The sequence below is a fragment of the Adiantum capillus-veneris genome, chromosome 10 (genome assembly GCF_014529385.1).
Source record: "Adiantum capillus-veneris isolate H3 chromosome 10, ASM1452938v2, whole genome shotgun sequence".
NCBI classification, from domain to species: Eukaryota; Viridiplantae; Streptophyta; class Polypodiopsida; order Polypodiales; family Pteridaceae; genus Adiantum; species Adiantum capillus-veneris.
Window position 1 is genome coordinate 77,419,555 of NC_140940.1, and position 72,089 is coordinate 77,491,643.

Below are 72,089 nucleotides of genomic sequence, written 5' to 3' on the forward strand. Positions count from 1 at the left end.
AATACACACACACACACACACACATTATGGGGCACCACTCGGCTTACACAACCCGCCTGTCCGAGACAGGAAACACACAGATGGAGTGAGAAGAGAGAGATTTCCCACTTTCCCACTCAACACTCACACATACACACTCACACACACACACACACACACACACACACACACACTATCAATTCAGCTCAAAGGAGTCAGATTTCTGTTGTTTAGACTCAATGAGGCTCAGCCTAACACCAATGGGCAGATAGTTTACACAGTATTGAGGAAATACACCAGATACAACCACAAAGTTAAGCAGAGGATTCACTCACCGGAGAAGATTACATAGAAAAACAACAGAAAATGTGTGAGGAATTTGGAAAAATGGATAGCATCATTCTGTCCGGAACAGCCAGAAACCCCACCCTTTAATGTCACAGTGCTCAAATCTGACATCGGATGAGGTGTTTAGGGCCAAAAAATGCTCCAAAATGAGCAAAAATTGAGCTGCCGGTATTGCTCCTCTTCTCCATGTTCTTTTTGGTATTTCTCTCAGGTTTTTCAGTTCCCACACTTAGCTTTATTACTTGGGCACCTTTGGCCTTTTAGTTGACCTCAAACGGACCCCGAACAGTCCAAAAAGTGGCCTCGTAGTGCATAGTTGTCACCCTGTCGCATCCATCCGCACACCTGGTCCTCAACTTTTCTCAATAAGGCCAAGCTTTGATCCCTCAACCACGTGAAGTAGCCCCAAAAGATGGTCCTCATGATGACCTTTTGCATAATTCATCACAAAAAATAGCCCCGCCGTGTCTTCACTTACCCACGTGCAAGACTTGATCCCATTTGACCTCCTGACGCCACTCAATGCCATCTAACGCATCTGCTTACCTCATGGTGTGGGCCCGCCGATAGCTTCCTCAAGAAGTTTTACGCACCGCAAACTCCTCTTATTATAGAAAAACACATTGATACTCGTGATAATGAAAATCGATGTACTATGTACACGCTGTCCTACTTGTACAACTGTGGGCCCCACGTAACCACCTGGCTCTAGAAAATGGGCAATCCTTTATTCGATGCACCATGCATGTGTATGTACATATGCACAGTCACTGTTGGGGTATAAAGCCCAATGTGGTCGCCTAGGTAAGTGGGCGGGCCGCCAGGTATGTACACATATTCTTTTGTAAAAACCTAATAAGAACTCACTATGCTCTACACATTACAGTAGAGCGAGTTCACCATATCATCGTGCTCTTCTTCTCGCACTCTCTCTCGAGTCGCACTTCCGCTCGTACTCCTTCAACTGGTATCAAAGCTCAGATCGAGGGTCGGGGCAGCACTGCAGGAGGCTAGAGTCACCAGCTCAGATTGGAGTGAAATTCGACAGGCAAAGACACGGCCCCAAATCTTGTGGGAGAGCCCAAAGGACTTGGTGTGCTCAGAATTTCATTTTGAGGTCATCTCGGCCACCGTTCGGCTTTGACAAAGTTCTGCGCAGGCCATTTTCGACTACGTGGTCTCAGCGGGTGCAGATCCGACTTTGCAAATTTGGGGTTTTCGGCCTACGACTGCATGTGATGAGGATATGGGCACTCCCAGAGTGTTGATTGGTGGCTGTCTACAAATCAAAGGACGGCTCACAGTTCTTGGAGGCGTGTCACATACAACACGGGCGCATCTACACACAGACTGTAGGCGACATCCACTAGTTCATCAGGTAGCTTGTGTTTGCTGCTTGATATTCCAGGTTTCATCCTGACATTGCAGGTACTTCCACATGGGATGTATTGTCAAAGATGATGTATGTCTGTTGAGAGTTTGCTGGCTGTGAGTCACGCAGCAAACAACCGTCGCAGCGGTTACAACATATAGTGGGAAATTTGTGGATGTATGATTTTGTGGGAAGTCTATGTATTGTCAGATTTACTGCAGCCTTTGTTGAGGGTCGAGTGAGGTATTATTGAGCTGGGGGATTCTCGAATGTCGAGATCCTTTCGGTGATACAGGTCTTGGAGCGATCCCTCGAGCACCCTTAGATAGGCAGCTAGGATGTATTGACTGTGAGTTAGACAGTTGGGATTGCATCTTTGCTTTACTGCCGTTGAGGCATTGTCGCAGTCTATGCTTACAGGACAGTGACAGGACAGTGCAGGACAGTGAGAGACAGTATAGGTGCAGGATAGGTTTACCCACAGCTTACAGTGTTAGAGAGATAGTGGTGTTTTGAGCTGTTTTTGGTCTGTTTTTGAGTACACCAGATCCATTTTACAAAGGAGACTCTGCCAAAATTTCTGTAGAATTTGAAGCTTTCTTGGTTCATTTGATAGGTTGATATTGGTTCAGAGGTCAGTTTACAGGGGAAACTCTGCCGAATTTTTCCCAGGAAAGTAAAATACTGTGAAGCATAGCTATGGCTGGATCACAGGACACTGCTCTTTACAGTATCAAGAAGCTAGATGGAACCAATTTCCCATTGTGGAAGAAGCAGATTTGGCACGTGTTGGTACAAAAGAAGCAGATAAAACCTATAAAGCTCAAGGGGATAAAACCAGAAGATATGGACGAATATGAATGGAGCGAAATGGATGAATTGGCACTTTCTACCATTATGCTGACTTTGGCAGAAAGCGTTTACTTCAAGCAGACGAGATGTTGGCTTATCAAGCATGGTTCAAGCTGAGTGATCTTTATGAGAAGCAGAGTGCAGCTTCACAGGTATACTGGCTTAAGAAGCTTGTTGACTTGAAGATGAAAGAAGGGACACCTATGTCCAATCATCTGAATGAATTCAACACAATCTATAGTCAGTTGTCAGCTCAAGGTGTCAAGTTTGATGAACCTGTTAGAGCTATGTTCCTGTTGATCACATTGCCGGAAAGTTGGGACACTTTTCGCACAGCTTTGAGTAATTCTGCACCTCCAGATGGTTTGAACATAGCAGGTGTAGAAAGAAGTCTGCTTACTGAAGAAACCAATAGAAAGACAATGGACAAAGGCAAAGGAACAGTCTTAGTTGTCAGGGGAAGGACCAAAGAAAAGTACAAAGGTGGAAAGAGGAATCAGTCTCGTAGCAAGTCCCGCAGTGCTAAAGGCAAGAGTGACATAGAATGCTACCATTGTGGCAAGAAGGGTCACATGAAAAGAGACTGTAGAGAATGGAAAGCAGAAAAAGGCAAAGAGAAAGCTGAAGACCATGGTGAGAAGAACAAGTCCTCATTGAAGATTCAAGAAATAAATGTGACAAACACTGTTGCAGAGGATGACAGTCTAGTGTCAGGAGACATCTACTTCTTGAAGAATACAATGGACTCATCTCTTCTTACATCATCTGATGGAAATGCACTGAGTGACTGGATTATAGACTCAGGGGCATCACTTCATGTGTCTCCAAACAAGGAGTGGTTTGCCTCTTATGTGACCACTAAAGATCATGTTCGACTAGGAAATGGGCAGACATGTGAGATCTTAGGTGTTGGAGATGTTCAATTGAAGTTTCAGAATGTCTCTTCTTTCACGCTAAAGAATGTGAGACATGTTCCCGCAATTACAAAGAGCTTGGTCAGCACAGGTTTACTTGATGATGATGGCTACATCACCACTTTTGGACAGAACATGTGGAAGATATCCAAGGGTTCTATGACACTAGCACATGGAGTAAAGTCTGGAGGACTTTACATGATTTATGTATCAAATGTCTCTAAAAATGTAATCAATGTAACCGAGCAACCGAACGTTTCTTTGTGGCATAGCCGATTAAGACATATGTCCAAGAAGGGAATGGAAATCTTGTCTCGTTCTGGTTATTTGCCCGGCTTTTCATTTAATGATTTTGAATTCTGTGAACATTGTCTGTATGGTAAGCAAACACAGCAGTCACATAAGCATAGAAGCAGTAGAAGAGATACACAGTGAGTGGCATAAAATGGTAACCATCTTTTTGCAACATTTCTCAGCCTACTCAATGTCCTCTTCCTCATATGTGTATATATTTTTCTACGCTATTAAGTTATCTATAGTAAATTCCCCCTCTTCGTTTAACCTTTGTGGCGACACATACATTGTACTCTTCCCAAAAATGTCACCTTAGTCATATATTTATATTACCACCCTTTTCTTTTTGCTTTGTAAATAAAAGTAAGCATACAATAACCAACTATCTACCCCCAAACTTTCTTACCTCTTGTGAATTAGTAGTAGAAAAATAAATATATCTATCTTCCATCCCATGGAAATCAGCTCTCCACTTGTCTTTACCAAAGATTATGGTCCATCTCTACAAGTCTTCTATGCCCCTACATAGGTGGCCCAATATCTCTTAAGAATATACATATAGTTTTTCTCCTTTCAAAAAGACTCCAATTGTATATTCTTTTCACAAGCAAATAATATTGGGCCCTCCTCTATTTGTTTAAGCATCATAGCCTTTTGAAAAACCAGGATTCCCCTTGGATGCATACAAGCAAAGGGCCCATACAAGAAGACTTGGAAGCAAAAGGTTCCCTAGCCTAGTGTGGACCTTCCAAACCGAATTCCTTGGTGCATGGGCGTGAAGAATAGTCCAAATTCATATCAAACATGTTGAGAAGGTCAATTTTGCCTTTTGAAGCATGTCATTCCGAGCCACAGGTAAAAAGTTATGGTCAAAATAGTGTAAATCTGTCAGATTCGCAGCAAAAGGGAACTGTAAATCAAGTAAATCAAGAGGGTGAGATCTTATTTTTTTCCCTACTCATCTTCTAAAAGAGAAATGAGTGTTCAAGGTCACTTGCATGTGATGGGACCAACCTAAAGATGCTTTCTAAATGCCAAGACAGACAAGTTGAGATACCCCGCAGGAGCCACCCGTAGGGCCTCATGGTGGGGCCCACCTACATTATGCACCCCTATGGAGCCTTCACGGTCTAAAATGATATTTTTGGTGAATAAATAGTCACTTTTATGTCCAATATTCAATGAGTGGTCAAAGGACACTTAATTAGTTCTAATCACTTACTCTAATTAAGTGTAGCATAATCCCACTCCTACACAACTATAAATAGCCCCCCTTGGAGAGACTCAAGGACACACACCTATATTTTCAACTTCATGTTGTTTCTTGATCAATAGTAGAGAAAACCCCAACTCTCCCTTTTTCACATCCTCCCTCCTAACCCTCCTCTTTGGAGGAAGTGCAACTCTATTCTCCACTCTTTCCATTCTACAATCTCTTACTCCATCAACCCAATAAATCATTTGTAGCACCTCAATAACTTGTAAATACATCATGATCTCTCTCATGGTTATGTTAATGATCATGAAATCATCTTCAAAACTTTCAAGTGTCGCAATTCGTGATGGTTAGCAAGCGTCTGTCCTCCCCTTAAAAGGTGTGCGAGAAATCAAGTAAGTGTTCTATTCTCAATTTACCATTGGTTTGTTTCTCCACACTTATTCAATTGGTCTAAAGAAATTTCTCACTCCAACTCTCTTTTGCTTCATTACATATGCATGTGGCTACCTCTCATGGTGATTTTATTTGTGTCACGGCATTGCATAGATGGAGATGAGCTCTCTATGCAAAGTGTGTTAGTTTGATGTAAGTGATTCTCTTGTGTGTTTGAGAGGCAAGTCTTGTGCGCATGATTTTTTGATGAGTGCCTAAGAGAGGAAGAGTTTGGATGTATTATGGGTATTTTTATGGGGAGAAGGTGAATGCTATTCCACAAATTGCATATTTCATTTTGATGCACGGCATTGGGTCGCATAATCGTTGATGGTGTTCAAGTGTCCAAAGTGTATATAGAGTAAGGGGGTTTTCAAAGTGTGTTGCTTGAGTGGGTGAGTGCAAGTGTTATTTTGATTGGTTTCCTTCTCCACTCCCAAAAGAAGGTGGTGCCCCAAGTAGTGTGCATACCTCTTTACGAACATTTTGTGAGGGTAGGCCCATTGGTTTGGGTTTAGAGGCCCCATTTCAAAAAGCTCGCCATCAACAGTTGGCACTTGTTCATAGTGATTTGTGTGGATCTATGCCTAACCTATCTCTAGGGGGAGCTTCTTACTTTATGACATTTATAGATGATTACTCGAGGAAAGTATGGGTTTAATTTCTCAAGCACAAGGATGAAGCGTTTAGTGTTTTCAAAACATTTGTGACACTTGTGGAGAATCAGAGTGGCAAGAAGCTTAAATGCTTACGCACTGACAATGGTGGAGAGTATGTTTCAAAGGCATTTCGGGACTTTTGTGAGTCAAAAGGTATAAAACGTGAACTTACTGCTCCTTACAATCCTCCTCAAAATGGTGTTGCTGAGAGGATGAATAGGACCATACAAGAGAAGGTAAGAAGTATGTTGTCTAATGCACAGCTGCCAAATGGGTTTTGGGCTGAAGCTGTATCAACAGCTATTCATCTTGTAAATAGATCTCCTAGCAAGGTTTTGCAGAAGGATTCAGTGCCAGAGATGGTATGGTCAGGCAAAATGCCCTCATACAAGCATCTCAGAGTCTTTGGCTGTGATGCATATACTCACGTTCCAAAGAAATTTAGGAACAAACTTGAGCCAAAGAGTAGAAAGTGCATCTTTCTAGGCTATGGTAATTTTGGTGAGATGGGGTAAAGACTTTGGGATCCTGAATCCACAAAGGTTGTCCGCAGAAATGATGTTCACTTTAATGAATCCAAATATCATTCTAAACCCGAGAGGGTTGAGGAGATTAAAAGAGTTGTCTTCTAAGAAGACGGACCTGCACGTGAAAGACAAAATGTCAGGGCTCAAGAGGAGCAAGGACAGGATAGATTGGAACCACAGGTTGTGGCTGAGCCTGAGCCACCTATCGTGCGTAGATCTGGACGCATCACGCGACCTCTTGATAGGTTTGTTCCATGTATGAACTGTAATGGAATTGGCCTATTTAACTTGAGAGTAGCGGAAATTAATGAGAGTACTTTTGAGAAATAACTTTGCGAGCATAATGGGTGAACATAGTTGAAGATAGCAACATAATCATAGCAATTAGTTAACTTGGCATGAACAATACTTTTGCAATAGAGATAATTTAGAGAACATGACAACAGTTGAGGACCGGATTTATGCGGAGCCGGTCTCCCCTCCAATAGGCATTTGTATTATGATTTCTCCCATTAAGAGAGACTTGTTACAATACAGTCTTTGTGTTCCTTGTGACCTAGGTGATGCAATGAAGATGGAAAGCTTCATGCATCACAATCATAACATAACATAAACGTGAAGAAAGCTTTAACTATACCAAGCCTCAGTCCCAAGACCTCAAACACCTTCGAAGGTGGAGAGAGCTACCAGGGAATGAGGGTAGGGAAGAGGACGAAGAAACATTTCGTAGGAGAAAGAATTAGTTCCTCACTTATCATACTCTTGTTGCTAACATACATAATAGCATATTAATGAAGAAGAAGGATATGGAAAGCTTAAGCATTGAAGCATGGCTCTTGGTTGGATTTGCACTCCATAGCCAAGAGTGTTGGTGTAGGCTCTCAACCTCTACTTGCTTGGAGAAGGAGAGGGAGCTCTTGCACTTTGCATAGTACACAATGAGAGTGCTTCTGAGTGTGTGTGGGTGAGTATACCCCTCAAGCAGGCCCCCTCCTTGCTAGGTCGACCCCCTCTTCTAGCTCATAATTGAAGCTCATTGGCTCTTGCCAAGCCTAGCCAATCATAAGCTTGGGCCATTTCTAGCATTAGGTGTAGGCTTGGGACAAGCGTCCCCCTTTCCCATTTGAGAGAGAGAGGACTTGATAAATGCAAAAACAATTAGATAATTCAAGTAATTTATCATTGAACCCCTTTGAAGCCTTGCCAATAGGCTTCAAGCAACACATGAAGGTAACATGGGTAGGGACCTGACATGTGTCCTTGCTGCCTCTTCAAGCTGGGGCTTCCCTTGTGAGTGTGAGTGTGTGTTCCCTCTCTAATCCCTAGGAAAAGGGCTCACCCCCCCCTCTTGTAGGGATGCTTTTGACTTTAGGAGCTCAAGCACCTTAGTCATCAAGCATGACAAAGCACTTGGACTAGGGGGTATTCCCATAAGCATCTCAGGCAAGCATGTCAAGGCACCTCAAGCGCCTTAATCAAGCGGCAAGTCAAGCACCTCAAGCATGGAGCAAGTCAAGCACCTCAGGCAGGACAAGCACCTCGAGCTTGGGCCGGGTTCCCACCTCAAGCTCAGACCTAGCTTACCTAAGGTCAAAGGACTTTTACACACATTATTGGAGGTCTTCAATGAAGCTAACCCTAAGGTCTTATGCTCCATTGGTTAGCGATTCTCTTTGATAGACCATCTCTCATTTGGGCCCCTTTATCATTGGCTCCGTGTTGAGATAGATCTATAAGCACATATGTATATCTTAACACTTGTTCCCGTTTATTCTCCCACATTAAGTGATCAATTTAATATGAGAAAATAATTTGGGTTGGTTAGATATTAGATTTTATGACATTACCTCTCTCTTGAAATCATAGTCGTCCTCGACTATGAGGTAGAAGAGATAAAGCCTTAGTCATTAGTCAGTCTTACTTAGCGGGTAGAGGATCTCTTTTTACCCTACGACATCTTTCCAAGATGGATGACTAATCCATTTGGTGCTTGGGAGACATAGCTACCGCAAGCATGTCTGCTCTTTAGTCCATTTTATTCTCCCAAAGTAGAGTGACAAATTCTACTTGGTGTTTGAGAGACGTCGTCATCACAAACATGATTCTAAGCATGCATACTTGTTAAATTTGTGCACAATTAAAAAGAGGACTAGTCTTATAAGACAAAAACATGAGTCATTTAAAAGAAATTTGTACATTTGCTTACTCTAATGTAGCATTGTAAGCATTGACAAGGTTCATACTATCCTTAAGCTGTACTCCTTGCATCCATCTAGCATCTTCAAAAGGATAATTTTTGCACTTAATAAGATACCGTCGGATAATCTTACCATGTCGTAGTACCTTGTCTTCATGCCGAAGGACAGCTTCGGGTTGTAGCACCTCTTCTTGGTCTTCAATTTCGGGAGGGTCTTCAATGTTGGTGGCTCTCCTTTGTAGGGCTTAAGTAGGCTTACATGAAAGGCATTGTGTATGAGCCTATGGTTGGGAAACTTGAGTTGATAAGCCGTCTCATTGATGGGCTTCAAGATTTGGAAAGGACCATAGTATCTTTTTGCTAGTTTAGCATAATACTTTTGATGGCCCGTAGGATTTTTGCACGCCGTTTTCCTTAATAGAGCCTTAGGAAACTTGAGTAAGACCCAATCATTTTCTTTGAACATTAAGGCTCTTCTGTGCTTATCAACAACAGCTTTTTGCCTTTGTTGAGAGATAGATATAGCCTCCCTAATCTTTTGAAAAGATTCTTGTAAGTCACGGCTATACTCATCGGCGGCGAAGATCTTCCCATGTACTTTGAGTAGCAAGGGACTTTTAGGTCTTCCCTCAATGATCTCGAAAGGTGCTTTTCCCGTAGAAGTATGTACAGTATTATTGTAGGCATACTCTACAAGAGGTAAATACTTTTCCCATTGTGAGCGTTGATCTACTTCGATAACATAAGTCTTGAGTAGATCGAGTATCGTAAGATTGGCTATCTCACTTTGGCCATCTGTTTGTGGGTGATAGGCTGAAGAGAAATTCAATCTTGTTCCTAGATTTTCAAAGAGACCTTTTCAGAAATCACTGGTCATTCTAGGATCTCTATCTGACACGATGGATGTGGGTAATCCATGGTGCTTGAAAATCTGAGATATGAAGAGAGTTGCCATTTGATGTGCCTTAATAGTCTTTTTGACAAGAATAAAATGTGCTTGCTTGCTAAACCTGTCGACTATTGTCCATATTGCTATATTCCCATGGATAGACTTGGGTAATCCAAAGATGAAATCCATGGATATACTCTCCCATGGTGAATTTGGAATAGGTAATGGCTGGAGTAATCCAGGTTGCTTCCCTCTATCATACTGGGTCTTTTGGCATACTACACATTTTGAAACATACTCTTGTATGTCCGCTTTCATGGTAGACCAATAGAAGTACGTCTCTACTCCTCGGAGAGTAGGTTGAATACCTCTATGCCCCGCATATGGAGGAGCATGGGATTCATACATAACTTTCTCACGAAGGGAATGGGTAACACATAGCCTATTGACGTGGAGAAGATAACCATCTTGCAAGGTGAATGGTTCCTCTTTCTTCCCCAAAGCAAGGGCTGACATTATGTCTCTAAAGTCAGGGTCAGTAGCATACTCATATATCATAGAGGATAGATCATTGCGAGTAGCTATAGACATCGTGAAAGTGCATCGGCAACTTGATTGTGCTTACCAGCTATGTGAGCAATATGGAAATTAAATTGTGAAAGAAAATTTGCCCACCTCATTTGTTTGCCGGAAAGCTTGGTTTGCGTCATGAAATACTTGAGACTTTGGTGGTCGGTTCGTAGGATAAATGGAGTCCCCAATAGGTAGTGCTTCCATGTGTCTAGGGCATGTAGAACAGCTAAAAGATCTTTCTCATAAATTCCCGAGACTCGTTCATCAATATTGAGCCTTCGGCTCTCATATGCTATGGCATGCCCTTCTTGAAGCAAAACTGCTCCAAGGCAATCACCACAAGCATCACATTGGACCTCAAATGGCTTTGAGAGATCCGAAAGCACGAGAACTGGTTGGGAAGTAAGTTTCTCTTTGAGCTTTTCAAAAGCATTTTGCTCCTTAGCAGTCCATACAAACTTAACGTTCTTCTTAGTTAAGTCGTGTAGTGGTCCTGCTACTTGAGAGAATTTTGCTATGAAGCGTCTGTAGTATGCGCACATACCAACAAAGCTTCTTAGCTCATGTAGATTTCTTGGGTTAGGCCATGCTTTTATTACCTCTAACTTTGATGGATCCATTTGGATACCATCTTTAGAGATAATATGACCTAGGTATTGAATCTCTTGAAGGAAGAATTCGCTTTTCTTTTGGTTGAGATAAAGCTTGTTCTCCCTCAATGCTTGAAAAATCACTTGGAGATGTTGCTTATGTTCCTCCAAAGACTTGGAGTAGATGATGATATCATCAAAGAACACTCCAATGAATTTACGATATGGTCCCAAAATTCTCTCGATCAAACGATTGAACGTAGCTGGTGCATTAGTCAAGCCAAAGGGCATGACTAGATATTCATAAAGACCAAACATTGTGCGAAACGCGATCTTTAAGATATCTTCATCCACTATCCTTATTTGATGATAGCCACTCTTAAGGTCAATCCTACTGAAGTAGGTAGAGCCTTGTAGCTTATCAAACAGATCTTCTACCCGAGGTACGGGAAATCTGTTTTTGATAGTGATATGGTTTAGTGCTCGATAGTCCACACACATACGGTATGTACCATCTTTATTTTGCACTAAAAGGACTGGAGAACAAAAGGGAGAGGAACTAGGCCTCACCATCCCTTTGTCTACCAGCTCTTGTACTTGCCTCATGATCTCCTCTTGTTGAGCTTGTGAGACTCGATAAGGAGGCTTGTTAGGTGGTGAGCTTCCAGGAAGGAGCTCAATACGATGGTCATCATCCCCTCGTTTTGGAGGTAAGTCCATAGGGATATCATCGATGAAAACATCTTGGAATCCTTTTAGAAAATTAGACAAGTCTAACTCTTCTTGATTCCCATTATTTACATTTGATGAAACATTAGTATCTTTTAGAGACTCTTTGACAAAAATCATGTACGCAGAAACTGAGCTCTTCATTGACTTATCAAAAGCAAGAGGATTTACAAGTGGAATAGTGCGACCATGCTCACTAGCATCTATATACATTTTCTTTCCCCTGTAGGTGAAGTAGATTCTCCTTTCAGGGAACTTCATGTTGGCAGCCATGCGATCAAACCATGGTGCCCCTAGGATAACATCCACATGTTAGAGAGGAGAGATGAAGAAGTCTTCTTTGTTGACATAGCTTTGGACATGAAGCCTCAACTTCCCAATCAAGGGAGTAACGGAGGCTTGTTGTCCCTTAAAAGCTGCATCAGCCACTACTATATCTCCCATCTCAAAAGCTTGAATGCCCAACTTGGTGGCCAACTCTATTGATATGAAGTTGAGAGTAGAGCCAGGGTCAAACAAGATGAAGGCATCATGCTCTCTTAATTTTCCCCAAGCATAGGAGAGTGATGATCCTTTGCAATGAGCATCCTCTTTTGGAGCTTCGATGGTGGAAGCCCTAGGAGTCTCATTGCGAGTATTCTTCTTGGGGCAAGAAAGATAGCCATGTCCTTGCTCCCCACACTTGAAACACTTATGGTCCTTGCAAAAAGCTTCAAGCTCTTCAGGAGAGAGTTTGTTTTTCCCTTTGTAAACTCCCTTCTCCTTGGACCGATTGTTGTTGTTGTTGTTGTTGTTGGAAGTGACTTGGGAATTATTTTGAGCATTGGTTTTCCCCTTTGTATCATTTTTGTCTTTGTTTTCCATGGGCTTGACATTACGCTAGCCCCTTGATGGAAATTGATGCGTGAAGCAACCATGGTGTGATGGATTACTTCGGTAATAGTAGCAGGCCGTTGAGAATTGATGTATTCGGCCATCTCTTCAGGTAATCCTGCATAGAATTGTTGCCTTTTCTCGGCAAAGTCTATCTTTTGAAAGACAGTAGCCTTGGATGTAAATCCCAAAACTTGTCTACATATTTGTGGATAGACTCATGGGAGAGGAGCTTTAAGCTATGCCATTCGGTAAGCACTTTGTCCTTTGCATCGCTTGCAAGGAATTTCTTCATGATGGAAACTCGTAGAGTTTTCCATGTCTTTGGGGCTTCACCATTTCCACGAAGGCTAGCCCACCATTGACGAGATGATTTTTGGAAGTGCATAGCTACATGGCGTAGCTTGGAGGACTCTGTGAAGCCCTCATCTCCAAAGGCCGCATCAAATTGCTGGATGAAGGCCAACACTTCGTCGGTAGCACCGAAGGTGCCATCATAGGTGAGAAAAGAGATACTCTTTCCTCCCTCCTTGAACTTCGTTAGCTTTTGTGACCTTTGCCATGCAGGAAATGATTTGCGATGTCCTCCCCTCTTGTATTCTCTAGGAGAATAGCCATAACTTTCGTCCGAAGAGGAGGAAGGTGAAGAAGAAGGAGAAGAGGGTGACCTCTTCGTAGCCCTTTTCTTCCTTTGTTTCCTCTCTTGCCTTTCAGAGTGATGAGGAGAAGGACTATGTGTTGATCTTTTCCTCGTGGGAGGAGTAGGCGATCGTCTAGACCTCCGTCTTCGTGGAGCCACATCTTCAGAGGAACTTAAACTTTCATGGCTTTCTTGCTCTTTGGATTCCTCCTCTCGAATGGGAGAGAGTCTTTTTTTGGGGGTCTGTTCAAGAGGCCTCCTAAGCTCTCTCTCCTCTTGGAGAGGAAGGGAAATTCCATAAGCACGAAGTTTTTGAGTAACTTCGGCTTGCAAAGCTGGGCTGATCATAGCTTGCTGCAACCTAGTGACGAGATAATTCACAAACATGGGAGCATCATCATTAGCACCTTCATGTGAAAAATCAAAGCTATCAATGTTCATTCTACTCTCTTGATTATTGTCAGCCATGTTAACAAAATTTATGTATGTACTTAGTGTATGCTTTGGCAATTCAAAACCTTAGTTGCCACTTCTCTTAGCCTTTGAAAATTGGCTCTTAAGTATCTACACCCACGGATCAAAGTGGTTATTTATAGAGAGTAGAGGAGTAGGTCTAACATAGCAGAGTTGCCAAGGGCTAGCTCCTTTCGGACTTCTTAAGGCTCAATAATGGTAAAGCCGTAGGCAAGTCTAAAAAGACTCCATTATTAAGTGCAAAGCTCCCGAGGTGTGCACCATCCCCCACATAGTGGGCTCAACAAAACCGAGAATAGATCCTAGTTCCACTTACCCTATTATAATTAACAACATCAACCATTTATAGGCTACTTAAGGACCTCTCTTCTTAAGCAAGAAAAGAGAAACCAAATGCTCTGATACCAATGTAATGGAATTGGCCTATTTAACTTGAGAGTAGCGGAAATTAATGAGAGTACTTTTGAGAAATAACTTTGCGAGCATAATGGGTGAACATAGTTGAAGATAGGAACATAATCATAGCAATTAGTTAACTTGGCATGAACAATACTTTTGCAAGAGAGATAATTTAGAGAACATGACAACAGTTGAGGACCGGATTTATGTGGAGCCGGTCCCCCTCCAATAGGCATTTGTATTATGATTTCTCCCATTAAGAGAGACTTGTTACAATACAGTCTTTGTGTTCCTTGTGACCTAGGTGATGCAATGAAGATGGAAAGCTTCATGCATCACAATCATAACATAGCATAAACGTGAAGAAAGCTTTAACTATACCAAGCCTCAGTCCCAAGACCTCAAACACCTTCGAAGGTGGAGAGAGCTAGCAGGGAATGAGGGTAGGGAAGAGGAAGAAGAAACATTTCGTAGGAGAAAGAATTAGTTCCTCACTTATCATACTCTTGTTGCTAGCATACATAATAGCATAGTAATGAAGAATAAGTTAGATGGCAAGCTTAAGCATTGAAGCATGGCTCTTGGTTGGATTTGCACTCCATAGCCAAGAGTGTTGGTGTAGGCTCTCAACCTCTACTTGCTTGGAGAAGCAGAGGGAGCTCTTGCACTTTGCATAGTACACACTGGGAGTGCTTGTGAGTGTGTGTGGGTCAGTATACCCCTCAAGCAATCCCCCTCCTTGCTAGGTCGACCCCCCCTTCTAGCTCATAATTGAAGCTCATTGGCTCTTGCCAAGCCTAGCCAATCATAAGCTTGGGCCATTTCTAGCATTAGGTGTAGGTTTGGGACAAGTGTCCCCCTTTCCCCTTTGAGAGAGAGAGAACTTGATAAGTGAAAAAACAATTAGATAATTCAAGTAATTTATCATTGGACCCCTTTGAAGCCTTGCCAATAGGCTTCAAGCAACACATGAAGGTAACATGGGTAGGGACCTGACATGTGTCCTTGCTGCCTCTTCAAGCTGAGGCTTCCCTTGTGAGTGTGAGTGTGTGTTCTCTCTCTAATCCCTAGGAAAAGGGCTCACCCCCCCCTCTTGTAGGGATGCTTTTGACTTTACGAGCTTAAGCACCTTAGTCATCAAGCATGACAAAGCACTTGGACTAGGGGGTATTCCCATAAGCATCTCAGGCAAGCATGTCAAGGCACCTTAAGCGCCTTAATCAAGCAGCAAGTCAAGCACCTCAAGCATGGAGCAAGTCAAGCACCTCAAGCATGACAAGCACCTCAAGCACGACAAGCACCTCAAGCAAGACAAGCACCTCGATCTTGGGCCGGGTTCCCACCTCAAGCTCAGACCTAGCTTACCTAAGGTCAAAGGACTTTTACACACATTATTGGAGGTCTTCAATGAAGCTAACCCTAAGGTCTTATGCTCCATTGGTTAGCAATGCTCTTTGATAGACCATCTCTCATTTGGGCCCCTTTATCATTGGCCCCGTGTTGAGATAGATCTATAAGCACATATCTATATCTTAACACTTGTTCCCGTTTATTCTCCCACATTAAGTGATCAATTTAATATGGGAAAATCATTTGGGTTGGTTAGATATTAGATTTTATGACATGAACTATGTCATGTTGACTGATTGCAATGAGCCTTCATGTTACAAGGAAGCAATGCAAATGAAGGACTCCGGGAATTGGCAATAGGCCATGCAGTCAGAGATGACAGCTCTGCATAAAAACCAGACATGGAAGCTAGTTAAATTACCACAGGGCAAAAGGGCTCTACCTTGTAAATGGGTTTACAGATATAAGATCACCACTCATGATAGTCAACCAAAGTAAAAAGCAAGGCTTGTTGCCAAGGGCTTTAAGCAAGGACAAGGCATTGACTTTGATGAAGTCTTCTCTCCGGTGGTCAAGATGACTACATTGAGATGCTTTCTTGCAAGAAACATTGGGAGGTAGTGAAAGGAAGATTGAGATACCTGAAAGCTACAAAGAGTATGCGTATATGCTATGAAAGTCAGGAGCTAAGTGTAAAGGGTTTTACAGACTCAGATTATGCAGGTAACTTAGACAACCGAAGGTCTACGTCAGGGTATGTCTTTACATTGGCTGGTGGAGCAGTATCATGGCGTTCTAGATTACAAGATTGTGTTACTCAGTCTACTACAGAGGCTGAATATATTGCAGCATCAGAGGCATGCAAAGAATCAATTTGTCTTAATCGACTAGTAACAGATTTGGGAATCAAAGAAGAGATGCCTGTGTTATATTGTGATAGTCAAAGTGCTATACAATTGGCTCGCAATCCAGTTTATCACTCAAAGACAAAGCATGTGGATGTGAAGTATCATTTCATCAGGGAAATGCTCGAGGATAAGCAGCTTTAGCTTGTCAAAGTTCACACCACAGAAAATCCTGCCGATCTACTTACAAAAGGACTTCCCTCAGAGAGCTTTGCGCGTTTTCTTAAGCAGTTAGGTGTAGGGTAGTAGATCACTTCTCTACATCTCTTGTATATTAGCATGTATAATAGATTCTCTCACACTTAAAGTACCACATTGGACTTTAAGTGGGAGGTTGTTGGGGTATAAAGCCCAATGTGGTCGCCTAGGTAAGTGGGCGGGCCGCCAGGTATGTACACATATTCTTTTGTAAAAACCTAATAAGAACTCACTATGCTCTACAAATTATAGTAGAGCGAGTTCACCATATCATCATGCTCTTCTTCTCGCACTCTCTCTCGCGTCACACTTCCGCTCGTACTCCTTCAGTCACTTCTTCCAAAAGACTCCTAACATAATTTGCCCATCCCCTAGCGTGCTAGATCATTCATGATCAGCAGCAGCAAAAAGAGATATGAGACTCGCCGCGTCACAAGTCTCCTCATCCCTCACCAACATTACTTGCTCCATAGACAGCTCATCTTGCTCCACCATCATTAACCTGGCATGATAAGATTTAAGATGCAATACATTTACCCTTGACTTATGTAGAATCCCATCTAGGTTAGCCAACTGATATGTACCATTTGGAAAACACTCCACTCCCTTGAAAGGGCCTTCCCACTTAACTTGAAACTTCTTTTGGAAGGTGTTGTCCAGCTTACTGTTGTAGCGCAAAACCAAGTCATGCTTCTTGATACCCTTACTTTTGACCTTTTCATTTATCTTTGCCAAAGCTTTATCTTGCATCTGTCCATAATTTTCCAATGCACTCATCCTATCGAGCTGAACCTCTTGTAACTGTAAGATCCTCTCTTTGAATGCGTCACTAGAATGCCCAAGAAAATTTTCTAACATCTTTACTGCAGGCAACTCTACCTCCACATGCAATAGTGCTTCCTTTCCATATACCAAATGAGATGGAGTAAACCCTGTGCCTGTCCTCACGGAAGTACGGCAAGCCCATAATGCACTAGGCAATTCCAAATCCCAATTCTTTCCTTGGTGCTCTGTCACTTTTGAAAGAATTTGTACCAACTCACCATTGAATCTTTCATTTAAGACATTACACTGTGGGTAATAAGGAGTGGTATACTGGTGCCTAATCTTCATCTTCTCGTAAAGAAGTCTAATAGTTTAGCTCTAAATCATGGTGCCTTATCCGAAAGTAGCTCCAATGGCACCCCAAACTTGCAACATATTTCATCATACAAAAATTTTGCCACATCCTTTGTAGTGATTTGTTTTACTGCTGTAGCCTCTGCCCAACTAGAGAGATAGTCCACTGCAGTCAAAATATAGCTTTTGCCCCTGCTTGTGACAGGTAATGGGCCTATTGCATCAATCCCCCACTTTTCAAACATATCAAATGCCATAATGGTTTTTCGTAGCTTTGGCTTCAACACCCTATTCCCAAATGCTTGACATCTATTGCAAGACCTACACCAATGGTGAACATCCTTGTGCAAACTAGGCCATACATACCCCTCTTGAAAGATCTTATGCAAGGTGATCTTTAGAGAAAAATGTCGGCCACATGTGCCTTCATGATTCTCTTCCAAAACTCTGTAAAGCTCCTCCCGCCAAGTTACATGTCTCAACACGAGATCAACCCCTTTCATGTATAAGACATCACCAATCAATTTGTACCTGTATGCTCTACGCACAAAACCATACTTCTTAGACTTCTGAATGTCTTTCGGAATGATTCCTATTAGCAAAAACTCCTCTTCTTGAGCCAAACTTTCCCGGCCATGATAAAGAGGTAAATTGGTCCTCAACACAAAAAGCTCCCCAATCATGCTTTGAGCTGCTTCATGTTCCTCTCCATTTAAAACACGTTCAATGTGCCTGATGCTCCATGCTTTGAACTTTTTTAATAGGCCTTTAATTCTGAGACACATTTCCTTCAATGAGGTGTTCTTGCTTTTCCACACACCCACACTTGCTTCACAACTAACAAGGCATCACCTTTTATGCGCAACCTTCTAGTCCCATGCTTCAAACAAATGTGTAATCCATATTCCAAAGTAGCATATTCAGCCTCATTGTTACTATGTGCATCCAATTTGAACCCTCTCTTGCATACTAGCTTCCCCTCTAGATTGTAAAGTGTTATACCCCCTGAAGCTGCATCATGGCTCTTTCTGTATAAGCCATCAAAGAACAACACATGTGCATTGTTGATCTATGGAACTTCTTCAAATACCCTTTTCGCCACCTCTTCCTTAACAAGAAGGGGATTCTCCTTGTAAGTCAACAAATCAGCTAGGGTAGCTCTTGTACTATCTTCCACAAAAAAAGAGAACTCAAACTCTTGCAGCTCAATTACCCATTTCAAGACCACATTTGACATGTTAGTACCATTAATTAAATGTGGCAAAAAGGTGTAACTCGTCAAGAAAACAAAAGGTCGTGGTAGAAAGTAATGACGAAACGACAAGCAAATATTACACTGGCCATTACTAGCTCTACTTTCGAGAATTTTCTCTCTACTTCCAACTTCACTTGGCTTGCACAATACACTTGCCTCATATAGTGACTGCCCTTCCCCTTTTGCAATAGCATGGCTCCAATGGCATCATCCCCTACTGATGGATTTACATAGAAAACTTTATCCCAATCACGAGCCTGCATGGCTGACAACCCCCCTAACACCTCTTTCACCTCTTGAAGCACTTCTTCACATTGTTATCCCATTGCAATGGGTCATGCTTTGCCACTTGTTGTAATGGAAAAAGGAGCTGTGAAGACAATGGAATAAACCGCGCCATGTACTTTACTTTGTGTATAAAGATTTCCAATTGCTTTGTACTCGTAGGCGATGGAAGAAGAATAATAGACTTAACCTTATCTGGATCAGCCTCAATGCCATTTTCTGACAACATGTGGCCCAATAACTTCACCCTTGGCTATGCTAGATGACATTTTTTTGGATTTAGTTGTCCTCCACATTCATCATATCGAGCCAATACCATCTACAGCTTCTCATGGTGTTAAACCCTACTGTTGTAGACACAGAAGTCATCCATAAAAGCTTTAACACAACTACCAATGAATAGTGCCAATACCCAATTTGGTCTCTCTTGATAGAAAGATGGTCCATTTGACAACCCAAATGGCAATACCGTGTAGCAATAACAACCCCATGGCGTAATGAAAGCTATGTTTGTTCGGTCTTTAAGAGCAATCTTCAATTGAAAATAGCCTGAAAAACCATCACACACACTGTACCTCTCATAACCTGTCCACTGAATCCAAGATCTGATCGATGAATGGAAGAGGATATGGGTTCTTCTTAGTGGCTGCATTTAAGGGTTTAAAATCTACACAAATCCTCCACTTTCCATCCTTCTTTGATTGACTACTACTGGACTCACCCATTCTGTGGTCTCCATAGGGACTATGAACCCTGCTTTCAATAACTTGTCCACCTCTTCCCGCAAGGCTTCCATTTGCTCTTGACAAATCCTTCTTAGCCTTTGTCGCACTGGCTTAGCACCTTTTTTCAGCTCTATATGCATCTCTTCTCCTTTGGACCCTCTAATCTCTTCATATGAAGTAATGAACAAATCAGGAAAACTAGCCAGCATGTGCAAATATATCTCCTTTTCCATAGCTGGGAGGTCTCCACTGATCATTTGTGTCATCAATTCTTGCTTCTTTGACAATTCAACCTTGGTTTGCATCAGCCCTTCAACCACTTCATAAGGCCCTTCACTTTCATCTTCAATCTCATTTGCAAATGCAACTAAACCAAACTCTTGGATTTCTTTGTCCATCAAAAGAAATGTAACATCAACATCCTCATCACTGCTCGTAGTACTATCACTGTCCTCATCAGTCACTGTGGAATAGTCTTCATCACCAGACTCATCCTCATCTTCATAAATCTTTTCCAATACTTTCCTTGTGTCCATATTATATAGCTTCTTGGCACCTGTCTTTCCATAGAGGCTAATTGTACCACGTCACCAATCTTGAACAGCTCCCACTGCACGTAACCAGGGTCTAGCCAGTCTAATAGGATTGCTCCCAACCCCGTTGGCATCACATGAAAATAAACCACCGCCTTTTCATCATACATCTCCACTTCTAAGCTCTTTACAACACCCAAACATTTTACTTTTTGATGGTTTTCCAATCTAATCCAAAAGCCTAACACCCCAGTCACTGTAAGACCCATCTTCTCAATGCATGAGTGTGTTATGATACATATTTGGGCTCCACCATCCACATAACCTTGTCCCATATTTTTTCTTTTGTGCCACACATCTACTACTGGGCAAAGTCTGGTAGCTCTTCCATTGCCAACACCTTTACTGAATCTCTCTCTGGCTCTTTCTCCATTGGGTTAACCATCCTCTTCCATTGTCTCTTTAGCTTAGGCACCATCTCTATAAGCTGCCCAAATCTGCCTTCCTACTTGTCAGATCCTCCTTCAAGTCATAACTTAATTGCCCATCCCCTAGTAGAAAATCTGAAACATGAAACTTGTGAGACGAGCCCTCCTTTTCCTCTTGGCCTTGACATCCTCGCCTTCATGGCTCTTTCCCTTATTCTTACTAGGATGTGGGGCACTTCTTCCTTCCTTGTCCTCTATGGTCCTCTTCCCAATAGGCATCACTAATGTATCCTCCAGCTTTGCTGCCTTCTCCAAGGTGACCACACTTATCACTTTTGTCTTTGCCTTTTCTTCTTAGGTTAATCCACTGGTTCCTTCTTCTCCCCTAATTTCAATGCCATAATCATTTGACCTGGTTAGCACCTGTCTTGGCAATGGATACATGTCTCTCCCCCCATCTTTGGTGGCTTATCACATTGCGGGCTGATTTGTCCCAACTCTCCACAATTATAACATGTGGGCGTCTGCCTCCAGACTCTACCATTGCTTTGTCCAACACCATTCCTGGGTCTTTCTTCACCTCCTAACTGATTTGCAAACCTCCCCCGACCTCGATTATTTCCCACATTACCTAGCATGTTTAGACTGAGATTCTTCATTAAATCTACCACTTGCCTCATGTCTTGCCTTAGCCCATCATCTTGCATTGCTGTAGTGACCACTGCTGGCATAACTTGAGAAGTAATAGAAACCACTGGTTCATGATGAACCCCTGACATGCGACGTTGTAAAGAGTCCATAGGCTGAAACGCAGGCCTCCTGGGCGAGGACTCCACCCCTAACTGGCTCATTTTCCTCAGCTTCTACTCTTTGTTCTTTGCCACCTCCAATGGATCTTCATATGTTCCAGGATTCTTTAGCTCCACTCTTTAACGTATAATCTCCCAAAGACCAGCCATGAACATGTCCTTCTTCATCATGTCAGGTGGAGGTACCTGTGGTGCTAAGGCCTTGCACATCCGCTTCCATGCCAATGAAAACTTACGTATGTACGCATCTACTGACTCACCTTTCTTTTGCACCAAACCTTGTACTTTTTGCCACACTTTGTCAAGATCTTTTGTCTTCATAAACTCCACTTTCAATCCATGCCTTAGATTGTCCCAACTCAATCTTACAGGTGGATCAACCACACACAACTTCTCTTCAAATGCTTTGGACCAAACTCGTGCATCACTCTTCAAACAAATTTGGAGAAGACGTAACATCTGTGCCGGATCATGAATTTGATTGCTAATGTAGGCAACCTCCATCTTTTCCAAAAAGTCTTCCACATCTTCATCATTTCTTCCATGAAATTCCGAATAAGAGAAAGCCATGGCTACCCAAGTTACGATGCTTTGAGAACCCCTTCGAACACACGTGCAAGAACCCAAAACTTTTGACTAACTCAATCCCTAGAAACTTCAATGGAACTTGTCTTTAGATAAGGACAAACATGTGCACATCAAATGAGTTTTCATAGTTAATCATTGGAATTACAACAGGCAAAGGGCATTCCAGTATTTCTCTTAATCTTCTTAGTCCTAACATAAAGACTATGTGCTGCTGGAAAAAAAACTTCCTGGACACATGAACATTTATCTGGATTCTTTGTGTTAAATGAAAAGGACTGAATTGAAGTCCGTTTTGATCATCCATTAAAGCCAACCATGCAGCTCCCAAGAAGGCACATCTGACTTATCCTCTGATTTTGCCAGAATTTCAATAGCATAACAGCATAAATGGTTCAAAAGGCCAAAAAACTAGCCATCACAACTTGGAAAAATTTTGGCAGAGTTTCCCCAGAAGTAGAGCAGTAAGAACCCAAAATATAGACTGTATATGTATGCATAACCTGCCAACAATAGAATCCGAGCATCAAGTAGGAATCACTAGTACATAGCCTATGGAGAGTTCACAAAAAGGGTGCTTCAGCTACCTGTATCACCGAAAGGATCTCACATTTGAGAATTTCCCAGCTCAATAAAACCTCCCGATATCGACCCTCTCACGAAAACTTATGCAAACCTCGTATAGTCAAGTCTCAAAAATGACTATCTTCCGGACCAAGTCTCAAGGACTACCAAATAAAACCAAGTATGGATCCACAAAGGCATACAATGGCAGAATCCACAAGTAACGTACAATACAAGACAATGCGCTCAAACAGGCGCCAAATGATGCATACCCACGGCAACTGCAAGTGACTCCCACTTGCCAGTGTATCACTCTACTGCAGCTACCTTTACCTGTGTGAATCACCTGTACCTGTACCTGTAACCTGTAACCTGTAATCTGCAACCCGTAATCCGCAATCTGTACTCCCGAAGCTGAAGGTACTCGAAGAAGATCCTCCGTGGGGACGCCAAAAGAATGTGAGCGGGTTGGAAACACACACAAAGCCTCTATGATAAGCCAACACACACTCTTGGAATAACACACACACACACACACACACACACACACACACACACACACACACACACACACACACACACACACACACACACACACACACACACACACACACACATTATGGGGCACCACTCGGCTTACACAACCCGCCTGGCCGAGATAGGAAACACACTGATGGAGTGAGAAGAGAGAGATTTCCCACTTGCCCACTCAACACTCACACATACACACTCACACACATACTATCAATTCAGCTCAAAGGAGGCAAATTGCTATTGTTTAGATTCAATGAAGCTCAGCCTAACACCAATGGGGCACATAGTTTACACAATATTGAGGAAATACACCAAATACAACCACAAAGTTAAGCAGAGGCTTCACTCACCGGAGAAGATTACACATAAAAACAACAAAAAATATATGAGGAATTTGGAAAAATGGATAGCACCATTGTGTCCGGAACGGCCAAAAACCCCACCCTACAACGTCACAGTGCTCAAATCTGACCTCGGATGAGGTGTTTAGGGCCAAAAAATGCTCCAAAATGAGCAAAAATTGAGCTGCGGGTATTGCTCCTCTTCTCCATGTTTTTTCTGGACTTTCTCTCAGTTTTTTCAGTTCCCACACTTAGCTTTATTACTGGGGTACCTTTGGCCTTTTAGCTGACCTCAAACGGACCCCAAACAGTCCAAAAAGTGGCCTCGCAATGCATAGTTGTCACCCTGCCGCATCCATCCGCACACCTGGCCCTCAACTTTTCTCAATAAGGCCATAGATTTGGTACCGCAACCACGTGAAGTAGCCCCAAAATATGGTCCTCATGATGACCTTTTGCATAATTCATCACAAAACATAGCCCCGTTGTGTCTTCACTTACCCACGTGCAAGACTTGATCCCATTTGACCTCCTGACGCCACTCGATGCCATCTAACGCACCTGCTTACCTCATGGTGTGGGCCCGCCGATAGCTTCCTCAAGAATGTTTACGCACCACAAACTCCTTTTATTATAGAAAAACACATTGATACTCGTGATAATGAAAATCGTTGTACTATGTACACGCTTTCCTACCTGTACACATGTGGGCCCCACGTAACCACCTGGCTCTAGAAAATGGGCAATCCTTTATTCGATGCACCATGCATGTGTATGTACATATGCACAATCACTTCTTCCAAAAAACTCCTAACATAATTTGCCCATCCCCTAGCCTGCTAGATCATTCATGATCAGCAGGCAGCAAAAAGAGATATGAGACTCGCCGCGTCACACCAATGACAAAGAAAGTGATCAGTCAAGTGACGATGAAGGATCAAATTTGTGTATGTATGGTGGACATCATAATGCCATTAGTAATTCTCTGTGTGTAGGTGATAACTTTGCCACAAATACGAACGAAGACGGAGCAACCTTCTACCTGTTGAGGTGCTCAAAGGCGAAATACAAAAGAACACAAGCTCTAAGAGATTCTTGGAACAATTGCATTTTTTGGAATTCCTATTTGGTTGAGGGCTAGTACTATGAGCTAATAGATGGTACGAAGGATGTTTATTACATACCTCTTGACCAACCAAAAGTGTAATTGGCATCACACTTGGTTCGATCCATCAAGATACCTTTGGAAGCCTTGCATGGAGAGCCACATAAGTTCATATTATCTCTAGAGGTTTACAAAAATGTGTACAATAGCATGCCAACGGTTTTGTAGGTCTTTGTATCTTTGAGCCTAATAAAAAATTGTTTTGCTGCAATTTTTGTTTGTTGCACCTAAGTCCTCCCAAAACACCTAATCACAAATGTAACCTCCTGGTCCTTTTTTCTCTTTCTACAGTCCATGTGTGGTGTGTTTCTCTCTCCCACCGCCACTTGTCACATGATATCGGAGTGCTGACAACAAATTGTCTATCTCCCATTTACTGTACCAACATGTTCACTTCAAAGTAATTTAGAACTTACTACAGTTCAGGTTGCAAGCATTTGACTGCTTGTTCAGGTACTTGAAGGGGGTATCTAGGTAGTCTCAAAGCACCAATGACAGGTTTTTAGTGCATGCTCTACAATAATGTACAAGTGTGCAGATTAGGTACTTAAAGTAACATGCACGGAACTTATCTCTAAATTAGCTACTTTAAGTACCATTGTTGTCAGTCTCCCAGCATTCTTCACATGTATCTATATAAAGATAGGGTACCCTACACTACCATTGTCGGTGTTTTAAAAGTTCCCTTTTAAAATACCTGCCTGCACATCAGGTACACCAAGTACCTTGGTTGGTACCTATATCGTTACTTTTTAGTGTTAGAATGCTAGAACACATGATTGTAATGACAAGAGGCCTCTAATGACTACACAACATGGCCTCAAAAACACTTAACTTACGTGTCTGGCACCATCCACAGCCACATCCAAACACACATACTACCCACAACATAAATTGAGTCCAAAGCACAAAAACTAGAGTCCAAAGCATGTTAAACTAACATAATGGAATAACTATACATTCAACTTTCGTGCTGCCGATAAGTTACATGGTAATCACTCAGTATAGAGGCATTCAAAATGTTATCCAAAAAACCATCCCTCATGGGAAGTGGGCATATACATGGGTAGAAGAGAGTGTTAAGCTGTAATGACAAAACATGGTAGTACAAGGGTTTTCTACAAAGCTTGGCTTCCTAAAATTACATGAGCATTTTAAGGATGAGATACTAGGGCTAAAATTTCATTGGCATCAAATGTGGCCCCGTCAAGTATTCTCCATAACTAATTGTCTTTCCACCTCACTTGAGTGTAGCTTTAATATAGTCGGAATATAGTTGTCCTCCGATGTAGGCTTCACATTAAAGGTGAAATCTTTAGCTGACTGATTTGTAGCATCACGCCACTTGGCAAGAACCTCATGCAAATCCCTAGACAAGAATTCAATACTCCGATCCTTTAGGCCAGGTACAATGATGTAGGAACCATGCAAATTATAATGGCATTTATAAAGAGTGTTGTCAATCAATAGCACATTTCTCATACTGTATCGCGGAACCAGCTTTAGAAAATTTTGCAGATTCCTGAAAAAGACTGGTTTTCCACCTACCATTTTGAATGTGGCTACATCACATAACTATTGTCCAGCCCATCCGCTGAAGTAGTCACAAAGCCCCCCAAAAGCTTCCTTGATTATTCTGTCCACTCTATTCAGCATTGCTGAACTCCATATGTAAATATTTTCCCAACCCACAACCCAAGCTAAGAACTATTTTGCATCCTTGGGAACAAAGAGGTACTTGAAGAACAACAATTACTGCTCTATGGACATGCACAAATATACGTACAACAAAAAAACTTCAAAGCCTTAGTCAACAAACCTTTCATCCTTTTGTTGATGAGGTCAAACCTAGCAGTTTCCACATCAGGTGGCTGAGCATCCTGGTTATCAGGATCTTCAATACATGAAGTACAGAGGACACCGTTAAGATCAAACATTAATGAAAGTCGTGAGGGGATATCAAATGGCAGCAATGTGATGGTTTTTGGAATATAGAGGGATGGATCTCTGATGATTATTATTTCTTCCATAGGCAATTTGAGTGTCCCATTTTCTTTTGGTATCTCTGTAAAATACATGGGTTTTACATACATCAAGGAGTAGACTAAGCACTTTTTAACCAAAACAAGAGTGACGATTGCGATAAATTGAGAGATAGAGAAATGGAGGCCAACATAAAATTCTCGTTTCTATTCAAAAAGCAAGAATCAAAGATTTTGTCATTACAAGAGAGTACAGACATGAAGTGTCTTCAATGTCACAGTTTTTTGCAAACACGAGGCTTTGGGGGGTGGGAAATAATACTGGGATACTGGAGGGGAGTACTTTTTTTGGGGGACTTCTTCGCAGGAGGCGGTGACTTCAAAAATTCCTCGCTCATCGATTTTTCATCTCCACCTAAAACCAAAACCCAAGCGACTTACACGCTGATGAGCATGAACATGAGCTATATAGATAAAACTATCAATGAGGTTGACCCTACAAACTTCCTCTACGTGCTGAGATGATTTTCCTGAACAAGCCATGAGTAAAAGAGGTCTCACCATCATTCTCTTCCTCAGCCTTGTTACTTTGCTGCTTTGAGCGGTTCATCTCTGATGCTAGCGTATTTTTGGAATGTCCAGCTGCACCATAAAGAGACGCAAGAATTAGACTCATTCAATGCTTGTAGGGATCCAAGTCCTAGATAGTCAAAACAAATTACCATCAGCATGTTTCTTTTGCTTCCTTGACTTCTTCACCATATCACTAAGGAAGACAGTAGAATCTAGATCTGCATCACCATGAACCATGCGTTGCACCGCTTCCACCCCCTCTTGTGCTACAAAATATATCATCATGACATCGACATCTTCCATTGGTTCAATTTCCTTTGGTTCTGGTTCACCTATTGTCTGTTGAGAGGGCTCCACCTCAGCAGCTAGGGTTTTGTCAATTGCCACATGCGAGCCTTCCTCGCAAGCCAGAGTTTTGTCACTTGCCAATGATGAGCCTTCCCTTCCACCTGGAGTTGACTGATCATCAAATTGCATGTACGTGTCTATGGTGCGGGCATCTGGAGTTGGATCAACATTTAGGTTTGGCACCTCAACTGGTAATGTTGCCACATATGGCATATGATTGGAACCTGCAACTACACCACATAAGTTGTATCTTGTGTAATCAAAAAAGTTTCTTACATTCTTAACAAACTCTATTAATCTCGATAGACATGGAGAATAGAAAACCAACCATTATGCACACGCATTGACTTTGCCAATTCTGGAATACTCTGCTTACAGGAAGGGTTGGCACATTCTTTCTCTGACCCAACCCATCCAGCAAAACACAAAGCATGGTATGCATCACCACACAGTAGTGTATACACACACACACTACTTCAGAAGCCACAAAACCTAAACCACATGCAACACATGCTCTTGGAACAATCATTTTCGCCTCTTGGTGACTCCCATGCCTCGACAATTGTCAGTCGTAGCAACATTGAGTCACCTCTCTTCACTTCATCCATCAAGCTCTCACAAAATGTGACTTGAGCAACACATGTAGCTTCTAATGCTGCCAGCTCAATTAGTTCTTTCTGCACCACACTTGACAAGTAAATATTAGTCCATGTCAAAAAAGTACCAAGGATACACTCTAAGTACCTATGAGAGTACCTAGGACAAGCTCAAAGTACCAATCATAAGAACTTACCAGGCACATATGAAAGGCACTTGGAAACAAAGGCATATGTACGTTCCCATGGTACGAACACATGCATGGTACTTAGGAAAAAAAAGACATGTACTTTCACAATGTACAAACACATGCATGGTACTTTGTAAACAGGGCATATGTACTTTCAAAGTATCGACCTATGAAAGGTACCTTGAAAGATAAAGGCAAATATTTTTTCAATGTACCTATGATAGGTACAATAAACTCTACCAAGTAATACAACAATATGTACAAAGTGCCTATGTGGGTACTCTTGGTTGTACCTTGAATTTGAACTACCATATAAAAGCTACCATATTACTTAGCCTCACAAAGTACCTTTAATTCTAGTCTAATGGAGTACTTTGTGATTTCCACCACCATCACTAAGATTTGTGAACCACTGGTCAATAACCTTGCATTGGTACTTACAAAAAGTACCATGATCTACTCAATCACAGTCAAATGTTGGATTTTGAGAGTTCTACCTATTTGCTACCATTTATAAGCTCTATGAAGCACCAACAATGCCTCATTGGTAACTACAAAAAGTACCATGGTGTATAAAATCAAAATCACATGGTGGAATCTAAGAGTTTTGCCTCGTTTTTACCATCCCTAGGCTCTATGAAGAACCCATACGGATTCATTTGTACTTATATAAAGTACCATGACATATTTCATCCTTGTTAAATGGTGGATTTTGTGTAGTTCTATCTACTTGTGCCTTGTTAAGTACCAAAAAAACTCCATTGGGACTTGTGGAAAGTACCATGCAAAACATAATCAGAGTCAGGTGTTGAATCTTGAGAGTAATACTAGGTAATATCCCAAAACTCTATGAACCAATAAGAAAGTTCACATGGTACTTACATTGCACTTAAAAACCTAAATGAAAGGTTTAGTTTTACATTGCATACCTCTATACGGTCAACATCGTCTCTAATCTTTGAGTTTCTTGCATCAGCCCCTAGAGCTATCAATGCACTTGAGAGAGCAATGATCTTTGCATCAATTACCATCAACTCAAAATCAGATGCACCACATGCTCCTCCCTCCAGCTATCTTTCAGTGTTTGAAGCTCTGTCAATTGCCCTTGAAGCACTTCTGCAAGATGAAGATGTTCCCTCTATCTTCCACATGCTCTGACTTTTCTCTTGTAGCTGCACTTGGGCTGCATTTAGTGTGCTTTTCACACTCTCCGATGTACTCTTTCTCATATCCAACATCGGCTCTACTTCCGCCACGATTTGGAGATTAATAGAGCTTGAATTTAAAAATGAGTGAGGGCCCAAACTGCAGGACATAGAAGTTATCCCACCATGGTCAATGAGAGCCTTTGGAGTGGATTGTGTGGTCCGAGCCGCATGCTGACTATTCTCATTGCACTCAGTCCAGTTCTTGACATCTTGCCCGGGAGCTTCTTGTAGTGATCTAGGACCTATTCACCAAAAATAGCCCATGCAACCTTCCGCTGACGCGTTGGAATTTGCATGGCAGGTGGGCATCTCTCATATACAAACAAGGTTGAAAACTTGTGTGTGATTTCTTTGTTGGTTGGTATGGCTGATATACTCTATGAAACAATAACCTACATTCTTCTGCATATTCAGGCTGCACCATATGCAAGAAGATCCTGGCACCCTTCTCCCTTTTCTTTGTGAAGACTACCAGCCATTCCTCATTTGTCACATCCTCATCAGACAAATGGTGGTACAACTTGCCTTCCAAACTTAGACCCTACTCCTTGTGTAGGTCATGTCGGGTAAAGAAAAATATGGTCTGCTTGGGATATTAAGCTTTTTGAGATGCTACTGACGGGCGCAAAGTGCAACACGGACTGCGATGGCCTCTACGCCAAGACCATGCATGCCAAGCTCATCATGGGAAATGAAAAAGGGGGCACCACCTAGCTTTGAGCGGCTAGGACGCAAAAAATAGTAATTTAAAAATAGCACAAATATTGCACACACACACACACACACACACACACACACACACACACACACACACACACACACACACACACACACACACACACACACACACACACACACACACACACACACACACACACACACACACACACAGAGAGAGAGAGAGAGAGAGAGAGAGAGAGAGAGAGAGAGAGAGAGAGAGAGAGAGAGAGAGAGAGAGTGACGTAGGTGATGAAAACCCCTCGGGATGTAAGGGATACTTGATTCAAAGCGATATTTATAGAAACCTTAGCTATGGCGAGATGGCGACTGTGGTGATAGAAAGAGATAGTGAGAGATAGAGAACATATACTGTGTTCTCTAGAGGAAATTCCATATACACAGAGGTTCTACTCTTGTGTGTGGCGACCCTTGGAGTCAAGGTGTGTGCATAGCTTCCTTCTCATAGTGCTAACTTCCCAAGCCCCAGTGATCAAGTGCGCCCCCCCCAAAATGCTACACTACTCTCTCAAAATCCCCCCCCCCCCCCCCCTTAATAGTGACCTCGTAGTGCCTTTTTATAGCTGCAGGCTACATTAGTTTAGGATAACCTAATTAGGTTAGGTCCCTAATCAAGATAGACAAAGTAAGGAGTTGGGTCCCAGATGGTTGACCCTTGTTTTTAAAAATGATATCTCCTAGGTGGGCCTTTGTGACCGTCACCTAGAGAGAGGTGGCAATATACAATGGATTTTTGGCTTGAAACTGGAAAATAATAATACCCTACAGATGTTACCGTGGAGATGCAGCGTGGACAAGATGCTCGTGAATGGTGGACCTTGCTGGTGTGTCAGTGTAGCTCCTTCGCCAGTTTCGGGGTCGGCTGGGGCATGCCTTCGCGTCACTTCTTGATTTGGTGTTGCCACTGCGTGCTTTGGCCATCCTTCTTTGTCAATGTCAAGCTTCTTCTTGCTTTTCCCCTTCTTGTGTGTGCGTATGGCGTGTGTGCGTGCTCATGAGTGTGTATGTTATCGTTTGTGTGTGCTTGTAAGTGTGCGAGTGTGTATGTGCTATGGTTTTGTGTGTGTGTGTGTGTGTGTGTGTGTGTGTGTCGGCAAGAGTAGGTAGTGTGTGTGTAAGGGAACGAGAGAGGAAAAACATATGTTTACTTTATATTTTTATAATGTTCTTATGTGCTGCTTGCGAGATGGCGACACAAAGAGCAAGGGTGTGAGTGAGGAGAGGGTGGGTGATGGGGAGAGGGGTTGGGGTGAGTGTGTGTGTGTGTGTGTGTAGGTGTGTGTGTATATATATATATAGAGAGATAGGAAAACTGCTACACCTGCGGGCTGTTTCACAGGGAGCGAGCGAGAGATGATGGCGAGTGAGAGACAAATAGGGAGGGAAGGGGTGAGAGGAGTCGGGGAGGGAGTGTGTGGGTGTATGGGTGGGTGTGACAAGAGAGAGAGAGAGAGAGAGAGAGAGAGAGAGAGAGAGAGAAGAGAGAGAAGAGAGAGAGAGAGAGAGAGAGAGAGAGAGAGAGAGAGAGAGAGAGAGAGAGAGAGAGAGAGTCGGCCGAGCCAAGCAAGAGAAGGAGTGTGGTGTGAGAGACTAAGTATGCATGGCAGCCCTCCTTGGTTGACAAACAAGTTGGAGAAAGGGAGAGTAGGATGAGATGGGAGAGATGAGGGAGGAAGGTGTGTGTGTGTGTGTGTGTGTGTGTGTGAATAATGAAAGAGAGAGAGAGACTCTTGTCCCAAGCATGGCGGCCTGCCTTGGTTGAGAGATGTTATCTTGCGCCCAATGGGCTTGGTGACACAGGAACGAGGGGAAGAGAGAGAGAATGATGGAGCCAATAAGGAGAGAGAGAGCTTGTCCTTTGGTGACAACGGAGGAGAAATGGAGAGAATGTGGCCAAGCTAAGAGGTAGCCCGCTGCCGGCGCATGCATGGGAGGGAAAAGGGTGGCATGGTGGCAGACTAAAAAACATTTTTTTCTTCGTTGCTTATTATTAGGCTCCCCCTGAGTGTGGTTGGTTCTCACCACCATGGTTTTGAAAATCGGCTATCATTAGCCCTCCCTTCCGGCTAGAGGCATGCCTGCTTCTAGCTCTGCTTCTGATTCTCTAGCAACGGAGTTGGAGGGTTCTCCCTCCTCTAGAATATCTAGCAGGAACTCTAGATCAAATCTTAAGAAGTACCTTTTGAGCCTCCAACCATTGACTTTGGTCTTGTGAATTTGACCATCTGCTTCCATCAATTTGTAGCTGCCATTGGCGTATCGCTTTTTGACAATGAATGGCCCTTCCCATCTGGGCTGAAACTTCTTATCTTTCCTAGTGTCAAATTTTTTTTCGTATCTCAAAACTAACATGCCTTTCTCCAGACCCTTTTCCTTAATCCCTTGATTGAATGTGAGTCGGCGTTGCTCTGCTTGTGTTGCATAGTGGTTCATTGCATCTTCCCTAACTAGCTTAAGCCTTTCTAGATCCAAGATGTGGTTGTAGAGATGGGCAATTGGGTGCTGTAAAACTGACTAGCCATGACTCGCAAGCTGGCTATCTGTACCTCGAGGGGTAGAATGGCCTCCTTTCCATATACTAGATGGAAAGGGTGAAAACCTAGTGATTTTTAGAATGTCGTGCGATAGGCCCAAAGAGTGGCCATAAGATGCTTATCCCAATCAGTTGTGTGGTTATTCAGCTGCTTTGTGATGATCTTACATATCATGCCGTTTACCTTTTCCACTAGACCATTGCAATGTGGATAATATGGGGTGGAGTGTCGACGTGTAATGCCTAACTTTTTCATCAGTTCTCCCACCAAATTGCCTCTAAAACCTAGCCCTCTATCAAATATTATCTCCCTAGGTGTGCCAAAATGGCAACAAATGTGCTCAAATATGAACTTTGCCACTTCTTGGGCTGTATTGCGTGTGGTGGTTGTTGCTTATGCCCATTGGGTCATGTAGTCTACACCAAATAGAATGTATAGTTTACTTGATTGGGCCCTTGGTAAAGGACCAATTGCATCTATTCCCCACTTCTCAAACGGACCATATGAGATGATAGGAGTCTGTGGCTCATAGGTTAGTGTACGATCACTGGACAGTGGACAAGCTTTGCATGTTTTACACCAATGATGCACATCTCTGTTCAAACTAAGCCACGAGAATCCTACCTATAGAATCTTCTTACTGGTAATACCTAGAGCAAAATGGCCACCGTAGACACCATCATGGCAACTTGAGATTACCTCCGTGATTTCACTGATATTGGCACTCGCCTGAGAATCTCGTCTTTGTCCTTGCAATATAAGTTGTTGTTTAGAAGGTGGTATCTTGCTACCTTTCGAAAAAGCCATTTTTTCTGGCCCTTGGTGTACCCTTTAGGACATTCTCTTGTATCTAAGAGGTTGATGATATCAGGAATAGCATTGCTACCTTGAAAGAGGGGTAGTTTCAGTTTGATTGCTCCTATGGGAACATCTTGTATTCTTTCCTTGGCTAGAGCATCTGCCTCTTGATTTTCTACCCTAGGGACATGAAATAACTGCACTACTTCAAAATTTCTTAAAAGATCCTTAACTTGGTGTAATTGGCCAAGAAAAACATAATTTTTACAAATCCAAGTGCCATTTATCTGCTTTATCAAAAGCACGGCATCGCCAGACACATTTAGGCGTTGAATCCCTTGCAAAACACATTGTTCTAATCCAAGAATTAAAGCTGTGTACTCTGCCTCATTGTTGGAGTGGGAGTGTAGCAACTGCCCAATAGAGAATACCTTTTCCTTTTGCTCATTGAAAATGATGACACCAACTGCAGACTGGTTCACTGTTCTTTTGTATGCTCCATCCAAGAAAAGAGAATGAGCTCTTTCTGGCTTAGGAATTTCTACCATTGGTGTCACTTATTTACCTTGTGTGTTGACCTTTAGCTTCTTCTCATAGTGACAATGAGTAAGAATACCTGCTAGACTAGCCCTGGTGGAGTTTTCTACCTGCATGGTGTAATCAAACTCTTGTAATCTAACATGCCACTTAGAGATTCTAGATGAGACATCCATTTGTTGCATCACATACGAGAAGACCTCTTCCATTGTTTGAATTACAAAGGGTCTAGGCAATAGATAAGAGAAAAACTTTGTAGTGGTAAACATCAATGCAAGCACCATATGCTCTACCGCGGTGAATCCTTTTTCTGATGGGGTCATGACACAAATAGAGAAGTAGATAGGACGCATGAAAGAGGTTTGGGGGTCCTTTTGCATTAGTACGGCTCCAAGTGTATCACTTCGTACACTAGGATTAACATAAAATGGCTTGTCCCATCTAGGGGGTGCAATGGTGGGAAGTGTAGCCAGGATCTTTTTCTCTTCGGAAAACTGTTGCTCATTTTCTTCACTCCATAGGAAGACATCTTTATGGGTGATTTTTTGTAGAGGGAGAACCACTTGAGAGAGCAAGTGAATGACCTGCTGAAATACCTTACCTTCTGAAGGAAAGAGACCAATTGCTTAGCTGTGGTCGATGATGACAGAGATACTAAAGCTTGGATCTTGCTAGGATCAGACTCAATCCCTTTTGCTAAAATTACATGGCCAAGAAGAGTGACCTTGCTTTCACCAATGTGACACTTATCTACGTTAAACTAGCCATCCAAGGTTTGCAGCCTAGCCAGGCCATCATAGACCTTGCTCAGATGGAGAGAGTGAGAACTATAGATGCAAAAATCATCTACGAAAACTCCTATTTGAGTATCCATCACATATTGTGTGTAGCGCTCATGACCTACTACCTCATTGAGAATTTCATCTTGGAATGGGAGGGGAAAATGATCCCTATTTGTTGCTGCATTGAGAGGTTTGTAGTCGACACAAACTTTGGTGTGACTACCACTGGAGAGACCCACTTTGAGTCCTCAATGGGGTCAATGAAACCTTCCTGTAGCAAATTCCTTACCTCTTTGAGAAATGCCTCTTCTTGAATTACCCCAAGCCTTCTGAGCTTTTGCACTACATGCTTACGTCCTTCCTCGAGTCTTATGTGGTCTTGTACCACTATGATGCCTATGATCTTGTCATAACCATTAGTAAACAATGTGGTGAAGCTACCTAGCATAGAGGGGTGGATGCATGAATAGGTGGACTTACTACCTGTGTCCTGGACACACTAGCACGCTGGTAGCTACCTCCCAAATCTAAAGGTGGAGGGAAACTTTTGAGTGAATTTAATAATGACATTTTAAAACACGTGTAGAGACCACGATCAAAGGTTGTTACGCCTTTTTGTTACTCTCTCTCTCTCTCTCTCTCTCTCTCCCCCCCCCCCCCCCTGGTGTTGAAGCTGAAAGCCTCCATAGCTGCCTCCTCCATAGATGCTCTCTCTCTCTCTCTCTCTCTCTCTCTCTCTCTCTATTGCTACAATTCCCATATCCATAGCTGAGCATGCACTCTCTCTTTGAGTAGCTTGCCTTCCTCGATTACTGCTCTCTCTCTCTCTCTCTCTCACACACACACACACACACACACCACACACACACACACACACACACACACACACACACACACACACACACACACACACACACACACACACACACACACACACACACACACACACACACACACACACACACACACACACACACACACACACACATTGCATGTGAATCCCTAGCTGGTGTTTAGGGCTCAGCTTTGGACAGGGTACCTACTTTGGCATCCTCTTTCCACCTCTCAAAGACTCACAAGATGGTGGAAATCATTCCAGTTGAGGATGTTGTGAGTTTAACAAGTAGCACATGCCTTTGTTGTGACTCAGTCAAGTGCAACTCATGCAAACAGAGTATAATCAAGGATTATGAAGCAAACCAAAAGCGCGCATATCGTGAGAGAATCAAAGAAAGGGAAGCTAGAATTAAACAGGTCGATATTAATGAATTTCAGCATCACAAAATTACTGCACAGGTGATCAAGTTTTTCAAGTAGTGCACAGAGGGTCTTGACAACACGGCAAAGGAGGAAATCATCAGGAGCATTCTCAAGCATCAAGCATTGAGAGACCTAAAAATTCAATCTACAAGAGGTGAGGTTTCCAATGATGAGCATAGGGTATTGATTAATGGAATGCACAACACTCTGAAGGTAATCAAGAGATCAAAAAGCTCAACAAATTTGTTTATTAAACGAGTGAGTATCATGATGGTTATGAATTCCACAAGCATAAAACCAAATATAGCAGCTGCATTGAGGCTTCTTGGTATCCATCAAAGGAAATTCTATGCAGCTAGATCTCGATTGAAACATAATCATACAGAACTGCCATTGCATTTGTGTGGGCCACAACCATACACAAATAGTGTAATTACAGAGGAAGTGAAGGCCGTAGTGGTGAGCTTCTGGACTCACAATACTCGCGTATCGCCCAACAAAAAGGATGTGTGTCGAAAGCGTATTGCATGCAAAGTATTTGATAAACACCCAGTGCATCTTCTGGAGCAACCCCAGGTTTGTTTTGTAACTACAAGCTTATTTTCATTGACAATTATGGCACTGGTTTGGCTGTACTTCAGTTGACTGTTGTACAATTTTCTTATTGTTGCACATTGCTTTAGACCTAGTAACTACCACTGCCAAATAGGTAGCTTCCTATACATGCTTGGTAGCTACCACTGTGATCCTTATAATTGCCATTGTCAGACTTTGGTAGCATCCATGTTGTCCTCGGTAAAGGTAGCTACTAGTCTGATAGGGGTTGCTACCATCTGCCATGGTGTTCTTGGTAAATTTGCTGGCTACCACGTTCAACCTGCTAGTTTACAGTCTCATAGTCATGATAAGGTAGCCACTAGTCTGATAGTGCCATGGTAGTATTGGTGTATTGGTAGCTTTTTATTGTCAACTTGGTAGCTATCAGTATCCTAGTGCTAGCTGGAGCTATCACTCTAAGAGTAATAGATTCCAGTCTGCCATGCAATCCTGGTGGAAGCTACTAGTCTGCCATGACAATCTTGGTGGAAGTTACCAGTTTGCCATGGCAATCTTGGTCGATTGGTAGCTATCAATGTCAACCTGGTATCTACCCTTAGGTAGTCTGATAACAACCAGCCTTATAGTGCTACTCAAGGTAAAGGTAGCCACAAGTCTTAGAGTGCTTCCTACTATTAGAGTCAGGCTCTTGTAACTTTTCTCCTTCCACTCATCACAAAATATTAGTTACCATTCTAAGAGTAATAACTTCCACTCTGCCATGCAATCCTGGTGGAAGCTACCAGTCTGCCATGGCAACCTTGGTGGAAGCTACCAGTTTTCCATTGCAATCCTGGTGGATTGGCTATTTTTTCAACCTGGTAGCTATCACTGTCAACCTGGAAGCTACCACTGTTAACCTGGCAGCTACCCTTAGGTAGTCTGATAACAACCAGGTCTTAGAGTGCTTTCTACTATTAGACTCAAGCTCTTGTAACTTTTCTCCTTCCATTGATCACAAAAATATTAGTTACCATTCTTATACTAGCTCCCACCAGATTGATCTCACTTTTGCATGTCAACAATAAGTTATGATTTTGCCAATAAGTGTACTGAATATCATTATTTAATGCAGGTAGAATTATTTCTTGCCTTCAAACAGAGTCACCCAGAGGTACAAATTCACCAAAGGACATTTGAAAATCTGAAACCTTATTTTGTACGCAAGCTTCGAGATCGCTACAGCTGCTGTTGCATCACTCATATTCAAATGTCATTCTTGAGGGATGCTGTAAACCATATAAGGCAGATTTCTTATGGTGTGCATGGGAAAGAGTGTAGTTGTCAATGTGATATTTGTGGTGCAAATTTGAAATGTAGTGCTCAGACAAATTAGTGCCCTAGACTTACAAAGCTTTGGGAGTCAGTTTTATGCTCGAAGGCTAGCGGGTCAAATTTTTTTGCACTGAAGTGTTTGATTGGCGAATGCTCTTCATGTGGGCCTTCAAAGAAGCTACCAATTTGCCCGATTGAAGGGTTAAATGGTGCACGCATGGTAAGAGTTAAGATTTTTGAAGACCTTGAAGTTGGAGAAACAGATTCAGGGAAAAGAAGAAAAGAATCACAAGGAGATGCAGTGCGGGCAGCTTTTCATACTGTTCAAGGATCATCGGAGTAAGTTTATAAAGCACAATTTTGTTTACAGATGGCAGGCCGAGCAGTTTAAAGATTGTCTACGTATCTTCCCTGAAGATGTGGTAGTGTCAGTGGTGGATTTCGCCGAAAATTACACTTTCAAAGAGCAGAACGAGATCCAATTGATGCATTGGTTTTCTAGCCAGGTGACAATCTTCGTTCACATTACAAATGTGAGGATTGCAGGTAGTGTCCAAAAATACTATCATTTCTATATATTTGATGATAAAAGCCATGATACTCTTTTTGTCCAGCATTGCTTTATGCTCCATTATGGTTGGTTGAAAGGGCTAGGCATATCGCTCAAAGAACATTGGGTCTGGTCAGATGGAGCAGCTTTGCAGTTCAAAGCAAAGAGGCCTTTTTATTTTGTTGCTTGATATGGAACTCTGACAAGTTTGAAAATGACACATCACTTTTCAGGTTCAGGTCATGGGAAGGGAGAACATGATGGTGCAGGTGCTGTTATTAAGAGGCATCTCACTCAGGAGAAGCTAAAGCCAGACTATGTGAAATTACAATGTGCAGCAGATGTGGTGCCATTTTTGAGAGAAACCATGTCCAATGGTGCTACAGCCACGTATTCTTCGCAGGTACGACCAATTACTCGACTGTTTTGGGAGGTCAAAGTAGGTGATGTGGATAGAAGCCAACGTCGGGATTGTAAATCTGTGCCTAATGCACGTGGGTTACATTGTGTCATGGCTACTCCTTAATAAATGGAAAACTTCTTAGGTATCGGCAATTCTCATGCTTTTGTAGTGCTTGTTTGCAAGGTAGTTGGAGGAGGTGTTCGAACAAATCACACGTTTCTGCATGGAATTATGTTACCCTTGAACCTACAGATGATGTCGAAGATGATGATGAGATTGAAGAGTTTGCATATGAAGGACACCATGATGCGTTGAGTGATGCACTTCATGTTGGTGACAATTTTGGTGTTATAGCTCCTCATGACAATAAGGATCTTGTGGATTTCTATGTCTTGAAATGTACAGCAGAAAAGACTCAAACTAAAGCTTTGCTAAGAGATGCATGGGGGAATGTTTGCAATGCCGGCTCATTTGTTGTCAAAGGCATTTGGTACGAACTAGAAAAAGAAAATCCCTATGAGTTCAAACTATTAAATTCTGAGCCTGAAGCCACCTTGCAATCCCACCTTGTATGAGCTATTAAGTTCCCAATGCAGAAAGTGGGACGTACAAGAAAATTCTTACTTTCCTCAGAAACATATGAGGCTATTTACAATAGCACTCCTTTTGATGTATAACATTCCTAGTTCTAATCTAAGCTGCTTTTGATGGCCCTTCAACATCTTTTCTTTTTTTTTTCTTTGGGGGGATCTCCGTAATCTCTATGCTGAGCATCACCCTGTTTTGCAATTGCTTGAATCGTGTCTAAAATGCCTATGTGATATCCTAAGGCAGATAGCATGAACACTTTGTCGAAAGCCTTTCCCTAAAAAAGGAGATGAGGGCAACTCCAGATGAGACTCGCACATGCAGCTGGCCATTCAAGGGTTCGATGCCCCTGATCGGACAGCCAATCGATGACAGATCTTGCACATGCATAGTAGGCGGTTGCTCAACGGTTGTGTTGATAAAGGATAAGGTCAGGTTTTGCAGGTCCACAGCAGTAGGTGTTAGCAGTCTTTTGTAGGCTCCTGCTTCTCTCCCGCCTTTGCCATCGGCACCCTTATAGCTGAACGTCGTGAGGGGGGGGGGGGGTAATCACGTTGGGGGCGATAAGGAGCCGTACAGAATAAGTGCAGGGGTGCAAACATGGCAGCACTTTTCGAACATTCGAGGCTGCATGTGCGAGTCCTAAGAGACAATGGACATGTGACTCTGGTAAATGCTGAATACATCTGATGCATGAATGATCATGACCACTAGAACCAAGCCAAGTGCCCACCAGTACTCCCACGTGTACATTAAGCCATAAGAAATAAATCTTCCCCACAACCAACATAGAAAAATTAAACAAGTGTAGCTAAGTAGCTGCAAGGGTAGCTACTATGCAGACTCGTAGCTGCCCTTAACATTTCTTGGTATCGGAAGCTCTGTTAAGTACTTGTGATTGTGCAACTGTGGAGGTGCAGTGATGAACAATGTGAAAACGTAAACAAGTGTACAAGTTAACAAAAGCTGCTTTACTACATTGTGTCATCATTACAAGTTAACAAAAGCTGCTTTACTACATTGTATCATCATTACAAGTTAACAAAAGCTGCTTTACTACATTGAGCATTGGAAGCTGCTTTACTACATTGTGTCATCATTACAAGTGAGAAAAATACTCCATAAGTCAGTAAATGGTTGACTGTTTACATCGCTTATCATGGTTACATGTCAGGATAATATATCTAGCCGTAATACTCTAGACGCCACTGCTTTGAGATCCTAATGCTCAGGTTATCGATCGGTCTCGGCAATGCACATTCCTCGGCATACTTGAGGCGATCTTCCGTACAAAGCCAAGCCGTGAGCCAAGATCTTATAGTTGTTGTAAGATATCCTTGAATCTCAGTGGGATTCTGATTTTCCATATTCTTCACAATGCAGAAACTGCCTGGAGGATTCCACAGCTGCTTGTACTGTGTGTCATCCACTAAAATTGTGGACGTAGCAGTGTATTGACCTCTTTTCTCCCAGAAGTCACTTAGCTTCTTGTAAAATACAGGCTTTCCACCAGTTATCTTGATTCTAGCATCTCTTACACAATCCTGCTGTGCAAGAATTTCCTTGAATCGGGGAAACTGATCAGGAAAGCAGACACTCAACAGGTTTTCTGCTTTAGTCTTCATGTAGTAGGTCCACACAAATACATCAAAGTGCACAAGGCACCTGTCCAAGAATGCAGGTGCATCCATTTTATACCCAGCAGACACCCCTGCTATGTCTACAATTTCTAGATCATTCCAGTAGGCAGGCTTCTGTGAACAGTACCTCTTGTCTAATGAAGTCAGCAGGACACCATTAATATCAAGGATTAGAGCTGGCTTACTCTCAAACAATATGTTTCCAGGATCCTCCCATGGATGAGACACTGTCCCATCATCGTTCCTAACATAATCTGCAACACCACCTGCACCTCCTCCATCCTCCCTTTGTCGAGACACCGTCCCATCATCGTGCCTTACATATTCTGTACCACCTGCACCAACTACACGAGCTGCACAACCTGCATCCACAGATGCATCACCATCTTCCTGAGGTGGTTTAGACTTTTCATTGATAATCTCTGTGTCCTCACCTGCACCAACTGCCCCACCTACACAACTTGCTCCACCACCTGCATCCACAGATGCATCACCATCTTCCCAAGGTGATTCAGACTTTTCAATGATAATGTTTGTGTCTTCACCTGCACTACCTGCACCACCTGCATCCACAGATGCGTCACCATCTTCCCGAGGTGGTTCAGACTTATCAATTGTAATCTTCGTGTCATCACCTGCACCAACTGCACAACTTGAATCACAACCTGCATCCACAGATGCATCACCATTTTCCCTTCCTGGTTCAGACTTTTTCATGATAATCTCCGTGTCCTCACCTATACTGAGGACAAAAAACTTTGTGTTTTTATCCTCTTGGTCATCAATGTTGCTAGCACATGGGACTTGGCCCTCAACTCTAAATGAACAATCTACATCAGGAGGGTCTTTCATAGTAGACTGTGCTATCATACTTATTATGTGATCAAGATTTTCAATGTTGCTAGTGGCAACATCTGAACATAAAAACAATAATGAGATAAACAACAATGATGGATAGGACCAAAAAAATTTGATTTTGGCTTTGTTAATTCATAGGAAATGGAGAATTTTTACAAAGCCAAAAACAGCAACAGGATTTAGGAAAAGAGTTAAAAATGGCGATAGGCTACAAAGCAAAAATATCGAGACTATGTTTGGAGTCTTTTTCTGACTTTGGTTGTTGTAGCACATTTTCTTCTAGATTCCATGTTATTATTTTCTCTAGTCTCTATGGCTAATTGGTCCTTTGATGTCTTTGTTTGCCCTTCTGCATCCTCTGTAGGCTTTTTGGCAGCTCCATCTGCAAGAGAGAAGAAACAATCAACAAGAATGAACCTTAAACAATATTATCTACCTTAGGAAAAAACAAAACCAGAAATAACACCTATCATCTTTCTCTTTCTTTCCCTTTGCATCATTTGTATGGTCTGCAGGATGGAGGGACTGGTGTCTCTGGTTGACACTTCATTGTCCTTCATTGATGAAGGAGCATTTTCTGCTTAATCTCCATTCCCAGGACTGTAGTTCTCTAACACACCTTTCTTCTCAACTGTAGTCTCTGGCTCAGCCTCTGCAGTCATGAAAAGTATTAAGGAATTAAGGACTTTCTGTTTCAAGTTACATGTAGCTACAACATGACAGTGGAAGCTACCATGCATGATAGTGGAAGCTACCAGGCAAGCACTAATAGCTACTGGCACTATCCTGGTAGCTACCAATGCCATTTTGGTAGCTGGTTGACTGAGAGCTACCAAGAAGACATAGGGGCCACCAATGCTATCCTAGTAGTAAGCAATCTAGCAGTGGTGGTTAACAGAATAAAAGCCTGGCAACAACAAACTTTATCTAAAACATCTTCCTTCTCAGCATGTACCAACACCTTGAATTCTGTTCTTCACAATAATAAATTAAGAACAAGTTTTCAAGTTACTTGCAGGGTCATCATGACAATAGAATCTACCAGGAAAGCACTAATAAGCTACCAGTACTACCAAATGCTATCCTAGTAGCTACCTTGCCCCCTGCCATCATGGTAGCTACAGATGCTATCATGGTAGCTACCAATGTTATCCTGGTAGCTACCTTGTCAAATGTAGGACGTCCTTGGTAGAATGGAAGCTCGTGGCAGAATGGCAGCTACCAATGAAATCCTGGTAGCCACCTTGTCACTTGTAGGACTTCCTAGGCAGAATGGCAGCTACCAATGCAATCCTGGTAGCCACCTTGTCAATTGCAGGACTTCCTTGGCAGAATGGCAGCTCATGGCAGAATGGTAGCTACCACTATTATACTGGTAGCTACTAGGGTTGACAGTGCAAACTTCCTTGTCACCTGCAGGAGTTCCATGGTCAAATAGTAGCTAATGGAAGAATGGTAGCTACCTTGCCACCAACAAGACTTCCATGGGAGAATAGTAGCTCATGGAAGAATGGTAGCCACAGCCATACTGGTAGCTAGCTGTACTAGGACTAGCATGACAACTGCCACTATGAGAGTGGTAGCTACCAGTATTGTACTAGTAGCTACCAGTCTTGTATTAGTAGCTACAATTAGCAGGGTTCCCTTGATAACAGAAACACAAACAAACATATAAATTTAAGCTGAATGCTACAAAATGCAGCAGGGTGTATACCATGGTCCATGCTTAAGGGCACTAATGAGGGCTTGGTGTTTGATTGCACTCCTTGGAAATTGGCATTCGTACTGTCGAGGATCACCAAAGACCGCATGGTATGCAAAATCAGTTGCATGCATCTCATCTCCATGCATGTTTCTTTGCTTGCAACAAGATGGCCAAAACAGTACATGTGAAAGGCATGATTGCAGGGCAGCAAAAACATGTCAAGTGCATCGTCATCGTACATCGTCAACCCACAAGCACTGCAAACTTTGTCCAAAGGCAAGGTGCCCATATCCACAGGTGGAACTTTCGGTGGAGGTGCAGACAACAAAACTGTACTTCTTTTGACCTGCATGGTCTTCGCAAAATCCATTCGCGCTTGTGCACACTCCTCCACTTCTTGTGTAAAATCTCTCTCCTTTAGAGCACTATCCATAGCATGAAGTGGTTCCTTATCCTCAACTACCACTTGCAATGTTTGGAGTGTTAGCAACAACCTGCCGATAGTATTTTTAAGCTTCTCCACCTTCATTTTATCCACAACATCGACACTACCTTCTGCCTTTAGTAATGCATCCTCTTCATCTTTCAACTGGCCTCTGAGCTTTTCCACTAGGAGGTTGGCACCTTCATTTCGATGCACATAAGCCTGAAGCAATTCCAGCTTCTTAAAAGCTTCATTATACTCTGACAATGCAAAAGAATGCTTGCTTACAACCATGTTATAAACAATATCTAACTCTGTAAGAGACGGTGGACCAAATAAATTCTTTTTTTGCACATCATCCACTGTATCGATCGGAGTTTCCTAGGGTGACTCCAAATGATCTGGAGTCCTCGTCATTCGTCGCGAACTGTTAGGGGCAGAGGAGGAATGGAAAGCTGCCTATCGCTGCTTCTTTGCATGTAATTTTCCTGGATCCATATTTGTGACAATACTTTCTGAAAATAAGGGCCAGTCAACCTGTCCCTTCAACTGCTTATATAGAAAGCCTCTAGAAAATCCTTTAGTCACCTCCATACCATAATTTCCAAGAGGTTATTGATACACGGATGTGAACAATACATAAAACCTGTTCCAGAGCTCTGGCTTCACATCTCTACATTTTACTTTGCTGCCCCTCTTCGGCACCTCATTAAAGCATTTCAACCAATCTTTGTTGGTGAAATCTGCCTCAGTCAGCAGACGAGCATCCACTCCAGAGTTGGGGAGGTCGTATACTTCATGTGCTTGATGCTTTGTCATGAAAAATTGTCTTCCTTTCAAATGGCACATATGGAGTCCCAGACAGATAGCTACCATGTAACTACCACCTTGGTATTTCTTTGCTAAATGAACTTTTTGATTGGTAGCTGGCTAAAACATAATGCTACCAACTTGTTATGTTTTTTGCAGAATGTTGAATGCTACAATCTTGATGATCTCTGATGCACTTTCCCTATATTAAATGAGTGTTGCAAGTGGTAGCTACCACACTAATAGAGTATCACTAATTCATGCTTCTTCATAGCACTATGATTTGCAATCCATACGAGTACGGTCCCAACTATGCACAAGACATGAATGCATGTGCAACCAGCCAATTGAAGTTCAGATGCAATGTGCACAAATATATCTGCTTGAATGCATGCATGCATGCCTCTACGTGGGTTTTCAATGCAAGCTTGAATGCATGAACATTAGCTTATGGATCTTGAATGCATCTACAAACATCTAGCCTCTAACTTAGGCTTGCTTCAAAGCAAGATTAAGAGAGCTTACATGGACCTTGGAAACAAGTTACAACAATAAATTGTGCAGAGGCAACCAACAACACTAAGATGCAGTAGTACCTCAGTGTTGGGGGTTACAACATCTGCCATTTTTGAATGTTTCTTTGCTATAGGAGTGTAGGGCTTTGGTGAATGATTCAAGACCTTCTTCTTCCTCTTTCCAGCAGGGGAGTCCGAGGGTGGATCAGATGAGGGAGATGAATGACGGGCCCTCTTCTGCCTCCTAGTAATTGTGGCTGATTTTGCTTCAGCTCTGCAGGAGATGCTTGGCCACCTGAGTTGCCCCCCCTTGAGCAGGAGGCGTCATGATTGTGGAGTAAGGTGCCCCCCCCCGCACTACTTTCACACACACAATTGGAACTGAAAAGATAATTTTTAAAGTTTTTAAATCCAGCTCGCTGCTCAAGCCTTTTGATGAGCAATTTTCAAATAAAACCTTATAAAAGATTCTCAATGTTTACTCACCTAGCTACCAACCAGCCCACCTCCTTGATACCACCCCCAAAAATGGGTAGCTAGTGTACCACCTATCCATGCATCCACCCAGAGACATATCCTTTTCTCTCTTCACCAGTTAACTCACTGGAGAGCATCCGATGTAGCTTACTTGTATCCACCAAGGGTTGCGTACCTGAAGGTCCCTCTTGGTTCTCCGGTGGTGTTTCAAATTCTGTCAATATTTTTGGGTCTTTGAGGATGACTCCCAACTTTGATGCTACTATCACTCTCTTCAATTGTTGTTGTCTTTTCTCCTGAGGTGGTCAAAGAGTCACTGGTGAACTCATCTTCCGATGCTTCCAAGATCATGTTGCATTGCTTCCCAGTCTTCATGTCGTAGAATATGGACTTCCCTTTTGCATCCTTCATTTGGATCATTCCAGTACTCCTGTCTTGCTTAGCCTCCATAGCCATGAGCCATGTTCTTCCAAGAATGATAGGGTAGCCCTTCCCTTTGTGTGGCATGACAAAAATGTCTACCTCCACTTTTGTGTTGAATGCCTTCACTTTGATTGCATTCACAATGCCTACACACTTCACTCTAAAGTTATTTGCCATTTTAGCTCAGCAAGGTGCCGGCCTACTTACCTCTAGGCCTAGATGGTGCATCATTTTCTCACTCATGACGCATATCTGTGTGCCACCATCTATGTAGGCATTTGAGATACATTGCCCCTTGATGTGGGCATCTATGATAGGTAGGATGTCGTCAAGATTCCTCCCAGAGATAGCCCTAGCTATCCTTGGTCTTGACTTTCTAGTACTTACTATCTTCGTTCATTGTCTCCTCATCCTTGGTGCAAGATGGAGTAATTGGGGCCAGGTTATCTTTCGACCTTGCATCAATACATCCTGAACTAGATCATATGGTTTATCATACTCACCCAGTGAAAAATCCACAATGTCAATCTTCTGTCGAGGCTTAGATGCCTGCTTGCTAGATTCGCATTTTCTTTTCATCTTCTCCTCCCTTTGAGAGGCTTCTTCGTGCCTGGAACCCTTCACTCCCATGTCATCCACTTCTTCTACCTATCCTTTTCCTTTGTTCTTCTCTTGGACCGGCTCTTCTACCTTTGCCTTCCCTTTAGCTTCCAAGCTAATGACACTCACTGCTTGGTTTCCAGCAGATGGTGGAGGTAGCGGTGGAATGAGAGGTCGTAGTGGGGGTGGTGGTTGTACAGGTGGTCAAAGGATTTGGATTGGTGGAATGGGCCCTGGTTGCCTGGGTGGTGGTGGTCTTGCCCTTGGTGGAGAGATCTGATTCTGTCTTCCTCCTCTATCAAAGTTTTTCCTTCTTGGATGTGGGCAATAATACATGCCATGGCCATCCTCCCACAATTTTAGTAGTGGTATTCTTGGTTTTGCCTTCGTTGTCCTCTCCCTTGCTCTGGATTTTTGACAGGTGCATGTCCTTGTTGCACCAAATGCACGGATAGACTTTCAAGCTAAGTAGTGATGCGACTCAATAGGTCTTGCTGCTCTTCTGATGCCTCTTGTGGTTGGGTTCTTTGAGCGGCTGTTGCGATCACTGGGTTTAGTCGGAATGATCTTGATTCCTCTGACTCATTCACTCTTGCTTGCATGTGCAACTTCTTGTCTTTAAAGTGGGCTACTTCCACTGCCAACTCATATATTGCAGGGAATCTCCCCTTCACCTTCTCTCTAAGCGGTGACCACATGCCAGCAATGAAACGGTCCTTATTCAGAAAATTAGGCGCTCCTTCACCTTCCTCCAGTGAGGCAACCCATTGCTCCCACAAATCCACAAACTTGGATTTGTAAGTGGCATACTCTAGCAGACGTCCTCCTTTAACTTTGTTAGGAGCTACCATAACGAAGGCAGCACGTAGTACGTCCCATGCATTATTGGTAGCTTGGGACAAAGCATTGTACCAAGACTTGGCCTTTAATTTCATCGGTAGAGGAAAGATTTGTAGCCATGAGGAATCATCATCCTTGTTGGAAACCACACAAGCGATGTCAAAGTCATCCAGAAAATTGGTGGTGATGTCTTCTCCCTTTTTTCCACTGAATGTGGAAAAGAGACACTTGCCATGGTGGTAAATCAATGAGAAAAAAATTACAAACCTTTTTTTTTTAATATCACAAATGACTCATTGGTTCATAGCGGCTTTCTTACAGGGTTGAGTGGATAGATTTAAAACAAGATAAAAATGGAAACATTGAAAGAGTGGCGGTAATCCAACACGGAGAGGATAATAGGATTTGGGTAGCTAAGGATTTATCCTAGCATCACAACACCAAACAGATACACAATCTTCTGTTGATAGAATATTTTTTTATCTACATATATATTCACATGCATGTGTTGCATAAACCTAAAGAATATTGGTCCGTTATCCATGATGCAGAGAGTGTAGAGCACTTACTTACACTCTTACCATGCCGGTGTTGACAAGTTGGCACATACACAGGAGGTCATCGTCCTTCATAGGCTCCACCTTCCCTTCGTCGCTCAACACTTATGGAGTTATGGCAATGCGCTTGACCACTCCTAGCGTTTTAGCTAGCATCAGCTGCAAGTAGTTATCGTAGCCGGCTTGTTGCATGAACTCCATTCCATTTAGTTGTAACTCGTCTCCAGCCCACTGGGTTTCACCCGTGGTGGATAGTTTCTTCAGGATGAGCTGTACGCAGAGAGGAGGAAGACCCTCTACTCACCCTCCAAAGCAGCAAGGACAATAGCCAAACCACTCCTCTTTAGGGTAGGAACCTTCTTACCACATCTGCTTCGGGGTTGTCGAAGTGGAATGGAAGCACTCGCATGAGCCGTGAAAATTGATAGGCGACCTTCTGCGGCTTCGCCTTGACCTTCTTTTTGGAAAACTAGGCACGATTCTGCTTCCCAAACTTGAAGCACTCGTGTGGCCAGGTGCTTCTTCCCTTGGGGTCATGTGTTTCAGGATTGGCCTAGCCCTTCCTTTCCTTTGGCTTGAGCAGCCCCTTTTGGCCACTTAGGAGCAGAAGTTATACCTTTCATTAGGAAAAAAATGGACTCTCCATGGGCCTTGTAAGAATCCCTAATTTCAAGGAAGCCTGCCAAGATTAAGGGGGACAAAGGCTTTGAATGGGGCTATTTTGGTAGGGTCTCCTCCACCTTTGACCCCTAAAAAGGTAGGGGGAAGGGGGGGGGGGGGGGGGGGGGGGGTAACCATTTAAAAAGTAGGGAAGGGAGGGGTAAACCATTTGAAAAGTAGGGGGGTAGGGGGTCTTCTCTCTCTAGCTTTTTGGCCAACTTGTAAGTAGCCTCTTAACTCTCCCATGCCACCTAAGAAAATCCGTGGGTCAAAGAGGTTAAAAAAATGACTTTTTTCAAAAACTAAAAAAAAAACTCTATTCCCCCCTAAAAAGTACCTCCAACATATATACATATTTAAAAAAATATTTTTAAGTTAAATTACTCATAATTCAACATTTTTTGACTCTCTCCAAAACTTTTAGGAAATTCCCCCCAAAATTGAAAACTTTCCCTCCTAATCTAAGCTCCTCTCCTACACCCATCCCCCTTGCACCTGCACCTGCTGCTGCACCTACACACCCATCTCTCCATCCTTCAAGCTCCATCTCTCCATCCTACAAGCTCTATCTCTCCATCCTTCAAGCTCCATCTCTCCATCCTACAATGCCTCTTGACGACGTGACCAATGTCCCAGCAAGCTCTTCACGCGGTAGGTCTCCAGGGCTTTTCCTACGCCTACCTCAAGAGTATGTTCCGACAAAGAAAACATGCTTGGGTACATTACCTTCAGAAGAATGTGGATCTCTGGACAGACGGATGCTTGTATCCAAAGGATCCTTCTCTCAATGTTCATCCGTCTTTTACAAACATTCCATCACTGTTGCAATACGTTGGAAATGGAGAGCAAGGTTTGTTGGGCTACTGCAAGAGACTCAAAAAACACGAGATTGCGTGGTCCGAGATCTACTTGCGTCATTGACAGTTGCTCAATGGGAGTTTCCACAATCTTCAAGATCAGATGCAAACAGCTACTAGTGCGCTTGAGGAGGCAAAGAGCACCATCACAACCAAGGAAAATGTAATTAAAAAGCTTGAGGATACTCTTTCACACATGAAGAGTACTGCCATGGGAGGTAGGGTGAGGAAACGAGAGTTTTCCGAAATTCAGACTCTTGCACCACGTGGAGGTGCAAGAAAACGAAGGGTGACAGCTATAAGGTAGCATGTTTTGTCCCTCATGTTGTTTAAGTCTAATACCGCTCATCATTGTTGTTTTGGGCAATAGGAACTTTGTCCAAGAAACGTGCGGCAGCGAGAATGCGTCAGCTAGGGCTACTTTACTTCGTTCTTGTTTCAACAAAGAGGATTTTATTGGGATGCTTGATGCTTGAAAGACGCAATCACTAAGAGAGTTATTAGTGATTTTTCTAATATTGTCACTGATCTAGATGTTCAGGATATTTGTGATGCTGTTGGGATTAGTATGAAGGGCTATCAAGCAATACATCAAGTCTTAAAAGATGCATTAAGAAGTCGAGGAGTCAAGGAAAACCTATTCCCACTTCCTCACAGAGTGGCGATTGCCAAGAAGGTGTCAAATGAAGATGTTGTTCACCGATTAGGGGACTACTTGTATATTGAAGACACGATGCCTCTTCAGCCGCTCCGTAGCAAATCACAAGGAAGGAAGGGCCGTGGGAAGGGAAGCGGTGCTATTTCTAACAGTGTGTTGCGGACCGAAGGGTTTGTTTACACCAAATTCAACAGTATCTTTGTGGACTTGATACGATTGCAGCAGTCCATGGCTGTTTTCTACAATTTGAGTGATGCAGGTTAGTTTAGAGTTGCCTACATGCTCTATGATGTGTCATAACATGCATTCTGAGGCTTTATATTGTTGGCAGTTCTTGAATGCAAGCTTGTGTTCGTGGTGAAGTTGGATGAGTGTGTAATTGTTAAAGGGAGAAAGTTGGAGAGAATGAGCATCACACTTATGAATGAAGCCCTAGCTTATGCCAAGCAATCTTGCAGTTCGAGTGAAGCGACAAAGCCCTCTTTTAGTGTGCAATCAGAGAAGGATATATGGTGGCTTGGTGCAATTGAAGTTCCGAAAGAGACACATGAAGTCCTTAAAGCTCAAATAAACGGTGAGAAGCTCATGGTTCCAGGACGTGGGGAGTTTGATGTTGAATGGCATTTAGGTGGTGATCTAAAGACCATAAAGTGCATGCTTGGATGCAAACAAGGTGCTCATTCTTTACTGCCTTGTCCATTCTGTACGAAAGGGCACAAGACAAGTCGAGCAACTCAAGTGGAAGGTCAGGACGAAGATAATGATGACCATATAAATAGGGAGTGGAAAAATTCGGTTCTTTCATGTGATATGCTGCAGGTGCCCAATAGGGATAGCAAAGATCCTAGGTGGAACCCCATAATTCCCTTCTCCCTCAACAATGTTCACTTTTGTACATTGCATGCGTTTATGCGAATATTTGATAGGATCTTAAAGCATCACATTGATTATGCTTTCACAATGAAGCCCCTTCAACAGTCAAAAGACTCCTTGCAGGGGGTGGAGATGCTCCTTAATGAGATTGGATGTCACCGATCAAGGGTGAACATTGTAGCAGAGACTTGTAGGGAGAAGACATATGAGGTGGCACAGAAGGTTTCCATGAATGGGGCCAAGGCACGTTGATTTTTCAAGAAGATGTCAAAGTCTCCAATGCAGGTATCCAAGGCAAATGCTGATCTAGCAAGTGAGAAGCGGTGGGAGTTGTGGAAAGATTTGTGTTCATGCACGACGGACAAAGATCCCAATGTGGAGGTTGCTAACCAACACAAGCTAGTATGGTCATCCTTTCAAAAGGTTGTGCAATTGATGAATCTTTCAAGCACCACCGTTGAGCAGCGAGAGGAGTTCAAGAAGGTGCTTTATGAATTCACAAAGGCTGCTAAGTACGGATGGTCTGAAAGAAAGATTACACACTACATGGTTTGTTTTAACGGACTTCATACATATGCAATGTTTGAAAATGCAACTTTTGTATTGGCTTATCTCATTTTTGGTTGTTTTAGCACATTCTCTATGCGCATGGTGCATACTTCATGGACCGCTATGGTTCGCTTGATATATGGAGTACACAAGGCATGGAGAAGTCCCACTATCGAGCAAAAGGAGTCTACTTCAAGAATACTCGACATGGTGGTGGTAGTTCACACTCCAACTACCTCCAAGAGATGTTTAACTGGTTTTTTAGGCACACCTTTGGGAGAACTCGTACTATTGAGAAAGCAAGAGAGTCGATGTTAGCAAAGCAGTTACGCAATGCTTCCCGTACTGCAGCATCTGAGAAGTGGAAACGCTCGTGAGCGTCCCTGGGTCATGAAGCTTGGCGTGCAACTAAGTATCGAAAAGGCAGCGTTTGGGCATCGCGTCAGCCGTCCGCATGATCCTGGTTTAGCTGTTAAATTCAATTGGTTTATTTGAGTTTCACTCAATTGGCCGCATAGTGTGAAAGGGCCCAAATCTCAAAAAAACCTATTTAAAGGTTGAAGGTGCTCATTTTGTCATTTTCCTTGCTAGGTGCTACCATGGAAAGAACAAAACAAACGGCTAGGATTGCATATCCAGAGGGGCCGGATGGCCAACGACTCAAAGGTACAACAACAGAAGCTGGAACTTCACAAGCTCAAGGTGAAGTCCACACAGAAGAAGCTGGAGCTTCAAATCAGCATGGCCAGTCCTCTACAGCTGCAAAAGAGAGAAGGAAGCATCGCCTTGTTGTCTATTCATCGGAATCCAACGATTGTGATGGAAATAGGGAGGATGAGAGCAACCAAGGCAAAGAAACAAACAGCCAAAAGCAACCGTCAGAAGGCTCCGAAGAGACACAAACGGATGAAGATGCCCCATGGGTTGGCATCCAAATACAAACATATCAGGCTCACATGTCTATTGGGGGTAAGACACTTCCTAAAGGGAGTGGACCTACACCATCACATCCGCTCAATAGTGAAGAGCACGAATAAGATGGAGAGTGGGTGGAATTAGATTATGAGGTGTTGGAAGTGCCTGTGCAGAAAAAAAAGAGAAAGAGCATTGATTACAAGAAGAGGAAGCAAGCTGCCCCAACCCGTGCCAAAAATGCACCTCCACATCGACCTCAGAAGGTACGAAAGCGCACCCGTGCTTTTGTGGAGATTCGACACTATCAAAAGAGCACCGAGCTCTTGATTCGGAGGGCCCCTTTTGCAAGGCTATGCAGGGAGGTTTTGCAATTGTACAACACTCAGTTTCGGATGGGCGCCGTGGCCATAGAGGCAGTCCAAGAGGCAGCAGAGCAATATTTAACTAGCATATTCGAGGATTCTAACCTCTGTGCCATCCATGCAAAGCGTGTAACCATTATGCCCAAGGATATGCAGCTTGCTTGCCGTTTGCGCCATGAGGAGTAGCTTGTAATTAGGCATCAAACCTTTTTGTATTTACGGAACTCCAAGATTGGGAAGAATTTGAATACAAGCGTCTTTTGATTGTATACCCCACTCTGTGCATTGTACTGGGAAGAATTTGAATATAAGCGTCTTTTATTGTATACCCCACTGCGCATTGTATTGTTTTAATTATGTACCATGCGATGTAGCACTGGTCCAAGTTTTTTCTACCTTCTTTTGTATGTATGTAGCCATTAGCTTGTTATTGTGAAAAATTGCCTACGTTTAGCACCTTGGCTAAGTGGGGCATGCACTTCCGAATGTATCCATGCTATGTGACTCACTATTGCATGGCAAAATCATTTACAAAGTGTTGAAAATGGCTTGGAATGCCCCCAAACTGGCTGCCACAAGGGCGCACATTTGGGGCTTCCAGAGGCCTATGGATGGACACAATGCGCGCCCTTGTGGAAGCCTTTTCTAGTGCTTTCCAAACACTTTCCAGTGGTTTCCAGACATTTTTGATAAGAAATAAGTATGTTTTGTTTGCTTCAATGCTTCAATTAGCATAGATGCTTCTGGAAATCATCCCCCCTTAGTCCATGTCAGTCCTATACTCCAAAATGGGCTAGATATCTCCACATAGTTTACTCTTGTGGTTTGTTAATACAACTTTAGGTATCTGGGGCAAGATGGGCTTAAGGTTACCTGGGTATGCATGTATTTCTGTTTTGCAACTGGGTATTAATGTCTTGTCACTCTGTTTTGCACCTGGCTATGCTCCTAGATGGGTCCAAAATCATCTGCCCCCACAAGGGCGCGCATTAGCACACTTCATCTCCTGATGGAAGGCCCCAATGCGCGCCCTTGTGGTAGCATATTTTAGGGACTTCCAAGCCCTTTACTACGCACATCCATAACTTTGGAAGCCTAGATATAACAAAGTATGCATTTTATTAATTTTAATGCCTGCCAAACCCTTTAGTAGTCATAGCAAAAATTATGGTGCTTCTCATACACAATGGAAGCCCAACATATAAGAAATTCAAAACCTTTCAAGAAAGAGAGTCATAGACAACAAAAAGTAGTTTCATTAAAGAAATCAATGCTTTACATGATATCCGGCTTTTGCTTTAGGATCTTTTGAATTACAATTTTCTGGCGCTTGGCCTTTTGGGGTGGCTCCCTGTTAAGTAAAGTGGTTGTGATTTCTTGGGTGTCATTAACCCCTACAGCTTGGTTCATGCCGACATGGGCAATAAGGCGCCTACAAAAGTTAACACCGAAAGTAAATATTGCAAAATATTTCTTTACAAGCACTACAAGGTTGGCCGTTTGGGCAAGTGTTGTTAAACACAACGCCTTGGAGAGTGAACGGAGAGCAAAAATGTTGTAGCGACCATTGGGAGAGTAGTCGGCATGGACAAACACCACGACACCAGTGGGAAGTGTGCCGAGGTAGTGAGCAAGTGCCGCTTGAGGTCCGAACGACGTCCTCCTCCCCCTTGACCGTTGCGCCCAGGCGTCAACCTCCAGAACATCCTACAAAACATAGGTTTTCTGAGATATGGCACAGAATTATGATATAACATTAACAAAATCATTTGTAAAAATCAATTGTAAGTGAGCATCTATACCTCTTGTCTACAATCCTCCTCATCGGCATCCGGGTGCAGGTAAAGATCCACACTTGACTTCCCCTTTGGATCAAGCAAAACAGGTGTTGCAGCAGGTGGTGGTGAATCCACTCTTGCGCGTTTAGCCAAACACATGGCTTGCACGGCCACAAACTCCTACTCAGAGACCTTGGCCTCCTCAGCCGCTGCCACCTCGGCTTGTGCGATCGCCACTGTGTCCGCCAAAGTATTCCCCATGGGCAGTAGGAGATCATCGTCATGGGAGGTGGTGGTATCAACCTCAAACTTGCCATGGGCATCGAGGATGGCGAAACACTCATCCATGCGAAGCTCAAAGGATTTCTCCGGATCGTGCATAAACACAAACTCCTCCCCACCCACCACAATGGAGGAGAAGCGGGTAATCTCTACCTCAGGGATGGCATCCCGAGTGGTTGTTCCTTCTGGCGGTCCCGAGGATGAACCGACAGATGGAGAGGCCTCCAAGAGGCCTTGAATCCCTACAAGGTAGGTCAAGGCAAGCGTCCTCTCGTCTGCGGATGAGTCAATGGCCGCGGGCTTGGGGTCCTTCACCTCAGCCAGTACCCCGTCGATCTGCAAGTGTGGTAGCACTACGTTAGGGCTTGCTGGGCACTCGTGAAGGAGGAAGGTCATTATGGCCTGAACAGAGAAAAAAGTGTTTCTGATCCTTCCCTTACGCATTGCTCGCACATCATCAGCTTCAAGCCGCACATATTGTCCGGCGGGTTGTGCTATGGTGGCAAAGTGTGCAAGCCGCTGATGAAATGGCCTGTCCCCTTGGTAGATGTGGTGGAGAAGGCCTTTAGGGACCCATTGCCCTGGCCGGTTTGGTAACTCAACAATGAATCTTCCCATGCACGTGGAAATGTATGAAGTAATGTGCTCAAGAGATTGAGAGTGGAGGGTCAAGGTGGTTTCCAAATCGGGTTGGTTGTGAAAAATGCTTGAAGCTCAGGGCGATTTGCATGCCCAACCTCAGTAAGGAATGCATCTAAAGCACTAGTAGAAGCCATTTCTTCTCTTTGCGTGATTGGGTATGCTAGGTCTCTCTACAATGCTGGGATGAAAATGGTGAAAGAGAGGAGGTGGTCCCCCTTATATAGACATATTCCATCTCAAAAAAAATAAAAAATATGCATTTAAAAAATAAATTTACACCACCTTAAAACTCAAGTACAACACCTTAAAACTTTTCAAAATCTTTAATAAAATATCCAATATATAAACGATTAAAGTTACAAGCCAATTCACTTAGACAAGATGATTTCGTCTGTAGCCCAATCTTTGTAAACAAGCATAGTGGCCTCCATCCGCCTTCCAATCTATACAACCAAAAAATGGGCAATCAAAATACAAAAACCCACAAAAAATAAGAAAAGGTAGCTAAGCAAGCACAAAGCAGACCTTGCGTTGTTCCAGTTTGAAACTTGCATTACCGACATCCTCGAATCCCATTATGACAAAGTGTTCCCGAAGATTGGCAAGAGTCCAATGCGGATTCACTGCAACCACCTCCACCTCGTTATTGGGCATGCGAACACAAATTTCAAAGGATTGAATCTCTTCGGCTGTCAGCTGCAAGGGTATCCATGTGCCACGTTTGTGCATCCCCCTCTCGTAGCTAAACCCTGCATACAAGGTGCACCTTGCTTTCAAATAACGAAGGCAAAGCTGTGTGGGGGACACATTGCACTTATAACGGTCACCATCATGCAAACCGTTGAGGCGGTCCGGGGCGGGCAACAAGAAGAGCAACCTCTAGACACCCTTCAAGGCTCCCGTGCTGCTCAATGGGGCTGGGGCACAACACAACACAACCCAAAACAACAAACCCCCAGCCAAATCCCAACTACACAAGGGGCACCACCTAGTTTAAGAGCGAACTAGGACGCAAAAGAGGAGAATCGTTAGAGCAACCCACAAACAAGCAAGGAATTTACACTAACCCTAACACCAATGGAACACTCTCACACACTAAAACACGAGAGAGAGAGAGAGAGAGAGAGAGAGAGAGAGAGAGAGAGAGAGAGAGAGAGATGAGAGAGAGATGGTGCTCGGGCTGCTTTGAAGTGTATCGTTAATGATCAAGCAAACATAAATATATATATGTAAGAAAGGGAGAGAGGGGGGAAGGGGGTGCTTGTTGCACTAATGCCTTCTTACAAATCTGTCATGACAAATCAAAGTGAGATTAGTATTTGTTCAACATAGCTTGCGTAAATTTCACCACAACACATCACAAGAAAAGCCACCCCAATCACTGTCTTAAGGCCAGGGGAGTCCTCTCCACCCTGTCGCCCTCTTACAGTATGTAGGATTTATGGCTAGATTGATGACAACACCAGAGACAAGCTATCAAGAACTTAACAAAAAACACCAAGATACTTACGCATCACTGTTGCCCATTACTTCACGTTGGAAGGGAGACAAAGTATCCAAGCTTAGTCCAAATCCACCCTCCTTGATTCAGCAAATGTTGGGCTTACACTAGTAGGAGAAATGATAGATTTCCTACTCTCAATTGAATGATCACTCTCTCTCTTACAATGGCATAGAGTTCCCTTGCTAATCCCCTATTACAACACCTGCACATGCATAAGACAATGAGCTTCCACTCAAGAGCTCCTTCTAGAGAGGTTGAGTTTGGCTTCTCAAGCTATAGCATAGTGCTCTTGCTTATGGATCCTCCCATTTTGTGCTAGCTACACCCTCCTTTTATAGCAATTTTGAAGGCTAGGGTTACTCCTCTAACCATGGTTGGGTTAGATTTTCAGCAATTTATATAATTTCTTTTGCTTGGAATTATCAAGAAGTTGGTGGGGAAAGAGAGAGGAGAGAAATGGAGGTGATAGGACTTTTCATAGTGGGTTAGTGTTAGTAGAGTTAGTATTAATTTACAAATGGAATTGGATATTTACAATGGGAGTATCCATGTAGGATACAAATGAGGAGAAAAACTCTTAAGAGGTAAGAAAAGGTGCATTTCTTACAAGGTTGATGCTCCAAGTGTCTTGAGTAGGGCCAATTTTGACGCTTGTTAACGGTCCACTAGCTTTGACGGTACATTTTTTCTCCACTCTTGACCTTCCTTGAGAGACAAGGTAATTGAAGCTGAGTAATCAACCACCATGATGCTGTCTTTTAAGAGAAGAGGCTGAATTTTAAGGTTTTTTTGATAGATATGGGTAATTTGGAGGAGGAAAAATGAGACTAGGTGGTCAATTTTGGAATGGAATTGTGTGTGGGAGGTATGAGTTCACCATGCTTTCTCTTATTCTTCAAGGTTGAGGAGAAGGTGAGTAGGGTGCAGAGAGGAGTGGTGAGAGAGGTGGGAATGATGAGTGGAGAAGTGTGTGTGAAAGAGGAAAATGATAAAGTGGAAGAGAGAGTGTGGCTGCATAGCATGGGAAAACTGGGGTCCACTAATAAAATCATAGCTCACAGCTCGTAGCTCAAAAAAATATGAAAAAATTTGAGGCAAAAGTTCAGCCCACGAGCTACAACTTTTGTTTGTATCACCTTTTCAAATTCGGAGAGCAAGTGAACTTTAAAAATTCAGCAAAACCGACCGTTTTTTTCCACTGCACAAGGTCCTTGTGGGGTCCTTCTTTGGATGATTCTTTTGAATACCTCCAAGAGTGAGCCCTCCATAGTGCATGTATGCATGCCACCTACCCTTGACCTTATTTGGTAGGTCTATAATTGAAGATATTGTTGAGATTATGATATAAGTGAATAGTACAACTAAGAAAATCAAATATTGAGGGGTCTAAAAAATATGTACATGTCAAATATAAATAATATAAGTGGAAAAAATATAAAGGGGTCAAAAGAAATCTCTCTCATTATGAGGCTACCATAAAAAGATAAATATTTTTGGTGTTCTAATTTTTTTTTAAAAAAACAAAATAGATGTAGGAAGGGAAAAATCACAATAGTGAAAAAATATACACCTAAATAAAACTAGTTTTTTTGGATTTTTGTTGGGGTGGAGTTACACCAAATATAAGAGAAGCTTACATGAAAATATTTCTATATGGAATAAAGAGTATGAAAAATGGTAAGAAAAATTGTGGTAATGGTGAGGCAATGTACAGAGCATAAATAACACACACCTAGGTAAAAATATTTAAAGCTTTTTAAATATTTAAATTTTTTTAAATTATTTTGATATTTAAATAAATATCAAAATAATTATGAAAAAATCTTTTATTTAGGCCCTATATACAAAGAAATATTTACATACGCATGGGCCATAATATACTTATTTTTTTTATTTTTTTATTTTTTTGGCTCAACTAGCCCAATGACTAGCTAATTGAGGGTTTTTTAAAGAAGATATGGGAAAAGTCCCGTGACTCACGCACGCCTATGTACAATGAAATGGTAGGGATAGCCACAGTGTTTGGGTGATTTTGGTAGGGTGAGGTAACTCACTGTGGCAATTACAAAGAGCCGAAAAACGGCTATCATTAGCCCTCCCCCTGGATGATGGTATATTCATGTACCATCATAGAGCATCTTTTCCAAAGAGAGTGCTTCAGAGTCCTTGAGGAGATCTTTATTGTTTGGCCCCTCAGAATTTTGTCTAGAGTTACACTCATGCTTCATGTAACAATACTTACATGAGACAATGGCCTTTTGATAGATCTTTGGTAGATCCTTTGGTAGAAGGCGACTCAAATAGGGCTTCAAGCGATACCCGTTTACTTTCCTGGAGTGCTCTTTACCATTCAAGTCCATAAGCTGATAGTAACTTGAATTGAAAGCCTTCTTGACTATGTATGGCCCTTGCCATCTTGTTTCAAATTTGGCATCAAAACGATTATCGAGTCGATTGTCATACCTTAGCACAAGATCTCCTTGATTGATGCCTTTGTCCTTCAGTTTCTTGTCAAGCTTCTCCTTTGTCTGTGTGGCTTTCCTCTTATAGCACTCGTATGCTGCTTCTCTTTTCCACTCAAGCTCAGCTAAGGTAAGAAGTCGATCCATCCATGCTTCTTGATCATCTTGTGCTGATTTGCCATGAAGTCGCATTGTTGGAATGTTTAGCTCAATTGGCTGTAAAGACTCTTGACCATAGACCAAGTGAAATGGTGTGAACTCCGTGGCTTCCCTATATGTGGTTCGATACGCCCACAAGGCACCATCCAAGAAGTCATCCCACAACTTTGTCTTGTTTTTCACCATCTTTCTAATGATGCCTGCAATGACACCATTAGCCTTTTCTACCAAACCATTTGATTGGGGATAGTAGGGTGTACTGTGACGATGTAGAATGTGAAGTTCTTCACAGACTTCTGTGAGCAATCCCTTTCTAAACCCTGGACCATTATCAGAAACAATCTCCAAAGGTGTGCCAAATCTATAACAAATGTGAGTGTAGATGAATTTGCTCACTGTCTTCTCATTTACCTTTGCCACACTTTGTGCTTCCACCCACCTAGTCATATAGTCTACAGCCACTAGAATGTAGAGTTTACCATTTTTTGTCCTAGGCAGAGGACCCATAGCATCAATGCCCCACTTTTCAAAGGGTCCATTTGCAAGCACGATTTGCCTTGGACCATAAACCAATCTTCTATTCCCATTTACCTGACAATTGTGACAACTTTTACACCAATGTTGGACATCTACATGCAGACTTGGCCAAACATACCCCGCAAGCAAAATCTTCTTCACAGTTAATTCTTGGGCAAAATGACCACCACATGCTTCTTCATGCAAACCTTTTAGAATGGCTGGAATTTCCTCAATAGTTGGTACTCTTCTGCATACTTGATCCCTCCCTCTTTGATAGAGGGAGCCTTCTAGGAAGAGATATGCGCTTGCCTTCTTCATGAGTCTCCTCTTTTGAGCCTTCGTGAAGTCTTGTGGAAACTCGTCCTCCAAAATGTAGCTAATAATGGGAGTCAATGACTCCAATCCCTGGTATCTCGGTTGCTTGACAGTTGCTGCCACCATGATGACCTGCACTTCTTTCTCAACACATGTAACTACTTGCTGTGCAAGTAAATCGGCATCTTCATTCTGTTTCCTAGGAATATGATATAGTTGCACCTCCTCAAATTGATTAAATAGCCTACGGATGGTATGAACTTTGTCCCTTAGTCTTTCATTTTTGCATGCCCAGATGCCTAAAATCTGCTTCACAATGAGAAGTGCATCCCCTTTTACCATGAGACGTTGTATACCATGGCCAATGCATATTTTTAAACCATGAAGTAGTGTGTCATATTCTGCTTCATTGTTGCTAGCTGAACTTGGTAGATTGAACTTCTCTTTCATGACCACCTCTCCACTTGGGTTGAGCAACACTAGCCCTCCCCCTGCTTTTCCTGTGGCTCGACGAAAAGCTCCATCAAAGAACAAGGTAAAAGCATTAGGAATACTTTTTGGTGGTGGCAATGGTAGGGTCTTTACTTCAGGCACCTTAATCTCCTTTTCATGCACCCTATAAGTGAGAATCCCTGCCAATTGTGCACGCACACTATCTTCTACCTTGAAAGAGTATTGAAACTCTTGCAACTCCATAATCCACTTTGAGATCCTAGTACTAAGATTCATTTGAGATGACACCCAAGGGAACAAATTCTCTGCGGTGAGGATTACAAAAGGTTTTGGGAGCAAGTAGGATCTAAACTTCTTTATCGCAAACATGAGAGAAAGCATCATGAGTTCTGCCTCCGTGTAGCCTCTCTCTAAAGCATTCATGACCCTACTAGAAAAGTAGATGGGCCGCATCCTGGTACTATAGGGATCTTGTTGTAACAAAACTGCACCAATTGTTTCTTTCCCAGCACTAGAGCTAACAAAGAATGTGTACTCCCAACAAGGAGGCATGAGTGTTGGTAGCTCTGACAAAATGGCTTTAATGTTACAAAAGTACTCTTCAAGCTCATCAGACCATGAAAATTCTACTTGTTGTGTCAACTTTTGCAAAGGGTGAAGTAACTCCGAGGCTAAGTGAATGAAGCGTGACATATACTTCACCTTTTGAATGAATGAGATGACCTCCTTAAGACTCTTGGGTGATGGTAGCTCAATAAGAGCCTTTGCCTTTGAAGGATCCACTTCAATGCCTTTGTAAGAAACTTAATGACCAAGCAAGATTACTTCATCCTCACCTATATGGCACTTGTCGGGGTTGAGTTGACCTCCCATGTCGTAGAGCTTCTTTAAACCTTCTTCTACCCTTTGTAGATGCAATGATTTTGAGCTATAAATACAGAGATCATCAATGAACACCCTAATCGACTTTCCAAAGAATGCTTGAAACACCATATTCATGAAACATTGGAATGTTGCAGGAGCATTTGTCAGACCAAATGGCATGACTCTAAAAGCATAACAACCCCAAGGAGTGATAAAGGTTGTTTTCAATTGATCCTCCAATGCAATCCCCATTTGAAAGTAACTTGAGTAACCATCGCACACAGTGTACTTCTCATGACCAGCTACCTCATTTAGTATCTCATCCTAGAATGGGAGGGGAAAGTGATCTCTTTTTGTTGCCTCATTAAGTGGACGATAATCCACACACACCCTCCACTTGCCATTTTTCTTAGGAGTGACAACAACGGGAGAGACCCACTCTAAATTCTCCACTGGATAAATGAAACCTGCTGCTAGAAGCTTTCTTACCTCCTTGAGTAGAGCCTGCTCCTTAATGACTCCTAGCCTTTGTAGCTTTTGAGCCTTAGGTGTGGCCTCTGGCTTCAACTCAATCTTGTGTTGAACAACATCTACTCCACGCACGTCGGTGTAGTCTTTAGCAAAAATCCTAGGAAACTTCCTTAGCACACATTTGAACTCCTCTCTTTCATCCTTTGTAAGTGTTGTTGATAGCATACCTTCCAGCATCCCTTCATCTTGAACACCTTCGTTCTCTTGAGGACCTACCTCCTCCAAGCCTTGACAAGAGGTCTCTTGGTTGCTTGGCTTAAACCTTACCCCCATGACTTCGATGGAAGACTCCTCTTCAGTAATGCTGCCGCTACTTTCTTCTTCTGAAGTGCTATCGGTCCAACCTTCTTTCGTCTCACTTTGAGATGATTCTTCATGGAGCTCCTCTTGGAGTTGCTCCTTCATGTCAAAGACAACCTTCTTGTGATTGTCATTCCTGCAAATTAGCTTTCCACTCTCCCAATCCTGCAAAGCTCGCATTTTCATTAGCCATGGTCTTCCTAGGATAAATGGGTAACCATTTCCCTTGGTAGACATGACATAGAAATCCACTGCCTTCTTAATGCCAAAGGCCTCCACAAAAACATTTTTACAAATGCCTACGCACCTAGCCTTGCTATTGTTTGCCATTTTCACCTTGATTTCAGGTGTCTCATGGATGTGCATGCCTAGTCTTTGCATGAGCCCTTCTGTCATGATGCAAATTTGTGCACCCCCATCCACTAGACCTTTCCTAACCAATCTTCCTTTTATGTAACAATCTAGCACAGGTGTAATATCCTCGTTCATTTCAGCATGTGCAATTTTTACAACAGGAAAACTCTCTTTTACCTTTCTCCTAGTGCTAACTGCCTTTGTTAAATCCCTCCTAACTTGTGGGCATAATGCAAGAAACTGAGGCCATGAGATATCAGGACCCTTACCTCGCATGTCTTCCAACAGGTTGTATGGAGCCATACCATGTCCAAGAGGGAAGTCTTGGAGATTGATACGACGTCGAGTCCTCTTAGCTTCCTTGGTCTCCTTTGCCTTCTTGCCTTGTCCATGGTCACTCTGTGATGGGACACCCTCTTTCTCTTTACCTTTTCCTCGGCCACGCTTAATGCCATTTGCTTCCATGTCAACCTCATTTGAGTTTGTCACCTCTACCACATGCACATTTGGATCTGGCAAAGGTGGAACTCCTTCTACCCCTTGTGGAGGTGGTCTTGGTCCATTTGGCCTTTGTAGAAGCCTTGGTTGTTGACCAGCTCCTTCTCCTGCATTCATCACTGGGTAATTCAAGTTAGGTCTCCCTGGCTCTCCACGGGGCCAAGGACAATTATACATCCCATGTCCAGACTCTCCGCAATTCCAACATTGCAAGACTCTCCTAGTTCGTGGCTCGCTCTCTTCTGACTTCTTTGCTTGTCCCTTTGGACCTACAGCTTGTGCAAGGTGAATTGACAGGCTGCTTAAAGATTCATTTAACTTCTCAATCACTTCAGCCGTTACCTCAGGAAGCTCCCTAGATGTTGATGCTTGTGACTTACCTTTGGGTCTAAGACCTTCTATTGGAACCTCTCCCCTTAAGCACTTGAGTTTCCTATACTTCTCAGCAGCCCTAGTTTCAGCTGCATCAAAAGTAGCAGGTGCACCCGCCTCAACTTTTACCTTAAGGTCAGGAAAGAGTCCGGCTATGAACCTCTCCTTCTTTAAAAATTCTGCACCATCACCAGGGTTAGCAACATTTCGTATCCATAGAGCCCAAAGACGTAGAAACTCTTGCTTGTACAAGTAGTAGTCATCTAAGTCTTTTTGCTTATGAGAAACAATGTCTTGCCATAGTTTTTGAGTGTTTTGGGGATCAAAGAAGTATCTCTTAAAACGATTCAAAACTTCTGTGTAATTCCCCTTAACTTCCTCAGGCAAAGAGTCAAACCAAGTACTAGCATCTTTCCTAAGGACCACCTCAAACATTTCTACACGTTCTTGATCGGTTACTATCCTCTTGATACGGCAAGACATCTTGAAATTTGCTAAAAATAATTCTGCATCCTCTCCAGGCTCTCCAAAGAAAAGAGGATATCCAGACATTTGGCGTTGGCTCTCCATTATTATGAAAGATTACAACACGAGTTACAATAAGGGATACAATAGAGATTTAGAACCACTCGCCTGCAAATGAAGAAGTAAGAAAATACCACTCTAGGTTTTCTTCTTCAGCTATCCAAGCTTCAATGAGGTCTCGATTTGTTTGATCAAAACAAAAAGGTAGACTATTGATGAGCTCTAAGAAGGGTTGAAATTCTTCAAAGCTAAGGCGATAAACAGAAATCTCTAGAACTTCATTTTCTGGATCCAAAAGAGCAACCACGTCCCAAGTGATAAATTGCACTTGCTCTACAATTCCCAACGCACAAGCGGTTTGTATAAAAACTAGATCTTCATGCTCGTCGAAGGCCGTGAGAAAGTAGCAATTGACTAGGAGCTCCTTTCCTTCGAGTTCCACACAGTCGGAGTGAGGCAACCTTCTCACAATTTCATAAAGAACATCCTCATCAAGTCCAATCAAGTTTGCAAGATTTAAAGACTCCACTTGTGCTACAAAATTCCTGGACAAAAACTCCTTAGGATTATGGTTAAATCATTCAAAAACATAAAGAGATTTACAATGTCTCTATGAACAAAGTGTCATAGAAAGTAGAGAAGGATGAGAATTTATACAAATTTGCAATCTTCTCTATGCTCTCTTTATTAAGACAAGCTCTGAATAGCTCCCTATCTCCTTTGTTGAAAGCGAAAGGAAGACTATTCATAAGACGCAAATGAGGGAAAAATTCACCAAATGTGAGTCTATGAAGCATGAACTCTGGCCGCAAGTTTCCTGAAGAGTCTTCCTCAATGATGAAATGCACTCGCCAAACGCCAAATTTCACTCTATTTACCAATCTTAGGGCACACACTAGCTGGATGAATGTGCGATCTTCCTTAGTGCCCAACAACAAGAGGAAAATGGAATCCACGCGTAGGACCTTCCGTCTTAACTTCACCACCCTCTTGTTATGAGGGAGACGCCTTACTACTTGCTCCTGCAACTCAATTGGTAATAGAGCTAGATCTCTAAGGATTGAACTTTCACTGCACACACATTCCCAGTTAGAACAAATGATCGTTTTTGTTTCTTGTAACAACTTGGACAAAGAAAAAACAAACATACACACTATTTTGTCGGGCTGCACTTCATTTTAAAATAAAATGAACACATGTACATCAAAAGAAGTGTGGTAGTTGATGAGAGGTAGAATGACAGGGTTTGGTGATGCAAGAATTTCTCCTACTCTTTGGGCACCAAACATGAACACCATTCGTTGTTGAAAATGGATCTTTCTACTAATTGCAACGTTTATTCTAATGTGTGGAGTAAAATGAAAGGGAAAAACCTCTATTCCTGGGCCATTATCCATGGCCTATGCATGTCCTAATGCTTAAAATAATACAAAAATATAGACGTCCAAGCTAATATCGTACCTAATGAGAGGCAAAATAAAAGGATTTACCGAAGTGTTTATCTCGGCTAACCTAAGAGGACCTAAAATTCTACGAATTACTCGTTGAAATTGCAACTTAGTACTAACAATTATGTGTACCTTTTGCCTTGCAATGGGAATGAAGGGATCATACAAATTCTCGTGATTCATGCAAGCTACTTAAATATGCTAAAGGTTGAGCCTTCACAAAACATACACAAGCCTGTCCTCCGTGGGGGCACCAATTTGAGGCGGTCCGAGGCGGGCAACAAGAAGAGCAACCTCTAGACACCCTTCAAGGCTCCCGTGCTGCTCAATGGGGCTGGGACACAACACAACACAACCCAAAACAACAAACCCCTAGCCAAATCCCAACTACACAAGGGGCACCACCTAGTTTAAGAGCGAACTAGGACGCAAAAGAGGAGAATCGTTAGAGCAACCCACAAACAAGTAAGGAATTTACACTAACCCTAACACCAATGGAACACTCTCACACACTAAAACACGAGAGAGAGAGAGAGAGAGAGAGAGAGAGAGATGAGAGAGAGATGGTGCTCGGGTTGCCTTGAAGTGTATCGTTAATGATCAAGCAAACATAAATATATATATGTAAGAAAGGGAGAGAGGGGGGAAGGGGGTGCTTGTTGCACTAATGCCTTCTTACAAATCTGTCATGACAAATCAAAGTGAGATTAGTATTTGTTCAACATAGCTTGCGTAAATTTCACCACAACACATCACAAGAAAAGCCACCCCAATCACTGTCTTAAGGCCAGGGGAGTCCTCTCCACCCTGTCGCCCTCTTACAGTATGTGGGATTTATGGCTAGATTGATGACAACACCAGAGACAAGCTATCAAGAACTTAACAAAAAACACCAAGATACTTACGCATCACTGTTGTCCATTACTTCACGTTGGAAGGGAGACAAAGTATCCAAGCTTAGTCCAAATCCACCCTCCTTGATTCAGCAAATGTTGGGCTTACACTAGTAGGAGAAATGATAGATTTCCTACTCTCAATTGAATGATCACTCTCTCTCTTACAATGGCATAGAGTTCCCTTGCTAATCCCCTATTACAACACCTGCACATGCATAAGACAATGAGCTTCCACTCAAGAGCTCCTTCTAGAGAGGTTGAGCTTGGCTTCTCAAGCTATAGCATAGTGCTCTTGCTTATGGCTCCTCCCTTTCTGTGCTAGCTACACCCTCCTTTTATAGCAATTTTGAAGGCTAGGGTTACTCCTCTAACCATGGTTGGGTTAGATTTTCAGCAATTTATCTAATTTCTTTTGCTTGGAATTATCAAGAAGTTGGTGGGGAAAGAGAGAGGAGAGAAATGGAGGTGATAGGACTTTTCATAGTGGGTTAGTGTTAGTAGAGTTAGTATTAATTTACAAATGGAATTGGATATTTACAATGGGAGTATCCATGTAGGATACAAATGAGGAGAAAAACTCTTAAGAGGTAAGAAAAGGTGGATTTCTTACAAGGTTGATGCTCCAAGTGTCTTGAGTAGGGCCAATTTTGACGCTTGTTGACGGTCCACTAGCTTTGACGGTACATTTTTTCTCCACTCTTGACCTTCCTTGAGAGACAAGGTAATTGAAGCTGAGTAATCAACCACCATGATGCTGTCTTTTAAGAGAAGAGGCTGAATTTTGTGGTTTTTTTGATAGATATGGGTAATTTGGAGGAGGAAAAATGAGACTAGGTGGTCAATTTTGGAATGGAATTGTGTGTGGGAGGTATGAGTTCACCATGGTTTCTCTTATTCTTCAAGGTTGAGGAGAAGGTGAGTAGGGTGCAGAGAGGAGTGGTGAGAGAGGTGGGAATGATGAGTGGAGAAGTGTGTGTGAAAGAGGAAAATGATAAAGTGGAAGAGAGAGTGTGGCTGCATAGCATGGGAAAACTGGGGTCCACTAATAAAATCATAGCTCACAGCTCGTAGCTCAAAAAAATGTGAAAAAATTTGAGGCAAAAGTTCAGCCCACGAGCTACAACTTTTGTTTGTATCACCTTTTCAAATTCGGAGAGCAAGTGAACTTTAAAAACTCAGCAAAACCGATCGTTTTTTTCCACTGCACAAGGTCCTTGTGGGGTCCTTCTTTGGATGATTCTTTTGAATACCTCCAAGAGTGAGCCCTCCATAGTGCATGTATGCATGCCACCTACCCTTGACCTTATTTGGTAGGTCTATAATTGAAGATATTGTTTAGATTATGATAAAAGTGAATAGTACAACTAAGAAAATCAAATATTGAGGGGTCTAAAAAATATGTACATGTCAAATATAAATAATATAAGTGGAAAAAATATAAAGGGGTCAAAAGAAATATCTCTCATTATGAGGCTACCATAAAAAGATAAATATTTTTGGTGTTCTAATTTTTTTTAAAAAAAACAAAATAGATGTAGGAAGGGAAAAATCACAATAGTGAAAAAATATACACATAAATAAAACTAGTTTTTTTGGATTTTTGTTGGGGTGGAGTTACACCAAATATAAGAGAAGCTTACATGAAAATATTTCTATATGGAATAAAGAGTATGAAAAATGGTAAGAAAAATTGTGGTAATGGTGAGGCAATGTACAGAGCATAAATAACACACACGTAGGTAGAAATATTTAAATAAATATCAAAATAATTATGAAAAAATCTTTTATTTAGGCCCTATATACAAAGAAATATTTACATACGCATGGGCCATAATATACTTATTTTTTTTATTTTTTTATTTTTTTGGCTCAACTAGCCCAATGACTAGCTAATTGAGGGTTTTTTAAAGAAGATATGGGAAAAGTCCCGTGACTCACGCACGCCTATGTACAGTGAAATGGTAGGGATAGCCACAGTGTTTGGGTGATTTTGGTAGGGTGAGGTAACTCACTGTGGCAATTACAAAGAGCCGAAAAACGGCTATCACCGTCAACATAGCCCCAATTGACACCTAGAATGGTGTCCATTGCATCCATGTCAACTTCTTTGCAAACAAGCATTGTTGGTGTTTCTACAATTGGCAGAGAGCGGAATGCATGCACAAACAAATGAATGGGACAATGCCAACTACAACCCACCGATCTGGTTGCCTTACTAAACTTTAGGGACCCTTGGAAATCTTGCAGCACCTTGCGCTTGAAAGAAAGCAAAGCCCAATGGTCTGGAGTTGGCCATTCTGCACTCTGCAATGAGGGTGTCTCCAAGGCTTCTAACCTACCATAGCTTTGGCTTGACTTCAGCACCACGTACTTGTGGGATTACATGAATATTCGCTGCTCGGTAAGTTTTTTCGATCAGACATTAGGAAACATAAGCTCCCCAATGTGAGCATGCACAACCATGAACGTGCCTGAGAGGCACTCAAGCGGCTGCTCCTCAACTAAGCTGGATGGAAAAACATCTTTACAAATGCCCTTAGTTAAACATAATGATCACATAAACATAAACATGACACATGCATGGGATAGATAAACCATGAAAACTTACAATGAGGTGCAAATTGAGTTGAAGCTCTCTTGAGGTGGATCTCAGCTGCACTGTAGACGTGTTGCACGATGGCCACCATTCCGGACTTGGTTTCTTTGAATGCCAATAGCCGGCCCTTTCAATGACGTTCCAATACGCCTCGACACTGTACGCGATGAGGTCCAACACGTGACGGTTGCATGTAGATCCATGCACCCTTCTTGAATACTTGTGGGATCCATACCCCCTCTGAGTCTTTTGTGTTGTGCAACACAATCCCCTCTATCTCTGGTTTGGGCCGTCTATGCGTGGACATTCTTGGGAAGTTGGGCTTAGGAAGGGATTTGAAAGAGTTGATTACTGTGGAGAGAGAATGAGGAGCTGAGGGGAGGGTGAGGTGATCTGCCTATGGTGGCTATGGTGGCTTTGACACTGGAGATAGAGAAAGAGGGGAGGAGTGAGACGTAGAGAGGTAGAGAGGATAGTGGAGCTGTGGGCTATGGAGTGTGGGATTGTAGAGGGTTGATGGAGGTGTGAGAGAAGGGGGAGCTATGGAGAGAGAGGAAGAGAGTGGTGGAAAGCTTTTGGCTATGACTGCCTTGACTGTAGAGAGAGAATGGGAGGAGGGAGAAGAGGGAGAGTGTGAGAGAGAAAAGTAATGAGGGAGAGAGAGAAAAGTGGATTTTGGGGGAAAAAATTGACTTTTTAAAGTTAATTTATGTTTTGGAGGCAAATGGGTCAACTTTGGAACTTTAAAAAAAAAATCAATTTTTAGGGTTTTTAAGCATGCGCGTTTTTTTTTTGGGGGGGTCCCTCCCTCTTTTATGACACCTCTCTCCTCCTATTTACCCCCCCCCCCCCCCCCCCCCCCCCCCCCCCACCCCCAAGCCTACCTCCCACCTCTCTCTAAGAACCAAGCATTGAAGAGGGAGACAATTAGGCTGCACCCCTACCATTCCTCCCCCTCTAGGTGATATCCCAAGAGCCTTCTCATTGGTTCTCCCTTAAGCCTTCAATATTCAAAAAAGCCCAAGGAGAGTCCATATTTCTCCTAATGTTACTTGCAGATTCCTTAGAAAAAAGAGGCCTTACCGATCTTTTTCCTCCCTTGATATGGATGAACTCCTCGCGGTGGACGTCGATGTAGATGATTTGTGTCTCTTCGTTACCTTCATTGCTGGCTGTTGGACGGATACGCCGCGACGGACGTCAACACAACGAGAACTCACCTAACATGTAATGTCAGCTAAGGACGAAGTTCGACCCATAGGCGCTGACGGGAGCAAAGCTAACCCCGAACCCCCGACGGCCTCTAAAACACCGGGGACCGAATGGCGCGCCTCGAGCCTGTCATGGTAAAGCAAACAGGGGGCACCACCTAGCTTCAGCGGCTAGGACGCAAACAACACACCACCATAACAAATTTTTCATCCAAGAGAGATGGATGCTTGGGAGTAATGATGAAGAGGAAAGGGAATGAGATCAAGTGAGAGAGAGAGAGAGAGAGAGAGAGAGTGAGGGAGGGGATATAGCGGCTTAGTACTTAGGCACCACAAAAGGATGGCGAATCCGCACACCCTTCACACATACACAAGCTCACTCCAAAACACAAGACTAGGTGGCGATTCCGCGCACCTCACATGGGCAAAATATTGCAAGAAAACATACTCACAAAATCTCAAGCTTTATTTAGAGAATTAGGCGATGAAATGGGGAGCATAGGGTAGGGGAATGAGAAGGGAGAGAGTGGTAGAGCACATGGCGGATAGGTGGGAGTTGATGGCGAAGACTCGCACGAGGGTTATGGCCATTATCCTTCATTTAGTTTCCCTTCATCTTCCATAGCCCAAGGGTGTAGAGGTCATGCTCAAGACGAGCATGGTGATTGCGGTGATGGTGATGGTGTGGGTGTGTGTGCGTGCACTAGGCACACACAGTGCATAGTGTACTCTTTGGTGATGGTGTGTGTGTGTGTGTGATGGTGACCCCTCTTTATATAGGGGAGGAGGGGGGCGAAATTCTAGAATTTAGAAATGAAGAAATCATTATCTACATAGGCCATGTGACAGTGGGCCCCACTTGTTTGGCTGTGTGTATATGTGCCAGAACAGCAGTCTCATGAGAGAGAGACTAAGAGAGAGAGATGGGTGAATGGAAAAAA

The 72,089-nt window shown here is 42.7% G+C and overlaps 1 protein-coding gene and 1 pseudogene across 1 annotated transcript; both read right to left on the reverse strand.

Annotated features, from left to right (window-relative positions):
* Positions 1-32,441: 32,441 nt before the first annotated feature.
* Positions 32,442-35,491, reverse strand: LOC147449105 (uncharacterized; annotated as a pseudogene).
* Positions 35,492-40,900: 5,409 nt separating this feature from the next.
* On the reverse strand, positions 40,901-42,208 carry LOC147449106 (uncharacterized). The gene is made up of 3 exons (XM_086522536.1): positions 42,154-42,208; positions 41,902-42,093; positions 40,901-41,829 (listed from the first exon to the last, which is right to left on the reverse strand). The coding sequence occupies exons 1-3, from the start codon at positions 42,206-42,208 to the stop codon at positions 40,901-40,903; spliced, it is 1,176 nt and encodes a 391-aa protein (XP_086378662.1).
* Positions 42,209-72,089: the final 29,881 nt, after the last annotated feature.

Coding starts and splice junctions, on each gene's coding strand:
- LOC147449106 (XM_086522536.1), bottom strand. CDS start 42,208: ATGAAAGACCCTCCTGATGTAGATTGTTCATTTAGAGTTGAGGGCCAA. Junction 42,094..42,153: donor AGTTGAGGGCCAAGTCCCAT/GTGCTAGCAACA, acceptor TCCTCAGTATAG/GTGAGGACACGGAGATTATC. Junction 41,830..41,901: donor AGGTGGTGCAGGTAGTGCAG/GTGAAGACACAA, acceptor CTGTGGATGCAG/GTGGTGGAGCAAGTTGTGTA.